Below are 72089 nucleotides of genomic sequence, written 5' to 3' on the forward strand. Positions count from 1 at the left end.
TGTATAACAGAACCCCAAAACATTTTTAATGGTTTGAAACAAGCAAATCAAAACAGAATTTTTCTATTTGAGTGAACTATCCCTTTAGCTACGATTCAGCTTCAGAATTAAGCTTCATTATTAGTTCTTGTTAGCTTAAGTAGTAAAACCTACAAATAAAAAGTCAGAAAACAGTCCTGACTAAAAAACAAATTCAAAAGACGCACACGTAACAATAGGCAATCAATTCAATAGACTCAAATAAAATATTTTTACTGCTTGTTTAAACTACAAATTGAAAATGAGCTGAAACAACACAATTCTTAAGATTTGATTGAGACAACTTAATTGTTTTATCTTCAATCCACTTAAATTTGTTAACTTATTTGATTTGTGTGGGGACAACATAAACAGTGTGGAACCCTGCATTTTTTCGTGTACAATGATCATCTTTTCTTTCTTTCTTTCTTTTTTTTGGTTGTGGTGAATCAAGCAGCGTTTGGAAGGATGTCACACCAGCGCGAGCTCTAGCGATGGGTGAGTCCCGGCTCCACAGTAGGGGGCTGTAAACATTTACACTGAGAGCCTGTCCGTTCCACATGCTTCTCCTTCACCAGCAACCTCAGCATCTCGCGTTTAGTCATTCAGGCCTGTCCCGAGATACTACGAATCACACCATCAATTTATGAGAACGCCATCCAAATGTGACAGCCGACTTATGCTAAACGGAGCAAATAAAGCAAAACATTGCCGAAACACCCCTAGGCCCACATGGTACCGAAGGCTCGGCGGAGAGCTGCTATGCTCCCTGCTGTGAACTGGGAAAGTGATGTTGGTGCGCCGTGCTCCTCCAAGAGGGTAATACCGTTCCCGGGCCCCGTCGAAGCCCTTTTTGAAGTCTGTTGCGTGTAGGAGTGTGCCAGCGTTAGCACACGACACTAGCTAATGCCCCTACAAAAGCCAAGGACCGAGCCGAAGAGGAAAAAAACACACACACGACATATCAGAGTTAGGAATAATTCCTCTCAGAAAGCCATACCTCGCTCACCGTCGCCTTCGCTATAGCAGGTTTAAATTTAGCCAGTTACGCAAGCGATAGACAATAGCAATAAAATGGATCCCATTAATTCCTGACATGTATGGGCTTGTTTGCTATTCATTAGTTCAGTTGACACAATAGAAGCGTAATTCTTTTAAAATCTTCCGTTCTGCTCGGTTGGAAGTGTTGCCAGTGACTCAAGAGCATCAATAGGCGATGATTGCAAAACTTATGTAAACAAGTACTTACAATCATTGCGGTTCGCCGCATTTGCATAGAGGAGAAACAGAATTAGGGGCATATTTTTGGGTTTAAAATCTCCCAACTGGAAAAATACAAACCTTTCAGAGGATGATTTACGGTCAAACAGGTCTTTGAAATCACAACTTGAACATACACGAGTAAACAATTTTGTTAAAAATGCATTATACATATCTGATAAATAATGATGCATTAGATTTACTAATATATTTTTAAGGGAAGTGGTTGCAAACAATTTATGTGGGTTAATTAAAACAAACTAATTAGAAATGTTCAACTAAATTTGTTTGTTTAAATCCAACCCATGAAGTGTTTGCAACCACTTACCTTAGAAAAAAATTGTAAATCCAATGGACCATTTTTTTCAGTGTATGGAAAAATAAATAAAGAGATCACTTGAAAAGGTTTAGTTTCTTTAGATTTACTGGGTTTATTAGGTTTGCGCATGCACTCAAAAAACGATTACTGCTGCTTGTTCAAACTACCCATTTAAAATAAGCTTAAACAACACAATTCTTGTATTTTTTGGCTAATTTATTTGTTTTATGTTCAGTCCACTTAAATTTGTAAATCATCAAGTTAACTTAAGCGTTTTGTGTTGGTCCAACTATGGTTAGAGGATTTGCAGTTCCCAGCATGCTTTGTGCGGGATTGAATTAAGAGGGAAATGTTGACTATAAAAGTAATCTTAGGTGTAAAAAGTTAATAGAAAGACTTGTTAGAGTTTAATCTTCACTTTAGTTTGAAGATTTTCATGTAATGCTTTGAGTTTTTAGATGACCATCTTGCAGAAGAACCCATGCTTTGGGTGTTCGGTGTTGGCAGCTTAATTAGCAGAAAGGCAGTTTGTTAATTTGCTCAGTGAGCAATAACTGTCCTAAAATGAGTTCTGAGATCAGTCTCAATCAACTGTATATGAAATATATCATGAAATATGCTTAAAACGGTCTCTTTTAGTTCATTTAGGATAACTTCAAATAAAATGAAGAGACTTTGAAATGTACGACACATAATAGACAAACATGATATTATCAGACCTTTGAGTATATTAAATAAAAATACAAACGTATTTACACTTTTATTTGATAAAATCATGTTGGACCAACTCAATTGCCTTTAATTGTGTGAATTGTTTAGCACCAACAACAAACAAAAAAACTAATTTGTTAGATGGAAATTCTGCCCTCAATTGTGCTCAAAAAATAAAGGGAACACTTGGAGTTACATTGTGTTGTTTAAGTGTTCTCTTTGTTGTTGTTTTTTGAGTAGTATATATAGCTTATATTAGTTTAATAAAGGTCTGACAACATCTCTTAAATTTGCTTATACAGAAAATGAAGGTTCAGGCCCGTAGCCAGCCTATTGAAAGGGGTGGTTCTTTTTTCTGAAAAAGTGGACCTTTTTTTGCAGTCATTCCCCTCATGTGAGGTCTAAATACTGCATTTTAGTGACATTATAAGCACTAAACATTGCTGGATTAGCTTGTTGGAAGGTGATTATAACCATACTTTTTGATGTACTAAAAATATTTCCTGCAGTGGGTAGCACCATTGCCTCACAGCAAGAAGGTCACTGGTTTGAGCCCTGGCTGGATCAGTTGGCATTTCTGTGTGGAGTTTGAATGTTCTCCCCGTGTTGGGTTTCCTCCGGGTGCTCTGGTTTCCCCCACAGTCCCCCCATAAGTTAAATTCGCCGTAGTGTATGTGTGTGAATGCAAGAGTGTATGGGTGTTGGGTTGCGGCTAGAGGTGCATCCACTAAGCCAGAACATATGCTGAATAAGTGGGCGGTTCATTCCACTGTGGCGACCCCTGATTAATAAAAGGACTGAGCTGAAACGAAAATGAATGAATGTTATGATTAGCATTTTAAATAAAAAAATTAAATAAAGAAATATGAAAAAAATATTTTTATCATTAAAAGATCATTACATATAAATCGGAATCTGGTAAAATGAGTTTTAAACAAAAAAGTGTAGCCTATAGGCAAATAAAAAAAACTGGCCATCTCATTCAACTTTTCTCAGTCAGAACTTGGAAACTTGAATAATTAAAAATTAAATTAGTCTTAAAGCCTTCTTCTGTTGGCAATTTTCACAATTTATGTTGGCATAGCAGTCAAAAATAGGAGTCTTTCGAACCACCTGAACACCCCCTGGCTACATGACTGCAGTTTGAATTAAAAAACAGCAAAGCTTAATCACTGAGATTGAACTTTTTTTTCTTCAATTTTTTAACTGTTAAAAACATCGATTATTGTGTTGTCTAAAAAAGTATTTTGTTACTTGTATGCATTTCATGCTCAATATAAATTTTTTTATCATATCAGTAACTTAAGAAATAAAATAAAATTACATAAAATAAAATAATAATAAAATAATATTATTAAAACTGACATTTTATTAAACAACTATTAATTATATATTCAAAGAATGCATTTTCAAGTGGTCCTTCTTCCCTCATACCTACATATACATCTATACACAATCATTTATATCATATATAATGCAAATAAGTTGGGTGACACAGTGGCTCAGTGGTTAGCACTGTCGCCTCACAGCATAAATGTCGCTGGTTCGAGTCCTGGCTGGGTCAGTTGGCATTTCTGTGTGGAGTTTGCATGTTCTCCCCGTGTTGGCGTTGGTTTCCTCCTGGTGCTTCAACACAGTCCAAAGACATGCAGTATAGGTGAATTGAATAAACTAAATTGGCTGCAGTGTATGTGAGTGAATGAGTGTGTATGGATGTTTCCCAGTACTAGGTTGCAGCTGGAAGGGCATACGCTGTGTAAAACGGCGGCCCCTGATGAATAAAGGGACTATGCTGAAGGAAAATGAATGAATAATGCAAATAAGCCCTTTTTAATCAGTTTACTAAAGATAGCAACACTATCACCCAACGACAGAAGCCGACCAATGTCTAAAAAGATGAGCAAATTTGTTTAACAACATGTTTATGATTTAATTAGAGGCATAATTCTTCTGAAAATCTTCATTTTGCAATAGGCGGTGATTGAAAAACTTGCAAGTACTTGAAAACAAGCACTTGCAATCATAGCCGTTGGCTCATTTGCATAGAAAACTGAAATAGGGGCATATTTTGGAGTTTAAAATCTGTATACAGTACATGAAACAATAATATTTCAGTGCATATACACTCACAAAACTGTTTCATTTCATGCAGAAGCCCTTCGTAACATCTTCAAGCATCAAGTCCAAAGCTTTTATTGTACTTTGATTCAACAAAAAAAGCCTTTAGATGTGCTGAAGATACATGCATCTCTATGCCAAATAAAAATAATTAATCTAATAACAATAAAAACAAAAAAGTGCCACTCAATTTTCTTCCGGACACGAAATACAGTCATTTGCTTCCTAACGTGGCCCAAAATGAACGCAAATGCAATCCACCCCGAAGGAGTTTGGGATCAAACCTTTATTGTTTTGAAAACTCTAAATTCTTTTACAATACAGTAATTTTTTGTTACTGGTGTGATCTGATGGATAATATACAATGTTGCTGTTAAATTCAATAAAGACACACATTCACAAACATGAAATATTACTTTCTATATTTCAACATCCTACGACAGGGAAGATATGTGCGGCTTTTCTTCAGACGCTTGTTTTCCGACAGCACAAACGCCTCCCTTTTTGAATCACCGAAGCATCGTCTTTTTGTTTTCTCCCCCGAAAGTGCATCTGAAGGAATGCGAGGCCGTCCAAATATACGTCATAATAAACAGGCGGGTCGTACTTTGCTGCGAGTTAACAATCAGCAGTTTTTTTTTTGTTGTTTTTGTTTGTGTGTTTTTTTTTAACCGATACCTCCGACTACAACGCATATCCAAGTAAATAAAAAGAAAATATTATCTATACGCATGCCGTGACCATTCCTCTGGTAACATTTACAATACATTAATATTTTCATAGCCTTCTGAAGTAAGTAAGCTCGACTGTGATAGTGTTTGACCATAATATTATTATTAATGATGAACTAATATGTAACATCCAAATGCATTTTTGTTCTTTGTACAGACTTGTTGCGACCGCGTCAAAACCGTCCATAAAGTTAGAATCATTTGGTCCACATTTACAAATCCTCTGCATATATATATATATATATATATAAAAAACAAGATAAAATGGTTTGCAACCGAGCCCAAAAAAAAAAGAAGGGGGGAAAATGGTTTTGACTTTGTAGCATGAGCGCGCTTGCTTAAAAAAAGCCATAAAAACATATCGAGCTCATTACAATGTGATCGATTTTTACACAATTACACTTTCTTGTTCCATGGCACGGCCTTTACTCTGTAGAATTTGGTGCCGAGAGGAACTTTGAAGCGGTTTTGGGCCTGGAGACAGATAATAACAAAGAGACATGTTTAAAATATATCATTAGAATAAATGATATAATTGAATGTAAGTGCCTGCAGCAGTGATTAATAGCTGATTACGATTATATTTATGTCATTTAACATGCAGGATTAATTCCACATGCACTCTCTCATGTGCTTAATTACAGCGTTGTGAATATCCGCAAATGTTTGCATCTTTTATATTTGCGTCTTTGAATGCCAATCAAAAATAGAGCAGAAATGCAAGGGAAAATATCTGGTATTTTTTCATTAAAAGATGACGCTGTTAGAGTGCGTTAATGATTTCCCAGCGAGTAGAAATTATTTAGCCGAATGAAATCAAAACACACATTTTCATAAATGAGAGAATACCGCTACCTTTTTGGCTTGGCAATATTCCTTCTCCATGACTTTTCCCAGAACCCACGGCCGTCTTGTTGCTCCTGTCGCTAAAAAAATAAGGGAAAAAAAGAGAGAGAGTAATATTTAAATAAAATATAATACAATGTAGTATAATGCTTCCTGTTTTTGATAGCATGTATAATCAAACACATATTTATCATTAAATATTAAAGATTAAATATCAAAGATTTATTATTATATAAATACTAATAATATGTAGGGATCATTTAAAGAAGTAAATATGAATTTATAAAGGACAACGAAACAAATGTGGCACATATAAATGCATCATATTACAAATAATTGTGCTCCAAAATGGAATTTATACACTAAATCTGTACTAATGTTGTGTGTGTGTGTGTGTGTGTGTGTGTGAAACTGAATCTCTATAATGTAATATATTCAATGAATCTGTATAAGTGTTTATGTTTGTGTGTGTGTAACTGAATTGTACTCAAAAGAAATATATTCACTAAATCTGTACTAATGTTGTGTGTGTGTGTGTGTGTAACTAAATTGTACTCTAAAATTGAATACATTCTCTTAATCTGTACTAATGTTGTGTGTGTGTGTGTGTGTGTGTGTGTGTGTGTCTAACTAAATTGTACTCTAAAATTGAATACATTCTCTTAATCTGAACTAATGTTGTGTGTGTGTGTGTGTCACTGTATTGAACTGAAATAAAATATTCACTAAATCTATATTACTGTTGCATGTGTGTGTGTGTGTGTGTGTGTGTGTGTGTGTGTGTCGCTGAATTTAACTCAAATGGAATATATTAACTAAATAAGTAATACTGTTTTGTTTGTGTGTGTGTGCGCAACTGAACTGTACTCCATAATGTAATGTATTTACTAAATCTATACTATTGTTGTGTGTGTGAAACTGTATTGTACTACATAATGGAATACATTCACTAAATCTGTACTACAGTTGCATGTGTGTGTGTGTGAAACTGATTTGTACTCAAAGTGTAATATATTCACTAAATCTGTACTAATGTTGTGTGTGTGAGAGAGAGAGAGAGAGAGAGAGAGAGAGAGAGAGAGAGAGAAAAAACTGAACTGTACTCCATAATGCAATATATTCACTGAATCTGTATTGCTGTTTTTTTAAATGTGTGTGTGCGTGTGTGTCAGTCAGAGTGTGTGTGCATAACTGAACTGTACTCACATGATATATATTTACTAAATCTGTACTTATGTTATGTGTGTGTGAGAAACTGAATTGTACTCCATATTGTAATATATTCACTGAATCTGTATCACTGTTTTTGTTTTGTGTGTGTGTGTGTGTGTGTGTGTGTCACTGAATTGTAGCCAAATGGAATATATACACTAAATCTAAACTACAGTTCAATCTATACTATTGTCAAAATTGTACTAAATCTACACTAGTGTGTGTGTGTGTGTGTGTGTGTGTAATAGAATTGTACTCCAATAATGGAATATTTTCACTAAATCTGAGCTACTGTTGCATGTGTGTGCATGTGCCCATGTGTGTGTGTGTGTAAAACTGACCTGGTTTGAGGTCCAGTGCAGTGAGAGACTCCGAATGCAGGAAATAAAGGGTGGGACCAACAGTGAAGAGAACATAATTATCATGCCTCTCGTCCAGGATGATGAGCACCAAGTCGCCCACCTGAAAACTACAAAAAGCAGGGGGTGTTCAGAACAAAAATCAGCAGTTCACACCATTAACGCTAATATCTAATAATACTTACTCTCGAATGGCGATTTTCTCAGAGTGCCGTGACGAAACGGAGGACATACTCTGTGACATCTGTCAAAATAATAATAATAATAATAATGTTATACTTATATTAAATAGGAAATGCAGTTGCGTGCATTCTGCAGTTATCACAAAATCAAAATGCATGCACTAAATTCATTTAAGCGGATAAATCTCACAAGTGCTTCTGCCAGTGCATGGAGGACGAGCTTGTATTTGAAAACAAATGTATGTGTGCCATCTAGTGGTGAGGAGGAGATCAGCGCATTGCTAGTAAATACACATAATAAGGGCTTAAAAACGCATAATAAATGACTATATTTAATATCTGTCCTACACGCATGCATTGAGATCTTAAAACATGTGCTTGATTTCAGGCTTGTTAGTAAATGAGCTGCAATTCATTTAGGATTTGATTACACAAGCATTTTTCAGAGCTTGTTTTGCAGGGTAAATGCAATTGTGAATCTGCCCTGAGCATTCAGGACGCTAAAGAGTGGGTTACACGTCTCATAAGACGCGTCTCGTGGCCAACGATTGTAATTTTCCTAAAGAGATTAAACCTATTTGCTGAAATAGTCCCAAGGGGAGATGTAATTAAATTATATCAAAGAGTCTCGTGTTTTAATTAGCTGCTGAAAATGTGCATGTTTTTACTCCCAGAACACAATGTAATGTATATGAACTGTACAGAAATAGCAGGAAATGTGCAGTGTTTTGCTTCAGGGAAAGATATAAATCAAGAATATTTAGCTTATTGGTAGATATTTATTTTACTGTGTCAGTCATTGACCTGCATCAATCAAATCTGTATTTTTTAATCATCACTAATTACTGCTTTTAATTAACTGTTCAAGTGGTCAATTATAAACGGAGATCAAGCAGCAAGGACACTACTACAAAAAAATTCTATTTAAATTATATTCAATGACGTTTTCAAACATTTTGCACATTCATTCATTCATTTTCCTACTTATTTATCAGGGGTCGCCACAGTGGAATGAACCGCCAGCTATTCCAGCATTTTTTTTTTTTACGCAGCCAGCTGCAACCCAGTACTGGGAAACACCCATACACCCATACACACATTCACATTCAATGTAGTTTATTCAATTCACCTGTACCACATGTCTTTGGACTGTTAGAGAAAACGGGAGCACCCGGAGGAAACCCACACCAACACGGGGAGAACATGCAAACTCCACACAGAAACGCCAACTGACCCAGCCGGGGCTCGAACCAGCGACCTTCTTACAATTTGAATTGCAAAAATGCTGGGTTCCACACAATCTTATGTTCACACGAATGATTTCAATTATTTTTCACAAATTTAAAGGGATTGAACGAGACACAATTAAGTGTCAATTAAGCTCAATTCAAATAATTAGTTTGAACAAACAGCAAATGTTAAACAGCAAAAAGCGCACACTTCGCATGCAAAAAAATGTTAATATATTTACCAATCTTTGACTGAGTCTTTTGTTCTCTTCCTCCTTCATATGCAAGGTCTGAAACACAATAATAATTGCATATAACAGTATATGTTAAAGAAATTAAATGATTAAAAACTAGTCATAATGAAATGCTACATATATATTAAAAAGAAAAGTCAAATTACCCTTTCCAAAATCAGTATGCGCTGCTTCTCTTCAGAAAGCATAGAGTTGTCACTGCTAAAATACACAAAGTGCAAATATTTGTAACTCCTCATCAACTATTACAGACTAGGATGCTTCAATATGGTGATAAGACCTATATTACCTGACAAAAGTCTTGTCGCCCATCCAAGTTTTAGTAACAACAATTAATAACTTGACTTCTAGTTGATCATTTGGTATCAGAAGTGGCTTATATGAAAGAAAAAGGCCTCTAGATTACACTTATTTTACCAAAATAAAATATGATCATGCCTTGATATTTAATTATTTAATTAGGACAGTAAGGTCTGACTTTGCTTAGACAAAAGTCTTGTCACTTAACAGAAATAATGTCCAGTATAGAATATAAAGTCATGCTGCAGTGAAGAAACAATGAATATTGTGTATGACTCCTGTGAGCTTGGAGGACTGCATCCATACATCTCTGCAATGACTCAAATCACTAGATAAAGTCTTCTGGAATGGCAAAGAAAGCGTTTTCGCAGGACTCCCTGAGTTCATCAAGATTCTTTGGTTGCATCTTCAATGCCTCCTCCATCTTACCCCAGACATGCTCAATAATGTTCATGTCTGGTGACTGGGCTGGCCAATCCGAGAGCACCTTGACTTTCTTGCTTTCAGGAGCTTTGATGTGGAGGCTGAAGTATGAGAAGGAGCGCTATCCTGCTGAAGAATTTGTCCTCTCCTGTGGTTTGTAATGTAATGGGCAGCACACATGTCTTGACACCTCAGGTTATTGATGTTGCCATCCACTCTGCAGATCTCTCAAACACCCCCATACTGAATGAAACCCCAAACCATGCTTTTTCCTTCAACAAACTTGACTGATTTCTGTAAGAATCTTGGGTCCATGCGGGTCCCAATAGGTCTAATGCAGTATTTGTGATGATTGGGATGCAGCTCAACAGATCATTCATCTGAAAAATCTACCTTCTGCCACTTTTCCAAATGTTATTATTTGTCCAGTATACAACTGGGATCAACAACAAGACTTTTGTCAGGTAGTGTAAAAGAGTATGTGTTTTCCATGAAAGGAAACATTCCTCACCTAAAACAATGACTGGACTCACGTCTCTCCTCTTCTATCTGATCTACACTGCTTTCCTGTCTCAAATGAATTCATTAAGCTGCTTTAAATATACAAGGTCGATCCTCCTTACCTAATAAATATAATCATCAAATATATTCTATTAACTGTATGTTCATGGCTCAATTCTGTTGTTCCAACATATACAGTTATGGAATTATTCATACCCCTGGTAAATTCTGACTCAAAATTTTGGTTCTAATGTAAATAAAAGCTGAGAAATATTTTTTTTTCTCCACAGTGACACAGGGACTCTTTTACATCGTCTTTTTGTTTTTCGGGAGAAGTTCGTGTCATTTGCGGTCAAAAAACTTGCTGGTTGAATAAAAGTAACTTTAAGTCAGAATTTGTCAGGGGTAGGAATAATTTCAGGCTTGACTTTGTAAAAAGGAAGTAATTAAAATTTATAAACTACATTTATATTTAGATGCATTTATATATTTAATTAATATTTAGTATAAATTAAATGCTTTAATATTATAATAGTTATAAGTTAGGTTAATATTATTTTTTTTTTCCAAATACACCATACAGAGGTCTACCTACCTAGTAGTATCCATGTATAAATCTAGATTTATGACTAGGTTAAAGCACATAAAATCACTACATTACATAAATAGGTATGAGTAATATTAATATTTTTTTCATATCATTCATAACAATAATGATAAAATGTTTGATTTAACATAACAAACATGCATCTATTTTTTGCATAATAACTTGTAGATTTTTGACTACACTCACTAACTCAGGTCAAAACCTGCTAACTCTATTATCATGTTAAGCATACACAGTTGAAATCAAAATTAATAGCCCTTCAGGAAATTTTCACAGTTTTCCCTATAAGATTTTTTTCTTCTGGAGAAAGTTATTACTTATTTCTTTTAGGTTGGCTGGAATAAAAGCTTTAGTTTTTATTCTAAAAAGAAATTCAATATTATTAGTTTCCTTAAGACACCTTTTTGTTTCGATAGTCTACATAAACCACTTATCCCATAACTTCCATAAAATTACTTAATTTGCTTAATTAACATAATTAACCTAGTTACACCTTTAAATATCACTTTAACCTGAATACTAGTGTCTTGCAAAGCAAGTAGAAAAATATTATGCACTGTCATCATGACAAAGACAAAAGAAATCATGGTATCAACAATCCATTAACTAACACTACTAGATAAATATACTACTAATTAGCCATTTATTAATAATTAGTAAGGTGGAAGTTGGTTTTGGGTATTGGGTAGCATTAAAGATACAGAACAAGATCAAAAACAGTGTTAAAGTCAGATATTCTGCTTGGAAAATGTGCGTTATGTGCCAGAACATCTGTCTTAGTTTTGGTTCTTTTACCCCACCCACTGCCACTTTTGCCCATTATATTTCAACACCCCGGGTTGCCTTGATGGACAGCGTATTTGATTCATTCAGTCAGAAAGGCTCTCAAAGCATGTGCCCGCGACCGAAATGAGACACAGATTCAGAGTTCCACATGAGGCGGTTATTGATTAGCAAATAATATAAATATTACAAACATAAACACTAGGTAAGCAGGTTACACTTTAACCCCGTGTCACAACAGCACACTACCTGACGAGATTTGCAGTGGTAAGCAATTTGGTGGCTTGCACCAGACAAAAAAATTATAGAAATTGAAATACTGCCATTTATAAGCACAGAATAGTGCACTTACTGCACTCCAACGAAATGGTAAAGTTTATAATCTAATTAGTCCATATAAACCTCTTTAACATTATTATTTGTACATGCTACATCAATGATATGTCTTGGTTTCATTTTATTTTTAAGATCTGAGGTCAACTGCTGCTGTTTTAAGTAGTATGGCAATAAATGTCTTGTAAAATGGCATTCATACTCACATTATTAGCATTTAACACTGAATAAAGCACATGAGCTGTACCTGAGGTGATCTCTGTTCACCTGAAAGAAATAGAAGTTGTTTCTAAAATAGAAATTCCAGGTGTTGGTTAGGACAAAAACTCCTTTTAGCATGGAAATCATTTCTTCTATCGTGTGCTTTTAGTTAGAAAACGGTTTAAAACAGCCTTTAGGCTCAATACTCAGGCACACTCGTGTCAATCTGGCAACCTGCGCTTGCCTGGACTCAGAGAGCTTAAGAAATGTTTGGTGTTATTCAGGCTTTATTATTTTAGCTGTGTGATGAATATTTGACCCGCAGATGCTTACTGCACTGTCATCATGCTGGCCTCCACCGCAGACTCCACCCTCTCCTCCTCTCTGAAAGCAGCCATGGACATCAGTCTCTCTGGATCAGGGATGGACGGTGAGAGAGTGTCCGCATGTGCAGGACCGCAGGCGCCGTGAGCCTCCGCCACCACAGGAATGATGGGATTGGGTGGAAAGAAGGACGAAGAGACGAGGACAGTGCTTCTTAGACGGTTGAGTTCCTCCTCCAGCTGTTTCTTTTCCTGGAGGATGGAGGCACGGTCCTCGGAGAGTGTTTCGATCAGGCCTGCAGGGAAACGGAGCAGTGCTCATAATATCGAGCGAAAAAAGAAAAAGACAGCTTGGAAAAATAACCTGCCTTGTATTTTTGTAGGAAACACAGTTTAGATCTGTTTAGGGTAAGAGGTGTGTGAGTTATTGCCGTCTATCACTGAGCGTGTCAAGAATATCGAAAACAAAACCAAGTTAACTCCGCTCCTTTAGTACCCCTCACACAGCTTGATCTACGCTGGCATTTCTCCCCTTGGATTTTAGGTTTTGGAAAGGGAAAAAAATTCCACCACCCCGTTCAAACTTTTAGGATATTGGGTATCAGATCTGCACAAGCCATATGCACAGCGCTTTGGCTGGTTACCCTCGCTCGAAAGCTTGACAAGCCTCCTGCACATAGCTACGGTTGCTAAGCCAAGATTGGTGTGTGACGGTTTTCGCGTGTGGCTTAGCGAAGGGTCAATTGTGGAGTAATATTTTTTTTTACCTTTTATCACACTCTTGTGAAGCATTCGTAACAACATTAGCTTTGATGCATTGTTAGTTTTTGTGCAGCATCAGCATTTTCCCCTTCGTTTATTACTCGTGGCTTTTTTTGCCCCATTGACTTCCATATTTGACATTTTTTGTTTCTGGATTTTATATATAGTTATTTAAAATAACAGACATAACAAAAAAGAAGTAAATTTGCCCACAGTGTTTGGTTTTATTTATTTTTTTTGTTTGTTTGTTTTACATTTTTTTAAAGCATTTTCCCAAAATATCTATCAAAATAATATTTGTCACCAAAAATCTTTCCATTTGCTGAAACACAGAGAAAGTATGTGGCCAAATTACGACTCAATAGCACCCCATAGTGGATGAAAATTCCCCAACATAGCATAAGGGTTAATAACATGAACTCATAATGAACAACAGCATTTATTAATCATAGTTTATTCATTCATTCATTCATTTTCTTTTCAGCTTAGTCCCTTTATTAATCCGTGGTCGCCACAGCGGAATGAACTGCTAACTTATCCAGCACGTTTTTACGCAGCGGATGCCCTTCCAGTCGCAACCCATCTCTGGGAAACACCCACACACTCATACACTACAGACAATTTAGCCTACCCAATTCACCTACTGCATGTCTTTGGACTATGGGGGAAACAGGAGCACCCGGAGAAAACCCACGCGAACGCAGGGAGAACATGCAAACTCCACCTGACTCAGCCGAGACTTGAACCAGCGACAGCTGTGAGGCGACAGCACTACCTACTGTACCACTGTGTCGCCCCTTAATCATAGTTTAACATTTACTAATACATTATTCAAATCCAAAGTCATGCTTGTTAACATTAGTTAACACTGAGTATGAAATATTAATGAACAACTATTTCCATTAACTAATGTAAACGAAGATGAATAAATACTATAATAAATACTATATAGATGAATAAATACTATAACACTGTTCATTGTTTGTTTATGTTAGTAAATATACATTTTCCAATAAGGTTGCATTAGTTAGTGTTACCAAACTATCTTTAAACTGACAATTTCAAGGTCAGTTTGCTGGAAATCCTCTGAAAGAATTTATGGAAGATGTTGTATACCTTTATCTTTCTCTTGCTGCTGTGTCACGCTGTTCAACTTCTCTGTGAGATCACCGATGATTTGTTCTTTCTTTAGCTTCTCTCGAGTCAGAACGGTGTTGAAGTTCGTCTAGAAGTGAACAAAATGATACATGGTAAAATGACAACTTTTAGGAATACATTTATAAAATATTATGTAAAAAATGTGTTCATTACATCTATATTATTTTATATAGTTCATATGAAGTTATGTGTATTTTTAGACATGACAATTTTGCAATTATTTATTTTCTGCTCATGATGAGGATGTTGGATTATGATGATTTAAAAAAAAAAGCTGAATCCTTTTATACTGGCTTTTCTTAGTCACAAGGTGTTTTGCCATATTTAAATGTAAAAACAATGTTCCCCTAAAAACACTTGTGTTTTATCCTTTATTATTCATTTTATTACTCAGGCTTCTTTTATTCTTAAACTTTGGTTTGCGGTTTAGGCTTATTTAGGCCCCAATTTTTGTTTTTTAATTTAATATATATATATATATATATATTTTTTTTTTTTTTTTTTTACAAAGTACTACTACTCTCAGGATGGAAATTTACAATCATTCTTTATTTATAATGAAAAAAAAAATATTACATAAAAAAAAAACATTGTCTGGATCTCCACTTGCACTGTAATATAGATAACATGCAATATAATAGATATAATATAAAACCACTTGGAAATTTAATTTAATACCCCTGATTCTGCACACAACATGGAAAAAAAAAACAGCGAGTAATATTAAAAAAAAAATTTAGAAACAAATCCTGAAAATTTGTTAACATATCATTTTGTCCAAACTGCATACTTTACTTAAATGAAACACTATGCCACAAGCTTATATATACACCTTATATGGTATATATCGTCATATATACCACAATATTTGGTTCCTCTGTACCTTAAAGAGCACCTAAGATGAAAATCAACTTCTGTAAGCTGTTTAGACAGAACTGTTTGTATGTATAGTCTGTCCACAGTGATATTGGGGTGATAGAAACATAAGTCTCTTTTTTTATTATTTACTGACATTAAAATAGGACCCAAATCCCAGTGAGGCCCACCACAACGTGACGTAGCAGTGGGGTTTTCCCCCACCCACCGAACTGATTGACAGGTGCCATGTCTCCATAATAACATGTATACACATGTCCACAAAACATTTTTGCAAAAAAACAGGGATTAAAACATACGTTACAACTTTCTGTGATAGTCTGCACCTCAATAATTAATTTTGTAAATTTAAAATGTTTTTAAAACAGTGCATGTGTAATAAAGAAAGTAAAATCGGCATGTAATTCTTAACCGCTATAAATCACCACAGCCGCATGGTGTCAGAAAATGCGCATATATGTGTGTTTGTGTACTGCAAATGCCATTTGTGTGTGACTCATCATTTCAGAAAGGCTAGAAAAACTCCACCACAAATACGTCAAATAAACTTACTTGGTATTTTTGACAAATTAGTTGTATTTAAGCTTCATCCGTTTCTGTCTCTATCACTGACTGCTGTTTATCTAATGTAACGCATAAGCGTGTGAACGGAGAGCGGGGAGAAGCAGCTCATTTGGATTTAAAGTCACAGGCTACAAAAACAGCTACATAGTTCTCAGATACCAAAATGGGCCGTTTCTACATTTCTACATTTAACTGGAACAGAAAAAAACAATCCTGTAATTACACTTTTCTTTAATACTAACCTGCTGCTCAGCAATTAGTGAGGTCTTCAGGTTCTGCATCTCCTCGTTCTTTGCCCGCTCCAGGAGTTCTAGTTTGGCTAAGAGCGATGCCCTTTCCTCAGTCCACTGGCCACTGTCCAATGATACTGCAGTTTCAGCCTGAACACCGGCCTCTGTCTGCTCTGCAGAAGATGACACTCTGAAACACAGAAACACATGTGAGAATAGACCCCACCAATAAAAGAGATGAACCTGCCTTCATCAACTAATAATCCAAATCATGCTTTCTTGAATTTTTTTTTAAAATAAATTAAAAACAGCAGAGAAATCTTTTTTTCTGTGCAACTTACGTACTGAAAAAATCATGCACAACAGCACTAGGAGGAATCTATTTAAATAAAGTAAATATAATAGATTTCTAGGGTTCTTATAATGTTCATGGTTTGCTTCTGGCAGGGTTTATAAACATACAGTCTTTATTATTAGCCAAAATCATCAAACACTGGGACTATTTCTAAAGCATTTCTTATTGGTAAAACAGAATAAATAAATATTCAGAAACCTCCAATTTAGCGGGATTGGCGTAAGACTTGAGCACAAATCTGTTTTCTGTTTTTAATTAATCCCCATTTTACGGGCGCATGTAACAGGGTTATCACGTTGCTTGCTAATTTCTACTTAAGAAATGTTTTAATGAAACGGTTTACAGTTTTTGTTGGTTCTTTTTGATGCGCTAATTATTCACACGAGTGAAAGAAATCAGAAACTGTAAATGAATGCATGTGTATTCTGCTTTTAATTAACTCCAGAGTTTGAGGTAGAAGCTTTCATTTGAGTGGATTATAGCAGTGCTGTTTCAGTGTCATTTCATTTGACCTTGGAAGAAGCTTGAGTTAAGTTTTTTAGAAGCAAATCAACTAGAAAGAAAATAATTAAAGAACCAAGAAAAAAAACTCAACTCAATAATCTTTTCAATAAAATGTGAATACCTGATTCCATATAAATGTGCAACCCTGCTTTTGCATAGCTCAATTTTAAACATTAATATTTCATTTTTCTTGAGCAGCAAATCAGCATATTAAAATGATTTCTGAAGGACCGTGTTCGTGTGGCACTGAAGTAATGATGCTGAAACTGCGACATAAGAAAAAAAAAACGTTTAACCAGTTAATCTGTCCTGCCGTTTTTTTGTGTGTAAATGTCTCAACACAGTGAAGTTCGAAATTTTCGAATGCATTTTTTTTTTTAATTCATATGCGAAAAAGTCATCAGGTAAACAAACCTAGCACACTGAGTCTGATGCGTAATAAGTAATCCATTACGAAAAAACACAAAACATTTCGTCAGTTTAAGCAGTGATACTTTGTTCTTCCCTCTTTTCCAAAGTAAAAAAATAAAGAGGAATATGCTACATATTTTGCTCATCCAATACTGCATAGAGAAGAAAGAAAGCTCAACTCATTATCAAAGAGCTCCACTATGATTATCCTGAAATGCAAAGTTTATTTCAGGAAATCAGTCAAATTTTGATACATTGCTTGTAATGCTTCACACATTCACATATGTAAACTAATCTTAAACAGAGACTGGCAGTACCTACAGACATTATAATTGATGGTGGCTGCACTGACGTGTCGAAGCAATGGACCGAAAGCAGACCATGCTTTCTATTTTAACGTCTATGGGCAGTACGTGAATTGTATGGACACACACATAGGGGGGGGGGGGGGTGTCGCACAACGGATGCACCACGCATTTTAGAATTGTAAACATAGGTTTATATCAGGGTACGCACACCGGCACCGCAAGTCAGCAGCTGTTCGTGGCGACCTGCGACAACCCAGGACACTGTTCATATTTCTGCCGCGCCACAGAGCGCCATCTGAATAGTTTCATATAAAATAACATGCAAATGTGCACGTCTGGTGTGCGATACATCCAACTGTCATGTGCGCGCCATGTCGCAGCACTGAGCGGTGCATGCGGTGCATACGGTGTGCGACCCCCTGTAGCTGGGTGCCTCAGACAGCCGCTGACCTGCGCCGCCGGTGACTTTTCGCTTGTATGGTGGCTTTGAATTGTCAAAACACCTCTCAAAGCACTTTTTCGAATGTGAAAAGTAGAAAAAAGAAGGAAAAGATAAGAAATAAAATAAATAAATAAATAAATAAACCTAGTTTAATTTTTTATGATGGCCGAAAGTTTCAGAAGCAGTGTGTCAATACGATTGACAAAACGTGAGGTCGAATTTATTTTTTAACGTGCAAAAATTACTAACAAAAATGTCGGATTCCGTGTGCAATAACCTTGAGCCTGCAAAGGTAAAGTTGAAATTCAAATAAATGTAATTCTGGGGCTTTTGAATACAATCCTCAGTCTGGTCTTGTTTTAAAGTAAATACTTTACAAATAATAAATTTGGTTCACCCTAAAATTAATTAAAATAAAAGCCTGAGGTCTAGAGACGATGTGTTCCAAATTTGAGACTGATATCATAAAAGATAGTTGGTTTTGCAAGCTACTATAACAACAAACATGCTAAGAGAACATACTTGTTCATCTGAAAGTTAGTTATTACAATCCGCTATTATATATGAAAATGTGCATTTCACGTTGGAATGTCTATCTTTGTTTTGGTCCCTATAACCTGCCCATTACCAGTGTACTCAATAAAATTTCAGCACACCAGGTTGCCTTGGTTGAAAACAGCGCATTTTATTTCGGTCCCGGAGGGCACCGAAATTCCAAAAAATCCATGAGGTGGTTTTAAATTAATAAAAAATATAAGTATTACAAGCGTAACCATTAGCTGAGCAGTTTACAATCATACGGCTCAATTGTCAAACAAGCTCTTTCCTGTTGTTGTTGGTGTTGTTGGTGTTGTTGTCGTCAATCTGGCAACTTGTGTTTGCTTGGAGTTGTCGGTGGAAGGGCCAAAAAAAAATTAAAATAAAAAATTTCCAAACTTTTGAATTTGGACTGCAATTCATAGTTCATCTACTAGGTGACATTAATTCATTCATTTATTAATCCCTTTATTAATCAGAGGTCGCCACATCGAAATGAACCGCTAACTTATCCAGCATGTTTTACACAGTGGCTGCCCTTCCAGCTGCAACCCATCACTGGGAAACACCCATATACTCTCATTCACACACATACACTACGAACAATTTAGCTTACCCAATTCACCTATACGCATGTCTTTGGACTTGTGGGGGAAACCAGAGCACCCAGAGGAAACCCACGCGAACACGGAGAGAACATGCAAACTCCACACAGAAATGCCAACTGACCAAGCCGAGGCTCGAACCAGCGACCTTCTTGCTGTAAGGCGATCATGCTACCCACTGCACCCCCGTGATGCCCCCACTAGGTGTCAATCCTACATACTGCCCTTTTAACAGGTTAACCTTCCCCAAGCTTTGGACTGCTAGAGTATATCACATCACTCTTGCAAATTAAAGCTAACATAAAAAAACTGAAGTCAAGACTTTGCTTTTACTTACGTGTCAGTGGATTGTCTGTCTTTGAGCTGATTTTCAAGTAGTTCAATTTGTCCTAACAGTCTTGTCTCAGTCTCCTCTTTTTGGAGTTGAATGTCTCTTAAGGCCTCTTGTAACGCAGCTTTCACTGCCTCCTCTTTCTCCTCCTGCACCCTCAGAAGGGCCTCCACCCGCTCCTGCTCCAGCCTTCCAGACAATAGTGAGTTCTCTGCCTGCAGGTCCCCAATAACTGTCCTTAGGTGTTCCTCTTTCTCTTGAAAAGCTCTCTGTTCTTCTGTCTTTTCCCTCTGTAAGCCATCGACCCGGTCCTTGTGGTCGCGTTCGATCTTCAGGACTCGCTCCTCACAGTCTTTCTCCGCATCCTGTGACTTCTGCTTAAGTGCTGAAAACTCGTGACGAAGCAGAGTGCTTTCTTCTTCATGCCGATCCACGAGTTCAGAGATGCAATGGTCCTTTTCCAACCTCATAAGCGCTCGAAGCTCGGCCAGACCCACCTCGTACTCTTCATTCTTCTGATGAAGCTGCAAGCTTAATGTGTCGATCTGCAACTGCAAGGTGTTTGTTTGGGTAGCAAACTCTGCTTTCAACACCTCCTCCTGAGTGCTTTTGGCTTCCTCGTATTGGAGTCTCATGTCCTCCATTTCAGCCTCTTTAAGAGCCATCTCGACTTCTAGTTTGCAGCGAGCGTCCGCAAGTTCTGTAATGCGAGCGTCCATATCTTTTGAGCGGCCATCACGCTCCTTGAGTTCGGCAGAATGGGAATCCATCAGATCTCTTAGCTTAACCAAGTTGTCTTGGACAAGTTTGTCAAGCGCACTTTCTTTTTCCAGTCTGAAAGTCTGCAGCTCTGCTTCGTGATGCTGGTTCAACCGTGTCTCCAGTTCCTGAAGATGCACCTTCTCCGCATTCACCATCTCCTGCCTGATTTTCTGCTGGCCATGCTCGATCTCAAAGTGAAGCTTCTCCAGTTGCCCAGCTAGCTCATCCTTGGACAACAACGCAGATTTGAGTTCTTCGCTTTGCTTTAAGATCTTCTCTTCAAGGTTTTGCACAGCTTGCCTGTGAAGATCTTGCAGTTCTTGTGCAGATCTTTCCCTCTCACTTTCCAGCTGGGATATTTCTTTTTCCTTGCGCTCCACAAGCCCATCTAACTCCACCATTGCTCTCTGGACATCTTTGACTATCTTCTGATTGCCCTCCAGCTCTTCTGTGAGTGTTCGTATCTGCTTTTCATGGTCCTCTTTTAAACTCTGGAGATGGGTTTGTTGTGTTTCTTTTAACTCCTCTTCGTGACAGTAACTGACACTACTGAGAGCATTTCGGACCTCAGTGGTCATTGTTTTTAGAGCAAACCCAAAGTCCCGTTGCTCTTTCAGAACAAGGCCTCGAAAATGATAAAGATCTTCTTTAACTTTTCTCAAATTGTTCTGGGACTCTTCGGCAGCAGAACGATACCTGTCTGCTGATAGCTTGATCGCAGCAATCTTTGAATTTTCCTTTTCGAGGGTGGTAGTGTCCTGGATGCGTTTGCTATCAATTGCATTAATGACGGAGGAGTAGAGAGACTCCACCATCATCTCTGGGCTTGTGGGGTCACTGATTGGATTAGGTGACAGCAAATTTTCCTCAATAACAAACTCATTAACTGCGGACATAAAGTCAGATTCGGGACTTTCTGCCAATGAATCCAAGTCCAACGAGCCTTGCTGTAATACAGGATCCATGTTGGGATGGCCAATAGTTTCAAAATCAAAGGTCTGGGCATCTATGCTGTCGGGTGACAGGTCCTCCAGTGGACCAGGAAGCGCCAAGGGTTGGCAGTCCGATGCTTTTAAACTGAGAGCGGACAAAGTTTTGGTGGAGGTAGAGGTGATTTCAATTGCGCTTTCAGATCTGGGTGTTAACGCAGTGGATCTTTGAGCACTCTGGCTACAGGAAATCTATGAGGCCAATGCAGCAAGTTAAAATCAAAAATACACATTTCCATAAAAGGTAATTTTAAAAATCATTTTTAATCAATATTAAAAAGACATATTTTGTAAAGCTGCAACATGACAGCTCTATTGATTGCTCTTTTCTTTTATATCACAATGAAAATGAATATGAAAGTACATATTTGCAAGAAAAGAACCTTGTAATAAGACTGTAATATAATTTTTTTTCTGTAACATTAAACATTAAAAAGCCACTTTACGACAACAACTGATTTTCTTTTTCATGCCATATTTAAAGTTTTGTAAGAGCCAATATTTCCAGACAATTTAAAAGACTGTGAACACAAAGTACCTTTTGTTCATTTAGTAGGTCTGTGATAGTTTGTGACATCTCGTCCACACTCTGCGCTGCCTGAACCAGCTGATGGAGAACCTCAACATGCTGGTTAAGAGGCTCAAAGTCACACAGTGTGGGGACCCTGAATAAAGAACAGCCATAAGATAAAGACTTTAAACATTGACATTTAGCCATGATCGAAAAAGTCAGTGGCTCCAAATAATTTAGCAGATTATGCCAAAATTGGTTGTTAAAGGTTCAAGTACAAACAAAGACAACTGTGACTCAATATGAAGGGTTTACCTGAGGTAAGGCTGAACCTCGGAAGGACAGCAGGACTTGAGATACTGCAGGTCACTCAGGGAGATATCTGGAAGCTCAAAGTCAAACCTTCGAGGCTTTCGCGTCTAAACAGAGAAACAAAGAAGACCTTTATTAATGCTGAAAGATCATGTAGGCATACAAAAAAACATGTTTGACTACTTACGCAAAACGAAGAGGGTGGCCATGAGTCTAGTCCTCGAAACAAGCGATTTCTGAGAAACGATTTCCCTGATACAAACAAAGCAACTGTTTTCAAAGCAATTTCCTTAAAACAGTGACAATTAAATTGGCCTCAGATTAGGGGTGTGCAATATTTATCAGTTTGTCAAAAACAAACAAAAACACTTGAGTGTCCAAAAGCATTTGCAGCACATTGAATTCTAATATGCTGTGTTCACACCGCACATGGAACGCACTATTCATGCGTAAATAGACATGTGAACATTTTGAGTTTACTTGCTTTATTCGTGCGTGAAATTCGATTCATTCGTGCATCAAATTCACTTCACAATAGTCGCAGATTAGCATAATGCGCAGGGCTTCTGTCTGCCCGGTGACTCTATCTTCGTTGCTAAATGGCTAACATGAAATATATAGAGAGAGTAGCTGTGTTTATGGTGCTTTAGGAAGGCTGAAAAAAAGCATAGATTCATTCAGCGCCATTTCTGAGTCCACTCGATCAGTGGTTCCTAACCTTTTTTGTGCCCAAGACCCCCTATTCCCCCGGAAAATATTTTAAGCAAATCTTTTCAAAGTGTGTAAAAAAGAAAAACAAATCCCAAATGTAAATTAGCCGCATTTCCATCACTGACTGTAGTATTGATAACCTAGTAAACAACAGTAAGCAGTTGATTAGTCATGCAAGTGTAATTTTTGCTACGTTGAGTTTATTCTGCAAATGATTGTCCATCTCCTTTTAACCACATTATTTAGCACTAAGGTTGCACTGATGCCAATACTGGGATCGGATATTGGTTCGATACAGAATATTTTTGCTGCATCGGGTATCGGCCAGCTGGTACCAATCCAAATCCGATCTTGTGCATGCGCTAAATTCTGTTAACTAAGCCATGAAGGTAGCCTATTATAAGGCACTAGAAAGTTGTCATGTAGGCCTGCTATATCCCAAATGTTCTGAAGCCGTTCTATAATTTAATGTGAAGTACAGATGAATATCCACATGCTTAAATTCATGTTCAGTTCAGCGCTTCCCTCCGCTGCGCCTGTCAATCATTCATCTCCATTCATTCACAATTTAAGCTGCATGCCGAGTTCATGACAACATGAAAAACTTTCTCTAAGACTTATTGTTCCTGTTAGTTTAAGTAATCAGTTAAGAAATGCATTTAGTTTTGCATTAAATTGGTTCATTTTGACCTGCAACATTGCTGTTTCTAAATCATGCTACGCTGTGTCTGTTAGATCAACAGAGCGCATTCACAACCCTGGAGTAGAGAGGGTTATTACCTGCTCTTCACACACAAAGTAGGCCTACCTGAAACTTTAAATTAGAAAAGGCTCAATAATACATTGGACAGATCCTCAACGCACTGATTTCTTCCCATCGTGCTGCTCAGTTTTGAAAGTGTCTGCAGATATCCGAGGGCTGCGCGCTGTGTCTTAGTGCTTCATTCACGCATCCAGCTGCACAGACGCGGCGTCAGCCGCTCCATAAGATTATTCTCATAACGAGTTTCTGTTCTCTCATCCATTCGACTGAGTTTATTCTTCTGATGTGAATACTTTAAGTGCTGCGAACAGTTTGTAAAGCCTGGCTCATTGTGGTCAAAGTAGTTGATTATAATAATAAAAGTGAAACTGACGGATGCATATGAATTGTGATTAAAAAAAAAATATTTAGCGTAATATAGGCTACACTGAAACTGTGAATATTTCACTGTCATTTTATCATTTTATACCAGTTTGTGTTTTAATGCTTAAGCATATAAGAGGACCTTGTTTTAAACTTTCTCCGTTTCACTCGCGGCGAGGGATTATTAAGTAAAACTGGCCTCAGACAGTTTATTTTAGAATGCGTTAAACCTGCAAGAAAATACCAGGCTTTGCTAAAAGGCTGATTATTTTACCAACAATTAGGGTCAATAGTAGTAGCCTATTACAGATTTCAAAGAAAAATATTAATATTAAAAGAGGAAACATAAGCTGGACCACAACTGATCTGTCATAACAAATACTCAAATAATGTAGCCAAGTTTACAGCAAGCATCATGTTTTTAGTTAGATTGTGCCGTCTGTCATTTAGAGCAGGTCTATAGGTCTGTTATTTTTACCAAAGAAGCTTAAGGGGAGAAAAAAATAAAATAAAATAAAAATATCGATCAATACTCTGAATTTTAGTATCTAGATCAGATCGGTTCCAAAAAAATGGTATCGGTGCATCCCTATATAGCAAAATTCAAAACTACATCAAGCGAGATAAAAAAGAACTTAGCGAGTGAATTAAGTTTTTTCTAAAGATTATTTGTTTCCATTACTTTTTTCTTATGTAATACTTCAAAATAGGCATTAACACAGGGTGATGAAAACCCAGCTATAGTTATTCTAAACCTATATCCGATTCTATTATGCACACCCCTAACTCAGTTGTCTGTCTATGTTCCAAAACTTTAAAAAGCCAACCAAGAACTTACTGAATAGCTTTCCAAAGGTTTCCCTTTTTACTTTTTCTGCCTCATAGAGGTTTTTTCCATCTTTGACAAGAGCATTGGCCCACTGAAAGAAACAATAAATAAATAAAGAGCAAGTTACTTTTCTGAGATCGGATCAAAAAGCAACAACAGGACATGCTATTGTTATTGTAGCTCAAATTGAATCGGCTTTAAAAACCCCAGTGTGCATTACATCCATTCCTTATAAATGACACAAACTAAAAGCAGCAGATTCTTACTTGTCTGTAGTGTCCTATGAACATTTTGCGCCGGACCACCTCCACTACAGCAAGACAGTACATCTGTGGCACAGTACTAAGCGCCTCCACAACCCGAACGCGCTCAAGCAGCTCTGTCAGCAGCCGCAGGAGAGCCTGCAGCTTCTCTCCATCCTGATCAGCGTGAAGCATCACGTAGCAGCACCATCTGATGGAGAAGACACCATCATTCAGTTAGTAAATGCCATATATCATTGAAATAATAATTATAAGCCCTCTTGTATATTTTTCCCCAATTTCTTTTCAACGGAAAGAAGATTTTTTTTCAACATTTCTAAACATAATAGTTTTAATAACTCCTCTCTAATAACTGATTTCTTTAATGTCATGATGACAGTACATAATATTTTACTAGGTATTTTTCAAGATACTAGTATTCAGCTTAAAGTGACATTTAAAGGCTTAACTAGGTTAACTAGGTGATTTAGGGTAATTAGGCAAGTCTTTGTATAACATTTATTTGTTATTTATCGCTTAAGAGGGCTAATAATATTGACCTTAAAATGGTTTTAAAAATTAAAAACTGCTTTTATTCTAGCCAAAATAAGACTTTCTCCAGAAGAAAAATGTTACCGGAAATACTGTGAAAAATTCCTTGCTCTGTTAAACATAATTTGGGAAATATTTGAAAAAGAAAACAAAAATTCACAGGAGGGCTAATACTTTTGACTTCACCTTAGGGCTGCACAATATTGGAAAAATCTGACATTATGACATTTTGTTTTTGCGATATACTTTGTTATACTTGGAAATAATTTTTGCTCACAATTTATTTTAAGGTTCAGTTTGCTCCTTATTTGCTCGTTAATTGTTATTAAGATAGTTTAGGTATTGGCTAGGATTAGGGATGTAGAATAAGATCAAACATGTGCTTTATAAGTACTAATAAGCAGCCACTATCTTAATAACATGCAAGCTAATGAGCAACTAGTTAATAATGAGAATTGGCCCCTAAAGTGTAACCGAATGTATTAATTGTCATTGACTGGGATGATTCTGTAATGGAGTGAATCATGCAAAACGTAATAAACAAACTACAGGCATAGACAAATGCAACAAAGCAAAGATTAAAGTGAAATAAACAGTGCATGCATTATGGTTTTGTATATGTAAATGTGAAAATTACACTGCAAAGTCAACTCAACATTGCATACTGTATATTTGCGATGTGACTATTGCAGATGCACATATTGCAATATCGATGCTGAAACGATGTATTGTGCAGTCCTACTTCATCTGTATGCATTGTAAAATAAGGATGAGTTCACTTCCAGAATTAAAATGTACTAATTGTTATTCCCACCCTTTTCATCCAAAATTTTAAATCTTTCTTTTTGAGTTGAAAAGAGCTTAGGGGAAATATTTTATGATTCCATTGCATACAATAAACATTTGTGGTCCTCATTGGTACTTTGAGCCTCCAAGCTTTAGTCTCAATGCTGTTTCAAATGGCTTAACATGATCCATACCAAGAAGTAACAAGCTGAGCAAGGTGTTAACTAATGAAACAATCTGTCATTTTCTTAAAACAATAAAAATCCCAGAGCTAGTACTAGATGAGATTTTTTTGTTTAAAACCATATATAAATATTTATTTGTTTTAAGTAAAAGACCAATCATTTTGGTAGTTAAGAGCCTTAAGCCTGATTTATACTTTCGCCTGGTGCGAGTACCTCATCATTCAAGTTTTTTTTAATCAAACTTTGATGCATATCTCGGACAGTTCTACCTATTAAAGTATTAATGACAACAGAACACGGGTTGCTCTAATAATATATATTTTTTATTATAGAAAGAATAAACCATTATCACCAATAAAGTCCAGAAAAACAGGGTATCAGTACGTTGTAAACCGATAGGTTCAAATATTCCTTTTCAGGTATCAAATAAATAATTTGTTCCTAAATTATAGTTTTGTAACTATTAAATTATTTTAAATTCAAAATGAATGGTAAAAAACATATTTCTGTACTGAAGTAATCTGTTTTGGTTTTAACAAACTTATCCCTTTTTTTTACAAAAGCTTTCCTCCTTTCCCATGGCTGTTGCAATTTCTAGCCAAGAATTATTGTCCATCTGGTTATCCCTATGATCACGCATGGGCGGATTATAAAGATGTCTGTACAGGCGTACCTGTATCAGACAAAATCTCTTAAAAATGATTCATTATTCAACCAGGGTATATGCAGAAATTCTAAAGGTATTTTCAATACTTAAGACTTTTTAAAGACCTTCTCAGAATATTTTAAGACCTCATCGCCACTTCAAGTTCTAATCAGTATCAAACCTTTAACTTAATAAACAGTTGTTAATAAACAGTTGTAGTTAAAGAAATCAATGGAGCACAACCATGCATCAGAACTCAGATAAGCTCGGAAGAAACAAAGCTTGAAAGAATAAATTATGAGGTTGTTTACAGCGACAGGCTTCAGCCACTGTTTATACTCGTCTTTCTCCAACCAGGAGTACGCAAACTTACATTTTCCCATTTTACCATCTGTTTCGCTCTATGGTTTCGCAACATGTGGAGAGCGTCACACCACCTTCCCGTGTTTGTCGCAAATTATGTAACATCATTGGCAGGATGAGATTTCCCAGACGCGCCCAGGCCCGAAACAATCGTGTGGATCGAACACACCGTTGTTAATATTAGGAGGAAAATATGAATATATTTATGCTTTTTAGGAGTCAAACACTTTGGACAATGCTTGAACAAAATTTAAGACCTCGTAAAAACGCAATTAAGACTTTTTAATACTTTTTAAGGGCCTTAATTGATTTTTCAACTTTTAATACTTTTTAAGAATCTGCGGACACCATGTCAACTCAAAATGAAACACGGCGCCACATGAACTGTTCACTCGAATCTCAAAAAATGTTGTGCGCTCCGCAAGCCGAAATCAAAGCGAACCTCGACAAACACCGCAAAGACCTCACATTTGCCGAGCGCACTCAATCGAACTAGCAGACTTGTTGAGTTTAAACGAGGCTTCATTCTGTATCAGGGCTCTTTAAAACTGCAATCTGGAGGTTCAAACCAGTGACCACCTTAAAAGTCCACTATATTGAGAAAAATCCTGTGTATCCTGCTAAAACCTTACATTCATTTCCACTGAAGAAAGAAAGATACTAAATTCTTGAATTACAGGGAGTTGAGTAAATTATAAGTGAGAGAATCCTTTAAAAATACCCAAACTACTTGGCAAGCAGCAAACAAAAAAAAAAAAACATTGCTCTTACTTGAGTCGAACTTGAAGGTTGTTGGCGAGCTCTTGTTTGGCAGTGGTACACTTCTGCTTGATGTCTAGTAGCTTCCTGTGATTGGTCAGCATAATCATCAGCTGGTTGGCGTGACTCAGACACAGGTCAGGAAGCACCGAGGTGTCCTTCAGGTTTTCAGCCCTCTTCTGATTGGCAAGAAATCCCTAGTGGATGTCAGAGCAGAACACATGAAGAAGACTAGCTTCCTGAAGAAATTCAAGGTAGCACTATTTTTAGGTTCACAGCATTGAGTTTAAGTAAATGAGGCTGCACAGCTCATCAGCACAGCAAGGTGGCTGATTCAAGTCCCGGCTGGGCCAGTTGGGATTTCTGTGTGGAGTTTGCATGTTCTCCTCCTCCAGATCCACTGGTTTTCCCCACAGTCCAAAGACATGTGCTATAGGTGACTAGAGTACACAAAATTGGCCACAGAGCAGGAGTGCCTGTCCATGAGAGAGTGTATGGGTGTTTTCTAGTGCTGGGTTGCAGCTAAAAGGGCATCTGCTGTATAAACATATGTCAGAAAAATTGGCGGTTCATTCCACTAAACCAAAGGGTAGTGATGGTGAGTGAGTGAGTGAGTGAGTGAGTGAGTGAGTGAGTGAGTGAGTGAGTGAGTGAGTGAGTGAGTTAAAGGGAAATTTCCATTGTTGGTGAACTATACCATTAAGAGCTGGACAGTGTCTGTCAGTTTTACTTTCCTTATTGAAAATAAGGGTGGAAAAATCCGTTGCCTATAGCTTGACACAAACAGAAACTTGACAGACCCTCTGCACTATAAATGTGCGCTCTGATCCACTCATCTAATGAATGAAGGCATTATTGTGACAAAAAAATAGGCTAAAATGTAATCAAAATGCTAAAAATAGCCAACACTACTTTTTATTATAAATTGCAACATAACACTGTTGCAGATCAGAGAATGAGCATACAGTCACATTACTGGCACAGTCAAGCTGTTAACCCACTTTGGTTGAGGAAATGGACAGTGGTGCCTATATTAACTATATTTATGGTCCCCACTCTATGCCAAATGTTAAATTTCTTAATTTTCACTGACTAAAAAGCTGAATTTTTATATTTCTTATATTTTGCCAAAGAGAGGCGTGACCATTGTAAATAAAAAAAATAAATAAAATTTAAAAAAAAAAACGATCAAGACTTCAGGTCTCATTTACTTCCAATCATTTTCAGCAAATCAAAAGAACTATTGCTGCTTGATGTTCAAAAGCACAACATTTTAATATATTTGTTTGCTGACTGACTGACTAATTGACTGGCTGACTGACTGATTGATTGGTTGATTGATTGATTGATTTAAATAAAATAGCACAGAAAAAAAGACCAACATATCAACAGGCAAAAGATGTGAAACAATGTGAAAATACTAGCTACACAAATAGTGACATTACTTTTTGTTCAAACTACTTATTTAAAATAAGCTGAAACAACTTAATTGTTTTATGTTCAATCCACTTAAATTTGTTAAAACTAATTAAAGTTAACTTAATTCCTTTATGTTGTCCCAACACTAATTATTTGTAAGGAGCCCAGCATTTTTACAGTGTAAATAGAAAGTAAATTTTTAATAACAAATAAAACTCCATGATATTCCGTAACTTGGACAAGAAAATACAAAATTCTGTGACTTTCAGTGTCTGGAAAAGAACTTTTAAAATGCCATGATATTCCAGAACTTCCATGACCAGTGGGGTCCCTGTATATTAGGCCTGGCAGCAAACGCACAATCCAAAAAATACATTTATTCAATCATGCGCAAGTATGCCATATCCCTTTAACTACCCAACCAAGAAAAAAATGTTTGGATTGCATTTCTTAACTCCTATTGTCACTAGTTAATACACTCAATGCATTTTTTTTTAACACATCCCATAATTTCTAAAATGGTATGGTAAAAGTACCGGAAAATAATACACATACTACGGAAAATCAGAAAATACGAAGTGTGAGACCAATAAATTTAAAAAATATTCAAAATAATAAAGTAAAACATACTAAATCACCTTTTATTTTCTTTACTAAGTATGCCATAAAATAGTTCCGATTCTCATTTAACATGTTTTGTTGTTGTTTTTTTTACAATAAAACCTAAATCAAGTGTAGTAGTTCAACAGGATGTTTGTTTGATTTTTCTCTTGTAAACCAACAATGCTCTGTGTGTAACCATTATTTAAAACTATCATTCTTTAAATGACTTTAACATTTAATATTTATACATCATTTAAAACAGTTAAAACATGGTAAACTGTTTGGTAGAGTGGGCAGTCAAAGGGTTAATGTTACTGTAATTAAACAGAAATGGTGGAAATATATTAAGAATGAGAGCTTACCTGAGCAAGTTCCTTCTGTTCATTGACCAGCTTTTTACAGCTTGCAATCATTTGGTCAAGCGCATACAATCTGTCCTCAAGACCTTTGATGGCCTTCATGTTCTGATTATCCAATTTGGTAATGGTTTCACGGCATTCAGTCAGAAAGGGCTGGATAATTCGTGGATCAAGCTGGACATATAAAGAATGAAAAATGTGAGCATAAGTTCAGTAGTGCCTGAAGTAGATCATATTTATTTAATGGTTATGAGAAGATACTGATGATATTGAGATGGATGCATTAAGCAGACCAAGTGATCATTTATTTCAAAATTCACTGATCAAAAGGGCATTTTTTTTAAATTCTTTTCAACGTTACAATTTTTTCTGACACATTAAATCAATTTAATGTGTCCTTGCTAAATAAAAGTATTAGGGTGCTTTCACACCTGTGGTTCGGTTCATTTGGTCCAGACCAAATGATACATTGTAGCATTTCTCTGCCGTTTTGGGTTCTTTTCACACCACACTGATTGCTTTGGTCTGAACCAGTTGAGTAAAATCAAAATGCAGTCATGTGACAAAATCAACACCATTCATTGGCCAGATGTTATTGAACGCATTTCCTAAACTGCTTTTCGATTGGTCAGAATTAACATGCAGGAAAAAAACAATGGAACTCCCGCAAGTTAACAAACCGGCAGAAACAAAATGTCGCTGTACTGGCTGATTGTATCCTTGGTTATAGTATACTATATAGTTCGTATAGATCACTTTAGACAAGCTATCCATTTCGAGAATGAAGCACAGCTGCGGCTGGAAAACAATGTTTTAATGCATTGCTATCAACGAAGGCGTTAAGAGGAGGTGTGAATTAATTTAGCTAAACTGCGACTTGGTCATCTTCCGAAAATACTACCAACAATCCATCAAGTAATGTTTTTCCCTCTCTCTCGCTCTCTCTCTCTCTCTGTTTAAAACTGTTGGTAAAGCGCTGTCAACAAGTATTTTTCCTCCAAACATCGGACTACGGCAGCTGGATTAGTAAAAAAGGCGCAGTACTTTTTGCGGTTGGGTCTGTTTTAGTTTGGATCATATTCTCACCACAAACAAACCGCTCCAGGGTTCATTTAAAAGTGTACCAAGACCACCTCTTCAAGTAGGTCTCGGTACGCTTTTTTGGTGCGCTTTTGGTGCGCACTCAAGTGCGATTGCCACATTCACACCTGCCCAAACGAGCCGTACTAAGAGGGAAAACGAACTCTACTGCACTGTAAAAAATGAATCTTGAGGCTTGTAATTTTCATTAAAAAAATTGATGTGGTCATTAAAAATAATGTGAATATTTTCTTTAAAAAATTGATATTCTGGATTTATTATAAAATATTAAGAAGATTTCGCTAATATAACTAAGATTTTAATTTTACTTATTTTTTTAAGCAAACTAGTGCAATTATTAAGCTTAATTTGAGAAACCAATTAAGCTAATATTATTGAGGAAAGATGGCTTCACGTTTATTTTAAGAAAATTCACTCAATTATGTGGATTTGATTGAGATGTTTGCATTTGAATCTCAACAACGGCAGTGATCAGACGACATTTTGAAGGAGCAGATCAACAGCGAGCATGTTAAGAGGTAAGCATTAACAGTTTATCATTTTATTGTCTTAAATAGCCTAAGCTCTTTCAGGAAAGACACATGTTTTTGCCATATGATGTATATAGGGATACACGGGTATTTTTAACCACCTATTCCTATTTGAAATTGATTTGCTTCAATGTTCATTCTGAATTATATAATGAAGTTGAACAAATTATTTGCATCGTAATATTTAACAGCAACGATCAGGCAACAGTTAAGCAGACGAACAACAGTGAGCTTGTTAAGTGGTAAATCTAAGCTAAGCTAAGTTAGCTAGCTATTCAATGAGGTTTATGTACAGCTAGTGCTTTTCCATTTCATAAGGTTCCTTTTACAGCATTGCTGATGTAATGTAATGAACTGTGTTTATATATAATACTGTACATAAATACTAATATTTGTTTGCTTCATTTTTCAGTTTAATGAAGAAAACGTTTGCGGAGTTTTCCCACTAAAGAGGAGCAGTTTATTGAGGCAGATTTTGATAAAGAGAATGGGTGCCATACATCAGGTATTTTAATAATGTTATTTGTGTATTATTATTATTATTATTATTATTATTACTAATTTCTTCACTTTTTTGCATCAGACCTCACATTAAATCAGGGATGAATCAAGAGATGTCGTCCTCAGTTGCTGGTCTATCTGTATGAATAAGAGGAAGAGCTCATCCAGGAGTGCAATGTAAGTGTCTCAAACTGTTTCAGATATTTATGATCTTCCGAAAATTGCATTTTATATTTTTGCATGCTTACAAAAAAATATATAGCTCAAGCATTACACTGTTGAATGAACTATTCCTTGTATAAACATGGTTTGTTTTTATAAATGTCTGTACACTAGTATACATTTAAACACCCTGTCCATTATAAGTCAAAATACTTGTGTATTTGTGTCAGTCAGCAACATCTACTCAAACATTATGAAGAATTACTGTTCACAGATATAAAAAGAAATGGTTTATTTCATTAATATATTTCCTTAATGTGTTTTAGTAAACCTTAAACATTTGAAATGTACAACTGCATAATTTCAATATAATAAACGTAAATGTTTATTTTACAGTGTAGGAATGCACAGAGAATTGCTGTCTGTCAGAGGGATGACCAACCATGAGGACTTCTGCATTGTCTTGGAGGATAAGTGAGTCATGGCTAGCCTGGAAAATCTAGAATCGCTGAACTGGATTTATACAAATATTCCACAAATTAAAATCACTTACAAAGAAACGAATATTAAGTTTGCAATACACAAATTCTGTCAAATTTTGTCTAAAATGTGACTATTCTTATAAGCTAGTTGACAGAAATTTTTTTTCCATGACATGGATAAAGGAATTTTTATCAGAGATTAACATTGCTGTAAATTTTACATAGATTTGTTTAACATATTGTCCCATTTTGTTATCAGTGTAACATGTAATAAAATGATATTTGGCCAAAATGTATTGTGTGTGTATTTCATTATACATTAAATATTTTACATTTTATGAATGAGTAATTTTCAGTAATAATATTGAGTAAATGGTGATTTATTTGCATATATTATAAATGCACATTTCACTGATAATATTAAAATCATCATCTATCATCTAAAAAAACTAGTAATTTTCACATGATTCTTTCAAGTGGTTTTTGTTTAAAAAAATAAATATGAGTAAATGGTGGTGGATTAGCTTAAATTATAAGAGCACATTCCGCTAATAATATTAAAATCTTCATTTATCACTTAAAACATTTAGTAATTGTCACATGATTCATTCAAGTGGTTTTTGCTAAAAAAAATCAAGTCTTGAAATTTACTTAAAAATAATACGTGCAATAGTGTTACCACAATTTTTTTTTGTAAATAGCACATAAGATTTTTTACAGTGTGCGATTCAACCGAACTAAATAATGCAGGTGTGAAAGCACCCTTATTTTCTTTTCTTTTTTTATTCTATTGAAGCACATAGTATTTTAAGCATATTTCATTTGTTGTAAGGATGTGGTGTAGTTGAAGGTCTCAGCAACAACAGAGTCTTTTTTTTTTTTTTTTTTACTTGTAGTGAAATTTATGCTTATATTTGAATAACCCAGTTAATAAATACATTTATCTTATTTACTTTAAAAGTACATAGATTAAAAGCCAAACAGAAGAATATTATTGTGAATAAATGAAGAAGTGATGACAGAATATTAATTTTCGTGTGAACTATCCCTTTAATTCCACTGCCAGACTTTGTGTTTTTGCATTACTCCACATTTCTTTGTTGTGTAAGAAATATAAATAATTTCTACTCACTAATAGAAGCACAGATTAGTTATGAGCAAAAACATAAATAATACGTTCACCAAAATTGTGAAACCCTTTCTAAGTTGTTTGTATGGGCAAATTTTCTACAGTAATGTAAAAATAGTCAAAAACGTCTCTGTCAACAATCTTAAACTATTTTATTTGATTTGCTTAAGTCACTGAAATGCCAATTTCCCATCTTTAAAGGACAAACGTCACATCCATAAAGCTTTTTTCCTCATTGATGTAAAAATGATAAATAAAATCAAATAAACAATTTTTGGTTATAGAGAGTCACCTCTTATCCTTTTGATTAATATTGTTAATTCAATTTGTGCAGTTTAAGTAAAAGAATTTCTACAAAGTATGTTTCATACTGTAAACTTGCATACTTTTTTGGTCACAGTCATAATGCATGTTTATTTTCCTCATTAAAGGAATAAAAAAACATTAAGAGATCGATATTTTTTTGATCCCACAACTGTGTATAATTCTTTTGGAAAATATAACCACATATTTCAATGTACTACTAACATATACATTCACTGTGAGTTTTTACTTTAAGCATCACAACCACAATGCTGGAACTGCTCTTATGTTTTATAGCATTGCAAAATCTCTATCATGACACATTTCTGCCATCGCATAGTATATGTAAGAGATGATGTACATCTAGCCTGTTGTTCTAAAAGAAAAAAGCCAGCCAGTCATGTTGTATACAGGGGGTCAAATTTAAGACAGTTTAAGACCATTATGAATTAAATTTTAGACTTATATTGGGGTAAATACTGAGGATTTTTTTCTAATGTCCAGTAGATAACATTTTTTATTGTGTCCCATTAAAAAACAATCTAATTTAGTTATTTATTAGCAACATATTTCAAATACTGTGCCAAAAGAAATGTATAAATGTGTCTGTCCAGGTCAGTGTCCTCCCCTTATAGTATCATTATATATATGGAGAACTTTTAAACAAATGCTTTTGATAGGATGTAAGAAATAATTACCATATTGGTAAATAGAGTTACTAAATGTAACTTTTGTTACAAGTTTTACTGAGATGGATTGTTGGCGATTGGATGGGTGCTGGCCCGATTGTGTAGCTTTACATTGACATAGGAAAAATAAGTCCTACAACACACATATTTCAGTGAATTTAAGACTTTAAGGCCTAAAATTTAGTTTTTTAAATTGAACATTATAATACTTTTAAAACCTTTTGGACACAAATACTACCGGCTAGATGTACATTATCCTGCTTATTACATGGCTAGATCAACTGATAATCAAGATTGTTGCTGATTATTATTACTTCATGGTAAATGAGTGTTCTATTACTCACCCTGTTGATCGAGTCAAAACACTTCCTTACAACTGACTCTACATCATTAGGTCTGTCCTGAACGTTGATCCAATCCAAAAGAGTGACATTAAAACAGGGCATGGCCATCCTCTCAGGAGACTCCTCCTCTTCCTGTAACGCTTCTTTCAGACTAGAGCTGCTCTTCAGTCTGTCCTGAGGAGAGGAAGACGCCTGGGAGGAAGCAGAGACTGGTGAAGGAGACTTTTGATTCTTCTGGCTGTCAGGAGGACAGAGGACAGCAGAGCGGGCGGACGCTTGTGCTATTTCTTCATCTTCAATGTCATCGTCTTCATCTGTGATTCTCGGGTGAGGGGAGCTGGATTTCTCCATGCTTTCTCTGTAGCTGTGCCGAGTCAAACACTCCAGTAGTGGAATCTTCGCCATGACTGAAACAGCAATGCCAAGCCTGACCAAAATAATTAGTGATACTATTGATTAATACAGATGCACTACTGAATACACTAGTGTTCATAAGTCTGTTATTTGATTTTTTTTTAAATCAAAGATACATTAAATCATTCAAAAGAGACAGCAAATACATTTAAAATGCTAGAGGCCACGGTCCTTAGCCTCCTTGTAGAGCAACCGACTCCCATATAAAGAATCACCGGTTCGATCCCAGTTCAGAGCAGGTTGCGTGCACTATTTAAGGTCAGAGGAGTTAGGTTTACCTGCATAGCACTTCGCTAGCTAGCCTCCATTACATGTAGAGGGTATATGCAGGAATCCTAAAGATAATTTCAATACCGTTTTTAAGATTTTTGAAGACCTTAGAATAATTTAAGACCTCATCGCCACTTCAAGTTCTAATTAAATCAGTATCAAACATTTAACTTACATTTTCCCATTCTACTATCTGTTTCGCTCTATGGTTTGGCTCCATGTGGAGAGTGTTACATCACCTTTCCGTGTTGTCGCAAATTACGTGATATCACCCGGACGGAGGAGCTTGGCCGGACACGCCCCAGCCCAAACCAATAATGTGGATCGAGCACGCCATTGTTAATATTAGGAGGAAAATAAATATATTTATGCTTTTTTTTGGAGTCAAACACTTTGGACAAAGCTTAAACAAAATGTAAGACCACGTAAAAACGCAACTTAATTCTCTCATAATTGATTTATCAACTTAAGATCTCGCGAACACCCTGATGTATATATAATTATTATTTTTTTTACATTACAACTGTAGGCGACGCAGTAGGTAGTGCTGTCGTCTCACAGCAAGAAGGTCGCTGGTTGTTTCCCAGAGATGGGTTGCGGCTGGAAGGGCATCCGCTGCGTGAAACATATTCTGGATAATGAATTAATTAATTACAACTGTATTTTTTATCTAATTAGCCTTGATGATCAGAAGACATTTTTCACGAACTTAAATCATACTGACCTCAATATCTGAAATGAAAGTAGTAGTAACAATAATAATAATGTAACGTTTTTTTATAGTGCCTTTCCAGTGCTCAAGTATGTGTTATGGTAAAATGACAGTATAATAAAGAACACAAAGATATATATCAGTATAACAAAAAATGGCAAATATTATATGTGAAAAAAATTTATAAAACTAAATAATAGAAGAGGCGAATGAATAAAGAGGCGTATCTGCATCAACAACTATTAGAAAACCAATCTAATTCTATTTTAAATGAACATTTATATTTTTTATTATGTCTTGAACATTGCATTGAGGAAGGCCAAAATGTCTGTGTTTTGTATCACCTGAAGAATGTAAAATAAAAAGAGAGAAGAGAAAGAAAAGAAAAAATAAATGAAGAGGAATAAAAGAGAAAGAAAAAAGAGAAAAGAACAAGATAGAAGAGAAAGAAGAGGAATAAAAGAAGAGAGAAAGAAGAGAAAGAAAAGACAAGAAAGAACAAGAGAAAAGAAAAAGAAAAAATGAAAAGAGGAAGAAAAGGAAGAAAAGAGAAAAAAGAAGAAGAGAAAGAAAAAAGAAGAAAAAAAGAGAAAGTGAAAGAAAAGAAAAAAAGAAATGAAAGGAGGAAGAACAAAAGAGAAAGAAGAGAAAGAAAAGAGAAGAGAAAAGAAATGAAGAGGAATAAAAGAAAAGAGAGAAAGAAGAGACAAGAAAAGAAAGAAAAGAACAAGAGAGGAGAAAGAAAAGAAATGAAATGAAGAATAAAAGAAAAAGAAGAGAAGAGAGAAGAAAAATAAAAGAGAAAGAAAAGGAGAGAGAAAATTAAAATAAAGAGAAAAAAGAAGAGAGAAAGAAGGGGAAAAAAGAGAGGAGAGAAAGAAGAAGAGAAAGAAAAAAGAGAAAGAAAAGGAAAGAGAATGAAAAGATGAGTAAGAAAAAGAGAATAGAAAGAAAAAAAATGGAGAAAGAAAAAGATAAGCAGAGAGAATGAATAGAAAAATAAAACAAAAGAGAAGAGAAAGAAAATAAGAAAAAAAGAAAAAAGAAGAAAAAAAGAGAAAGAAAAGTAAAGAAAAGAAAATGAGAAGAAGAGAAAGAAGAAAAAAGAAAAAGAAAAAAGAACAGAAGAGAAAGAAAAGAAAAAAAGAGAAGAGAAGAGAAGAGAAAGAGAAGAGAAGAGAAGAGAAGAGAAGAGAAGAGAAGAGAAGAGAAGAGAAGAGAAGAGAAGAGAAGAGAAGATGTATCTGGAGTCGTTCAATCACATACTTGGTGAGTTTTATTTTGATGTCTTCAAAATCCTGTTGGTAATTTGTGTAAGCGGTGTCGAATTTCAGGAGGAGTTTCTGATAGGACAGGGTGCAGTCGTCCAGGTTAGCCATGATGGCTGCCCATCCCTGGTGCTGAAGGTGTTCATCATGGACCAGACGCTCACAGAACGAGCAAAGCTTCTTGGCAACCTCAAACATTTCCTTAAAAAAAATGCAAAACGTCAGATCTCATTTGCATACAAAATCCACTTCTATTCAGCCTTCCGCCATTTACAAAAAGGATACGTTGCTTTGACTGTATTTGCATTGTGGATGAACAGGGATGTGTAAAACTGGGTTATTGTAAGTTGTTCATTAGGTAGGTACAGTAAAAAAGCTGGACTGTACCAAAGCCAGCTGAGTGCGGGAGGCGACGGTGTGAAAGACGGCAGGCATCATGAGGGACTCCTCCACCTTCAGCTCCATCTCATTCTCAATGGTGAAGGTTGTTTTGGGGATGGTTGGAGCTCGGTCACACAAAATCATCTCTTTGTTGAATAAGAAGATTGGATTGGTGTCCTGAAAATAAAAAGAGAGAAAAATGAGACATCAAGTTACTTTAAGATGAATTAACTTAGGTTCATTTTAAATGGTGAAAACTGTAAAAATAGTTTTAAGGTTTAATAAAACAACTTTTTGAATGTTTCAGAAAATAAATACATTCAAGATTGAAATTAATCATACCCCTGGCCGATTCTGCCTTTTACTCAACCTGCAAGATTCTTTTTGACCCAGAAATGACACAAGTTTCCCCCAAAAGATAATAAGATGATGTACAGGGGGCATCATTGTGGGAAAAATATTTCCCAGCTTTTATTTACATTTACTGTTACGTTCGCTTGCAAAACGTATTCTGGATATGTGTGTGCGTTTGTTTGTATGTGGGTGTGTCGTTTTATGCGTGTGTTACAGATACGAACGGCATTGGAGGATCCGCATTTCGTGCTGATGACGTTGGCCGCTGACGCTGGGTTTGCGCCACCAATCGCTGGTCGGCGTAGAGTTTAAAAGCCGAGCCCAAACTGCAATGGCGATCTCTATCTATCTCTCTATCTCTTTCCATCTCTCGCTCTTACTCTTTCTGGGGGTCTCTGTGAGGACAGTCTCTCTTGCGAGGGCTAGTCTGAGAGAATGTGTTTTGCTTGTGTTTAATTCTCTTGTCTAAAGTTTTGAGATCTGAAAGTGCAATGGGTTTGTTTGTGAACTTGTTCAGTTAACTGATGTATTTGAGTGATACCTCGGAGAGATTGTAGGAGTGAGTGAGTAAGTCGCGCGATATACATATACAACACCGAGATTTATCTTTTGTATTAGTTCACTAGGTTCAGGACAATGTGCTGCTTTGTGTACGTTTTGTTTTTAGTTAGAGTAGTTTAATTAAGACGTTTGGTACGTTGAAGATGTTTCTTTTCATGCTTTTCTTTTCATATTTAGTTTAGTTTGTTGAAAACAGTTATTGAGTTTTGTTATATTTCTTTCTTTGATTTAAGCACATCTAACTACTTCCTCTCCCCCCAGGTAATTAATCATTTATTTATTGTAAATATTTTTCTTTCACTGTATAATATATTTTCACTGGTTTCACTGGAAGTATGGGCAATAAACAATTCCAATGATATTTGGTTCTCAAGTCGTTTCTTTCTCCCTCCATTTGTTACACACACACTCAACTATTATATGTTATGTCAAATACCCTTAGTTTAATATTAACATCTAAAAGGACGAAACATGAACAAAAAATTTAAGTCAAAATCTGGCAAATATATTGGTAATATTTGGTATTTTACAAAAGACTAAGCATAAACTACAATATTAATATGGTATGCAAAATTTATTGTTAGTGACAACGTTTACATGGACATCAGTTATCAAATGATTTGCCTTAATCTGACGAGTTGCTTTTTGAATGTTCCTTTCATGATGCCGTTTTACATGCTATATCACATAGATCGATTAACGTCATTGTGTGACCACGCTATCCATGTTCCTCCAGAGTTTCATGTAGTTTTATTTAAAAAACTTGAACTGCAGTTCGGCAGTTTCACTTTCAATTAGGAATATTTCATTGATGCCCCCGTGATAAACTGAGGTGTTGGATGCGAGTACGAAGTAAGAACTGGTGGAAGAGTGTCGTTTTAATGGAGTTTGATACCACACGCCGAAAGGGAGAAAAAAACCTTCGCATATGTGTGTGTGTGTGTGCGTGTCTGTGGTCCTTTACCGACTCGGTAGGTGCAGAAACTAGTGTCAAACAGCCATGTATGTATGGATGATCCTGCCGCCAAATGCAGTGAAAAGTCCTACATGATGACAATAGTTTGATTGCAGTTTTTACAAGTCTGTACTGCACTTCAATAATGCAACTAAAATAGAGTATTGTCTTAATCATATTAAAATTGGATTATTGGTGTTCATGTAAAAGTACTCCATGATAATATCATAATAGTTCATTTATCAATGTTCTAAGTGACATTAGAGTTAGTCACTCATTTTTGCTAACAACAAACAAAATCATGCCTATTGGACAAAGACAGAATGACCTTTCAAATTCATGTTATGAAAGCCAGAAATACCCTTTTATTGGTTTTGTGTTTAGTTACGTAATATTACACAAGCAATGGTGCTTTTTGCAATCACAAAAGTGTTGATTGATGAAACATTTTTATCCAACAATTTATTATTAAATAAGTAACATTTTAGATACAACAATATGTTTTTTTAGTATGCTTCTAAATTCTGTATCTCAGAGAAATCTTCAGTGTGATATTTCTTTATCCATGACAAGCCAAATCAGTCAAAGGCATCAGCAAAAAAAATCAAGCTACAAATATATTGTTTAATTATTGTTATTAAAGGTTCTCCCAAAATATTGAGATTTTTTTGTAAAAAAAAAAAAATAATAAAAAAATCTAACTACGTGTTAGTTTTCCACTACTGGGTTGCAGCTGGAAGGGCATGTGTAAAACTTATGCTGGATAAATTGGCAGTTCATCCCGCTGTGGCAATGCCTGACGAATAAAGGGACTTAGCCAAAGGAGAATGAAAGAATGAATGAATGAATTAATTAATTAACTAATAAGTGCTGTTGTGGTGCGATTTTGCTTGTTACTCACTGTTCCAGCGCTGTAGCTGCACACCCGCCTCTCTGCCACCATACATTCCCCTCCATTGACCACCAGCACCTGGTGCTGGATTGCAATTTTATATTTGGCCTGAATGGCATGTTTAAGGTCCAAAACACTAAAAAAAAAAAAGCATAAAGCACAACACATTACATTTTTAGTCACGCAATAAAACAAATCACGGCTCAATTAACAAGCAAATCTACAAACAGAATACAAAGAAACGGAAATGAAAAGATTTGGACTTTTTAGAGATTTTTCGATTTTATGCAGTCAATGTGTCTTATGAAAAAATATGCACATATGTAAATGATATGCAAAGAAGACAAATGTAAACAAACTTTATTAATTAATTTCAAGATGTTTAAGGACAAAAATAAATACAAATTTACCATAAACTTAAATTAAAAACTTTAAATAAAAATCCTTAATATAAAATTATTATCATTACTTAATGCTAAAAGTTTGAGTTTGTTTATTTTTGCAAGCATTTACATTAGTTAATTTGTTATGAAACTTTAAAGACTAAGACAATTCGATGATAGTTTATGTATTACCTATATTAATACATTTAACAATACCGGTAAAATGCTAATGCATAAATACTGTCAAAGTTATTCAAACAATGTGTTGTGTAATACAGTTATACATAATGGATCCAAAAAACAAACAATCCCCTTAAATTTTAACTGCATACAGTACATTATCTTAAAAACATTAACGTTTCAAAAGAAAGCTGATATCTTACGTTTGGACAGCAAGTTCAGTGTCAAACGTTAATGTGCTTCCATTGTTGACTTGAAACACATACAACTTCATGTTGAATTCTCCGCTGAGTCTGCCTCCAGCTTGATTTGTTCATCTAGTCAATTATGGTAGTCTGATTGGGGAAAATAATATTAATAAAATGCACAGAAATCAACTTACATCAGAAATAACAATTGATGATAATACATTTCTGGTTTCAAGAAATAAAATAATAATTAGGTAAAAATATTAAATGAAAAAAATACACAAACAGGTTAATAAAATGTTTAAATTAGGGGTGTAAAAGGTATACATATTCATACAGAAACATTTTAGTAGCACTGTTTACAGCATATGCCATGATGACTATTTTATCTCAAAAATAAGCAGCAGTTTAATTTATTAGTTAGAGCAATAGTGGATTATTGGCTTTAATATCATGATAATATGAAAGCAATACATTCATTTATAACATTAGCTGATATTTTTTTAATTCTAAAAATGTTTTAATATTTTTAAGGACATAGTAAATAATTTTTTAAAGACAGAGTATGTAATTTTAAGCAAATCACTTTAAAAATGTTTAGTTTTTCCTTTTCTGTCGTATAAACATTAAAAATTATGACTTTAAAACCATAGTATGTATCGAAATGCCACGTGTCTTTGTTTTAAAAGGACAGTTCACCAAAAAAATAAAGATTTTGATTTCATTAACTTTTATCAAACCATTATGAGATTTTTTTATAAAAGAAAGCTGAAAACCTGTAACTATTGATTTTCATAGTGTTTGTTTTCCCTACTACGGAAGTCACTGGTTACAGGTTTTCAACTTTCTTCAAAATATCTTCTTTTGTGTTCAACAGATGAAAGAAACTAGGATTTGAACCACTCTAGAAAGAATAAATAATGAGTAAAGTTTCATTTTTGGGTGAACTGTCCCTTTAAATGTTTAAATCTACCACCCGAAAAAGACCTTTAAAAAAACAAGCACATATAATCTACAAGGCTACATGACGTTCAGTAGATAACAAGCTGGAAAACCCCCAGATAACCAGCTAATCACAGTGATCAGAGACCTCTTTCAGGCCATAACAAAAAGAGAAAAAGCTTTTCAGATTATTGCATGAATATTGCATTAATCCCCGGAGCTATAAAGTTGTTAGAGCTGTAAAAAAAGACAAAGATCAGCATGACCAACTCTGGGAATATTTAGTCTGAGTCATGACTCATGTTTCTGCCTGTGGGTAAACACCATCAAAACAAACGAGAAGACCCTTTGTGGCCTAATTCCACATGAACGGGCGTGAAAACTTTGACATGATGCATTATAACAACTGTTAGCATGGACACAGGGAATTAGCACGTGGTTGGCGTGAACCACATGGATAACTAATGTATTTAATGAAGTGTGAACAAACTGACACAAAACATCTTAATAAAATATAATGTTGTTTGTTGACCACAAGTTATGTTTTAATATTTATTGACAGCGTTTAAATAGCTCATGATCTCTTAGATCTGAAACTGCTTGTTTCTTTAAACATCTCTCTGTTTACATGTAAACAAGAAACTTTTGATGGCTACAAGTCTTTGTTTTGTTCTTGCAAAGGCCCTAATTACTACTTAGGGTGGTTGACAGTATAACCAAACATCTCTCAAACCATCACCAGAACACTAAACCTTCACTAATATCACATTACATGAAGAAAAAACCCATTAAACCCTCATTCAACAGCATTCACTCGTATGAATTAACATTATCTATATTTTGAGTCAGAAGTCGTCATTTGTGTTTTAAATTATTCGGTATTTGACTGTTAACCTCAGCATTTACAACTTAAAGAAGTAAAACCGTACTGGATTGTCTTACCTGAGTTGTCTTCAGTCCATTGTCTGCATTAATGCAGATTAAAAGGTTGTTTTTAGGCGAGATGTGGAGGTTTCTGTCAGCTAAAGGTTGAAGCTGTCGGGCTAACAGGCTAAAGCTCATCACTCCGAACACGGGCCTTTATTTTTAATTTCCATAAAACGCGCGAACTCATCCACAGCGGGCTGGGATCAATCCATTAGAGCTTCATCTTTCAAGAGATTGAGGTTAGGAGGGCTGGTAATAAGATATGAGTTTTGTCATCGAGCTTTTTTTCTCGCAGGGTTGTGTAAGGCTCCGCTAATGCTGTTTCTCCTGCTGCTGTGTTTTGTTATTGTCGTCACTGCGCAGCGAGGTGCATTCTGGGAAGGGCAACGGTCGGCACTAAAGCGCTGTTCTCGGGTCAGTTTACACGCCTCGCGTTATATCGTTTTGACTGTTGTTACTGTAAAGAAGTTGTTGATCTGAAATCAGCCGGCCTCTAACTGCTGTAATGACAATGTGTGGGAAGAAAAGGTTGGGAATAAAAGCTATTTAAGTTCTTAGGATCATATTATGTGGTTTACTGCTAAAAATAGCAAGTGAAATAATAAAATCTTTTTAAAAAATGTTATTGTCCTTCAGTATGAGTGTATTGTCATTTTTCTTTTGTGATATTATAACTGTAAAATCTAAATAAATTGTAACACACACTCACTGGTCACATTATTAGGTACACCTGTCCAAGTGCTCCTTAAAGCAAATTTCTAATCACCCAATCACGTGGCAGCAATGCATTTATGCATGTAGACATGGATAAGACGATCTGCTGCAGTTCAAACCTAGCATCTGAATGGGGAAGAAAGGGGATTAAAATGACTTTGAACGTGGCATGGTTGTTGTTGCAGGACAGGCTGGTCTGAGTATTTCAGAAACTGATGATCTACTGGGACTTTCACGCACAACCAGAGAATGGTCCGAAAAAGAGAAAATATCCGGTGAGAGGCAGTTCTGTGGATGTAAATTCCTTGTTGAGGTCACAGATCAGAGGAGAATGGCCAGACTGGTTCCAGCTGATAGAAAGACAACAATAACTCAAATAACCACTCATTATAACCGAGGTCTGCAGAAGAGCATCTCTGAACGCACAACACTTCGAACCTTGAGGGGGATGGGCTACAGCAGCAGAAGATCACACCGGGTGCCACTCCTGTCAGCTAAGAACAGGAAACTGAGGCTACAATTCACACAGGCTCACCAAAATTCAGTTCAGGCTGGTGGTGGTGTAATGGTGTGGGGAAATTTTCTTGGCACAATTTGGGTCCATTAGTACCAATTGAGCATCTTCTGATGGCTACTTCCAGCAGGATAACGCACCATATCATAAAGCGTGAATCATCTCAGACTGGTGTCTTGAACATGACAGTGAGTTCACTGTACTCAGATGGCCTCCACAGTCACCGGAGCTCAATAATAGAGCACATTTGGGATGTGGTGGAACGGGAGATTTGCATCATGGATGTGCAGCCGACAAATCTGCAGCAACTGCGTGATGCTATCATGTCAATATGGACCACAATCTCTGAGGAATTTTCCAGTACCTTGTTGAACCCCCACATCCCTCAAAGGTGGTTATAAATGTTTAAACACGAGCATATTGACAACACAAAACATGTCTAAAACAGTCTAACAACCATAGGCTATTATTGATATAGTCATTTATTAATTTGTTTAATTTACTATTATCCTCACCTAATGAGACTGGTGGACACAATGTTTTAGTACAAGTCTATTCTTTCTTTAATTTTGGAGACCACCACTCAGAGATAATTCTCAATATTCAGTTGTGACCTGTATTTATTTTTAATGCATTTGATTGCCGTAAAAGTTTCAGAAAGTCTGGTGCTATAAAATCAATCTGCTGCATCTGACGCTATTGCTGTGTTGTTAATCTAACGTAAGCATACAAAATTAAAAGACTGATGGCTTTTTAATTTTGTGTGCTTGCGTTATAACAACACAGCAATAGCGTCAGATGCAGCAGATTGATTTTATAGCACCAGATTAAACTTTCTGGCACTAAAATATTTTCAGTCAAATAGACTTCAGCATTTATTTAGTTGTTCAAGTGTAAAACGAGATGAAAAGCCATTTACACGCACACACCGTCAGGATCAGCAGACGAGCGCAGAAGCTCCATTGAAATACTGGGGTAAAATAAATATTCATACTTTTTTTTGTAATTGAACTTTTTTATTTTATTTTGAACTTTTATACCCCACACAACAATACAAAATCAACATTCAGGAAAATAATGTAAATAAATTATAATAAAAATAATAACAAAATAAAAAATATAACAAATATAAAATAATACAATACAATATGACAGACAGTCAAATTGACAACCCTTCAAATTTCCTTTTATGTGCTCTCCAAATATTGCAAAAAGCTACCCCATTTCTGATTAAAAGTATGGGTGGAGTCCTGAAGTCTTGCCAACATACGTTCATATGATGCAGTAGAAGTCAGCAGTTCAATCCAATCCTTAAAAGAGGGAGTATCTGAGTTCTTCCAACTTCACAGCACCAGTCTCACAGCAATAATACATCCTGGAATGACTATCCCAGCCTGTGCTTTAGATATTCCATTCTGTAAAGTGGATGTATCACCAAGAAGACAGACTCTTGGGGAATAAAGTAAAGGTTGTGCCAGCCATTTCTCTAGGTTTTGAATAACTCTTGTCCAAAATGGAGCCACCAAATGACATTTCCACGTTCAATAAATGTTAAAATTATTTTTTTTGGGACAACAGACCTTAAAGGCAGTGATTTTGTAACGCCATACAACTCACCAGAAGTGCTTGAGTTGAGTTGAGTTTATTGGTACCAGTAGGTAGATTATTTTTGCAGCAAAGTTTGGCATTTGATACAAACAATTAAATCACATATTCATACCCACATATACACATAAAAAAGTACCTTATAAAATATTACAATTTATTCAGAGCAACAATAGGTGATGGGACAAAACTATTCCTGTAATTTTTTGTCCTACACTCTTAGAAATAAAGGTACGTGAGCTGTCACTGGGGTGGTGCCTTTTCAAAAGGTAAAAATTTGTACCATAAAGGTCCATAATAATACCTCAAAGGTACATATTAGTACCTACAATTTACAAAAGTGTTCCTCTTAAAATGTTTAGGTACTAATAAATACTTTTGAGGTACCAATATGAACTCTTCAAGTACAAATGTGTACAAGAGTGACAGCTCGTGTACCTTTATTTCTGAGAATGTACCAAAAAGCATCTGAAACTTTCGACTCGATGGGAGTAGGATAAACTCCTGAGACAGAAGATGAGAGCTACAGCTACTAATATTCTGGGCAATCTGTAAAAGCTGTTTCAACACTCAGCTGTGATTCACCAATTAACCTGCTAGACCACCTAATAACTGGGCTCAGTATATTCCTGTTTTAAAGGGATAGACTTCCAAACCATGCCACCAAAGCAAAGGATAGAATAGTATCAATAAAAGCACAATAGAAAAGATTAAACAAATTGGGACCAATGTGAAAACGTGATCATTTCCTGAGACAAAAAAAAGCGATGATGCCCCTTCTTGCACACAGCATTACAGTTTGCCTTAAAGTTTAACAGTCAATAATGGTACCCAAATATTCTTTCCACACATTCTACTTTTTGACCCCGGACATTAGTCACCTCAGCTGCGGTATGATTCCTTCTAAAATCAATAATCATGTCCTTAGTTTTTTTGCTGCCTTAACTGAAAATTAAAAGTCCTCCTTCTACATATACCTAACATTTCTTACAAAATGTAAGCTGAGAAAATACTATTCCTTCTATGCTAATGAAGGACTACTGAGACATTCCAAGCATGGGATGGGTCCTCCTGGCGTATTAAGTTTTCCCTGACTCGTCACTTACTTCAAAAAAAAAAATCTACGAGAAAGCATGCATAGTAAAGATCACCATCATTTTATTTAAACTTTAGTTTTGTCGACTGCGTGCCGACACCTCCGCATAAAAGACTGTTAATGCCGGTTTTGCAACGCATGAGCGGCGCGTGAGCAGCGGGTGTTTTTTCGGCATGCGTGTTAACAACCGGGACTCGCACCGGGAGAAGAGCAGTGCGTCTAGCAGGAGGGGTGTGTGATGTTAAATAAAATTATTTTATAATAATATGAATGAATGAAATAATAAATATTTCAAACCACTAATATGTCAATAAAAGTCACTTTATTAAAATGTAGAGTTGAATTTTTAACATCAAAAGTCGACAGAGCAAAGATCAACATCCAATAATTCAATTCACAACCATAAACAGAAAACACTTGTGAATCACAAAATACGGAAACTATTTGTAACCCAGGTTACTAGAACCATATTAACCTGTAAGTAGAAATGAGAAATATATTATAACACATAGAAAATAGTTGCTAGATAGATATTTGAGCAATAGATAGCCAAATATTATTTGAGGAACAATAGTAAATATTAAAAAATAATAATTACTCACGAAATTGAAAAATTAGAGTTAGCTCCGCCCATTAGGACTGCGTCATCGCGAGTCGCGGGAGTGAGTTGCGTCTTTACACAGAGGCCAGAGTAAAACGACCGGCGAACGAGGCAACAGCAAACTAGCGCGATTCCCAAGATAAGTTTTTGATAAGTGAGATTAGAGAACTGATATAGAGATAGAGATAGAGAAAATTGATACCTGAGTAAAGTGTTCGAGAAAGAAGTGTTCTAGAGAGAGAAACGTCATCAGAGAGAAGTTTCATTTAGTACTGTCTGTACTGTGCTGAATCCGAGGAGCGAATTCATTTATTCGATTGCCGAAAATCAAGGAAATCTGACTTTTCCTAGCATCATCAAGGATTTGTTTCGAATCCTTGTCATTTTCTTGGTAAGTGAATTATTAAATAGTTATATTTTATCGTGTATTTACAACAAATGTCAATGTGTTTGTCTTTTGGGGAAATAAGTGCTTAAAACAGTTTACTATTCCTGCAAAATTCTTGAAAAGGGGATATAGTGTGATTATTTTATTGTGATTTATAAGAGTTCAAGATAGATTTAGCTTTATAATTCTGCAAAGGGTGATGCAGCACGGTGGAGTTATGCTAACCATGCGGTCTGCAGCTACAGGCTAATGTGTGCTCCATATGCAGTTGTATGCTGTTTAATGAGATTACTGCTTTATGCTGAGAAAATGTATGTACAAAAGACAATGTGTGTGAATATTTTATTATTAATAGATTTATTGTAGTTGAAATGTACCCATTTACATGTTAATGGTTGAAATTGGAATTCATGTGTGATTAATGCAGATTTTTCACCTTGTTTTGCAAGGTTGCCCCCCCCCCCCCTCTTTTCTCCTGTTCTCCTTTATTTTACTTTATTTTACCTGTTGCTCCTGAGATCCGTCGCCTGTCGCGATTCTGGATGAGGAATTGAGAGAAGTGCTGGAGTTTGTTGTTTCTGCTGCTGTACAAAGTTAAAGTTGGTGGAAACTGGCGAGCCATCCCTGCGTTCAGCGAACCTGGTCATCAATTCCGTTGGAAAAGTGGTAGCCATTCGCATGCATTACAAGTTTCATAGTTCACACACACACTTCATTTTTACTGATACTGATACGAGCGAACGGGTTTTGCAAAAGTTTTTCCATCCCATGGAACTGAGTTTTGCTTTCTGAACAGACACCAAGAAGTAAAGTACTGAACTTCTGTCACATTTTTCGAATATCTGTGCAAGGACAGTTTATTGTCAAAGCTAAATTGTTCCTGTTGAATATTTCAGTGAGAAATTGATATTGTGAGTCCTGTTTTGTTTTTATTTAGAGTGTTTTGAAAGAAAAAAAAAAGATTTACTTTGTAAAATAATTGAATTGCATTTTCTTTTCTTTTATTTCAACCATCTTATTTTATTTCAACTGTGAACTGGGTTTATTTTCCTGGGAAAAGGAAATTATTGACCGTGAAGAGCTGAAGTGAAACTAATTTATTAGATAATTGGATTTATTAGATAATACAATTAGACTAGATAACATAACTAGATCATTAGATAATATAATTAACTGAATAAGTAAATAGGTAACAATAAGTGATAAATAATACATATAGGAGTTATTATTATATTACTATATATATATATATATATATATATATATATATATATATATATATATATATTTTTTTTTTTTTTTTTAAATAATAGTATTCTAAATATAGTATCCTACATAATAGCATTCTAGATATAGTAATTAAATAACTTGGGTTTAATTTTGGTTTTATCAAGGTATTGTGGTATTTGTTTATTTAATTAAATTTGTTTATTGTTTCTATTTTATTTGTGCTGTGTTATTGTGATTTTGAATTAATTTAATACTTGAAAAGGATTTTATAAAGCACTTTTTTTTTTTTAATCAAAACCCATTGACTGGTGTCTTTTCTCTTGCTGCAACTCTGGCTCTTGAGCGAATCTAGTCTTCTGATCGGCCCATAGTGTTAATTAGGATATCAAAATAATCTGTAGGTCACAGGTGCTACATATTATTGAACAGATTTTTTTACAGTGCACTGTGTCAGTATGAATGCCATCTGTGACCCTGCGCTCCTCTGCACACTAACAACTTGTCAGTGGCGAACTATTCTTACTTTGCTGGAGTGCAACGGTATGTAAAGCACTTGAAATGTAGTAACAAATGCCTTGAAGGTCTGAGAAGCTGAAACTCAGTTACAGTACACTGCTTTTCATGTCAAGTCATGTGCTTCAATGTCAAGTGCACAGATAAACAGGTGGCACCTGAATGAATGAATGAAGGAAGGAAGGAAAGAATAAAGGAATGAATGAATTACAGATGGAAGGAATAAAGGAAGGAAGAAATAAAGGAATAAATGGGTAAAGGAATGAGGGGAGAACAAAGTAAATGAATGAATGAAGGAAGGAATAAAAGAATGAAGGAAGGAAGAAATGAATGAATGAAGGAAGGGATAAATGATGGAATGAATGAAGAACTGAATAAATGAAAGAATGAAGGAATGAATAAATGGGTGAAGGAATGAGGGAAGAACACAATAAATGAATGAATGAATGAATGAAGGAAGGAATAAAAAAATGAAGAAAGGAGGAAATGAATGAATGAATAAATGAATTATTTAAGGAATGAATTAATGAATGAAAGAAGGGAGGAACGAATGAATGAATGGAAGAAGGAAGAAAGGATTAAATGAAGGAATGAATGAGGGAAGGAATGAATGAATAAATAAAATAAATAAATGAAGGAAGGAACGAATGAAGGAATAAATAAATGAAGGAAAGAAGGAATGAATGATTGAATTAACGAAGCAAGGAAGAAAAGGATAAAATGAAGGAGTAAATGAATTAATGAATAAAGGAATGAATGAAGAAACGAATAAATAAAGGAAAGAATGACTGAATGAATGAATGAAGAAAGGAATGAATGAATAAATAAATGAATTAATGAAGGAAAGAATGAATGAATGAAGGATGAAATGAATTAATGAAGGAATGAATGATGGAAGGAATGAAAATATGAATGAAGGAAAGAATGAATGAACAGATGAAACATGATTAATACTGTTACTGTCAATTGTAAGTTGCTGTGGACAAAAGCGTCTGCTAAATGATTAGATGTAAATGTAATATCAACCCAACTATAAGGGAACATTTCAAGAATTTTCTGGCAAGGTTTTCTCAAAGTTAATATCCAGTAATGTTAATAACACGTTTGTCTAAAGTTAGCTGGTCTTTAATTAACGTTTTCAATGCTGTTTAAATATTCATTCATTCATTCATTATTTTCTTTTCGGCTTAGTCCCTTTATTAATCTGGGGTCGCCACAGCGGAATGAACCGCCAACTTATCCAGCATATGTTTTACACTGAAACCCATCACTGGGAAACACCCATACACGCTTATTCACACACATACACTATGGACTATTTAGCTTACCCAATTCAACTATTCCACATGTCTGGACTGTGTGGGAAACCAGAGTACCTAGAGAAAACCCACGTGAACACGCCAACTGACCCAGCCGAGGCTCAAACCAGTGACCTTGCTGTGAGGCGATCGTGCTACCCACTGCGCCACCATGCAGCCGTTTAAATATCAATCATGTAATTTTCTTAAAGAAACAGTTCACCCAAAAGTGAAAAAATTCTGTCATCATTTAGTCACCATTCATGAGTTTCTTTATTCTGCTAAACATAAAGTAAATATATTGATATAAATTATATGAAAAAGTAATTAGTATTATTTGATCTATATGGATGCAAATGGCTGCTTTTTTTCAACATTCATTTTTCATTCATTCATGCATTCATTTTCCTTCGGTTTAGTCCTTAGGGGTCGCCACAGCGGAATGAATCACCAAATATTCCAGCATATGTTTAATGCAGCAGATGCCCACAAAGTTTGTGTTTGTGATGTGCTTTAGTTCATCGTGTGACTCTCATAATCATCTGCATTTGATGGCATTTTTGTTTATGAATAACAAAAGTAACCGTTAACGTAGATGTAAACAATATAAAATGTGGATATATTAACATTGTGCATAATGAAATACAGTACAATACATTTAGAAAAGTTTCTACTATTTTTAATGCACAGAATAACCACAGCTGCCATTTTTTACCATACATTATATTATTTTTTTCACAGTGTTGATAGAAAGATAGCAGTCGTTCCTAGATTCAGTACAACTTTGCGTTTGAAGATTTAATATTTGCACAGAACTTTTATATTGCCATCTATATTAGCATCTAAATGCAATTTTCAGGTTGATGTCTCATTGCAAAATAGATATAGCGAGCTGTAATAAACTGACGTTCAGTATTGAATGGATTTTAAAAGCAATATTGTTGAATTAAGATGCTGGATTTCTTTCGGTAAAGTTTTTGTATATTGACCACACATACAGTACACGTAAACAGCATATGAAAAACAAAGGACTAGCTAAAGCACTTTCCCATATAGATGTGATAAGCACAACTACAAAAAGTACATTATGAGTCTCTGACAAGATGCTTAAAGAGATAGAGGTGAGTCATTTGTTTGCGAGACAGACACACACAAACACACACACACACACAAAGAAAAGGATCTTCAGCAGGTCTTTATGGTGGTTAAAGGGATAGTTCACTCAAAAATAAAAATGTACTCACCCAAATTTTTTTCTTCTGCTGAACACAAAAGAAGATATTTTAAAAAATGTTAGAAACCTCTACCAATTAGCATCCAAATGAAGAAAAACTAATTCTGTGGAAGCAAATGGTTACAGGTTTCCAGCTTTCTTCAAAATATCTTCTTCTGTAATCAACAGAGGAAAGAAACTCAAACAGGTTTCTGCAAGTGAATCGTAATAAATACAGACAGAATTTTCATTTCGGAGTGGAATATCTTTTTATTCTACTACTAGTAACAACACTGTCACACAACTCTTGAAGGCTCTTTTAAAGTTTTCTAACTATCTCTTAGTTTAATTCATTTGTTTTCTTTTTCGGCTTAGTCCATTTATTAATAAGAGGTCACCACAGTAGAATGAACTTATGCAGCATATGTTTTACACAGCAGATGCCCTTCCAGCTGCAATCCAGCACTGGGAAATCTCCTTTAGTGTAGTTGGGGAAATTATTATTAAAAACAACAACATTAAGATAACATGGTTCTCAACCTTTCTGCTCCCAAGTCCCACTATATTTTTGACCCTAAAAGCATAAAAGTCTTATAAAACATAAAAGCTCTTATACCATTATACACTCTCAGAAAAAAAGGTACACAATGGTACAAATAATGTTCCTTAAGGAAAAGTTTTGTACCTCTGTAAAAGTTGTTATATGGTACAGAAAAGATGTCTTATGATAAGGGGCGTAGCAACCAGAGGGGGGGGGGGGGGGTGGTGTCTGACTTTTAGAGACAGACCATTTAGAAACAGGTGATTAATAATTATTTCAATGCATGATCTCATACAGCTGTCCCCCCACTCCAAGTCCTGCATATATGCAAAGTGTTCATGCAGACATTTTAGTATTGTAAAACTAATCAAACATCGTGCATATCTCTCGCTACAATTATTTTGCATAATTCTATTTCTATTTTAAAATTAAGCAAATTACATGAACTTTTAAGTGATTACAGAGTTATTGTGGGAAAACTGGAGATTTTTTTTTAATTTTGTACATGGGAGAATGTGTTTCTGTAACATTTTTGTGAAAAGTGTTGTCAAATGTTTAGCAAAATGTAGATCTTTTATGTTAATATATTTCTATTCTTTATCATATAAAAAGCATTGTTTAAATTGTATTTGATATTTTATATTTACTGAAAATAAATTGAGGCATTTTGGATACAAAAAAGGACACTGTTAAGGTACAAAGTGTCTTGTCACTGTGGTGGTACCTTTATGGATCAGCTTTGTAACTTTGATAAAGGTACAATATTGTATCAGCAGATTTTAAAAACCAAAGGTACATTTTGTTTTCCCATGGTACAAATCATGTCCTTAAAGGTACAAACTGTAATGGTACAAATTAGTTTATTTGTCTTAAGGTACATTTCTGTCCCATAAACCTTCTTTGGGACAACATTGTACCATTTTTTTCTGAGGGTGTAGTCAATTCTGTTTAAAAATCTGTAAAATTTATGTTTAAAAAACAATCGCAGCTGTGGTTGACAGAATTTTACAGATAACAATACGGTAGAAACCGTTAAAGAAATTTCAAAATGTATGGTAAATTGAGATGTTTTTCATAATTCAGATGTTTTTTAATGGTATATTTCCTGCTTTACATCATTCATTTATACAGTGTTAATACATCAAATGTATTGAAGTAATGACATCTACACATTGTACCTTTGTCACACAGAAAAAAACACAACCAAAAGCAGGTTAAAAAACACACACACACAACATGCAAGCAGTGCGATAAACCTTCATTCATTCATTCATTCATTCATTCATTCTCCTTTGGCTTAGTCTCTTATTTATCAGGGGTCACCACAGCGGAATGGACCACCAATTATTTCAGCATATGCCCTTCCAGCCGCAAGCCCATACACTCATACAAAACACCCATACACTCTTAAATTCACACACACACACACACACACACACACACACACACACACACACTCATACTCGACGGCCAATTTAGTTTAATTAATTCACCTATAGCGCATGTGTTTGGACTGTGGGGAAATCGAGCACCCAGAGGAAACCCACACCAGCACGGTGAGAACATCCAAACTCCACACAGAAATACCAACTGGCCCAGCCAGAACTCGAACCAGCAACCTTCTTGCTGTGAGGCGACAGTGCTAATCACTGAGCCACCGTGCAGCCTTCAAAGATTACAATGAGTGAGAAATATTATGACAGCGTAAATTTGATGGGTTTATAACAGAGATGCCTAAACTATAGTTGGTAACCTTTGATTTGGCCCGCCATCCCATCTGAGAAGAGAGGGTTGAATGATGGGGATGGTTTCGAGATTGTCAATTCAAATTGAATGTAACCCTCTGTTTATTTGTGTTATTGTTAAATGCTAACTGAACTTAAATGTTTCAATTAAATGGTGTAAACGAATCAGACGGTCACCTGACAATGCAGAGACTTTAGTGAGCAAATCAAGGCAAAGGCAGATTCTGCTTGACTAGTGTATTCAGCATTGAACTCCACTGTGTTATACATGTGATTGTTTGTTTTTATTGCAATAAGTTATCATTTAAAAAGTTATACTGCGTTAGTTAATGCGATTTAAGGTAATGTTTTCTTTTTATTTTGAAATATTATGAAGTAAACTAGGAAATTACCCATAGCTGCTCTAATGTAATATAGTTTGGTATATTTATGATATTTAGTATTTAGCCCTTTATAAGAAAAACTTTGGGCATCCCTGGTTTATAGTGACTTATTTGATATATTCACCTCATTTGTTTTCATTTCCTTTGTGACTTCTGTACATTGAAGGTTTATGCCTTAGTTTAAAATATTTCCCAAATGATTTTAACAGAGCAAGGAATATTTGTGTTATTTAGGCTAGAATAAAAGCAGTTTTATTTTTTATTTTTAAAAACCATTTTGAGGTCAATATTATTAGCCCTCCTAAGCAATATTTTTTCAACTGTCTACTGAACAACCCATTGTTATACAATGATTTGCCTAATTTCCCTAACTTGCCTCATTAACCTAATTAACCTAGTTAAGCCTTTAAATGTCACTTTAAGCTGAATACTAGTATCTTGAAATATCTTGTAAATATTATGTGCTGTCATCATGACAAAGATACAAGAAAACGGTTATTAGAAATGAGTTATTAAAACTATTATGTTTAGAAATGTGTTGAAAAAATCTGCTCCCCGTTAAACAGAAATTGGGGAAAAAATATAAAAGAATTAAAATCGAACAGGAGTGCTAATAATTCTGACTTTAACTGTATTTCCACAGATATATCTTTAAAAAGAGGTTGTGTTTTATACTTTGAACTACTGATGACTTTTGTTTCTCATTTAATAATACAAATCTGGTCATTTAGAGCATTTGCTTGGCGCAGAATAAAAAGACCACTTTTTAACTCAAGAGTTAACATAAAACATTTGGTGGAATAAGCAGTCTCAACGAATAATAAAATCAGTAACCCCATAACCCTGACCAGTTTTCATTTCTGAGGTGAAAAAAAGTTCTAAATGACAGTATTTTTGTGGAATTTGGAACAAGTGTTATTAGACCTTTACAGAAAAAAACCTATTAATAACTTATTAGTAGTATTATTATGAGTGAAAATATGTTACTCAACCCCATACATTATAATTCCAGTAAATACAGAGAAACTGAAAATTAGCAAATGGTCTCTTAACTTTCGATTCTGAAGGAAATTAAAACACTAAATACAAAACTATTATCCTCCTGTGAGATTGCAATTATTTTTCAAATATTTCCAAAGTGATGTTTAATGGAGCAAGGCCATTTTCAAAGCATTTCTTATAATATTCTTTCCTCCGGAAAAAGTCTTATTTCTTTTAGCTTGACTGGAATAAAACGGTTTTTATGTATATTTAGTATTTTTGCCTACAGAATAAATCATTGTTGTCCAATAACCTGCCTAATTAACCTGGCTTCCCCATTTAACATAAGTCTAAAACGTCACTTTAAATATCTTGTAAAATATTATGTAGTCATCATTGCAAAGATAAAACAAATCATTTATTAAAAATGAGTTATTAAAACGATTATGTTTAGAAATGTGTTGAAGAAAACTTCTCTCTGTTAAACAGAAATTGTGGAAAAAATAATACAGTTGGACTAATAATTCAGGAGGGATAATAATTCTGACTTCAACTGTTTAAGAGAACAGAGCGTCTTACAGTTCCGCGTTTGACCAACAGATGGACCTAGACTACTTTGAATCACTCTGAAGCGTTTCAGTGTTTTGGTTTTGACTGTCAGGGAAGCTTGCCAAATCAATCTCTAGCCAGATGTCTCTCCTCCATCCTGGCTCTGCAAATCTCCTTAGTTATCTCTGAAGAGATTAATCCCAAATAAATTTCAGAACTAGAACATCTGAATAAGGGCTGCACGTTACTGGGGAAATAGGTGATGTTGGGATATTGTTGTTGAGTATTGCGATTAACGACATTTCTTACGATATAGCCTAACATTTCCCTATAGACTAGAAAAATGCTGGATTTATTAGCTATGTTTTTAAATCATTTATTTATTTAATGACATTTAATTACTAAATACAAAAAACTGTCAAGGTGCAAGCATTTAGTCTTTTTAAAAATACTTTTATGTTAAGGTTTTTTACAACAGAACAAACAAACAACATTGTGTCAGAATATACACACTTTGCAGGCAAATATATACTCAGCGGCCACTTTATTAGGTACACCTTTCTAGTTCCGGGTTGGACCCGCTTTTGCCTTCAGAACTGCCTTAATCCTTCGTGGCATAGATTCAACAAGGTACTGGAAATATTCCTCAGAGATTTTGGTCCATATTGACTTGATAGCATCACGCAGTTGCTGCAGATTTGTCGACCACATCCCAAATGTGCTCTATTGGATTGAGAACTGGTGACTGTGGAGGCCATTTAAATACAGTGAACTCATTGTCATGTTCGAAACAACAGTCTGAGATGATTCACGCTTTATGATATTGTGCGTTATCCTGATGAAAGTAGCCATCAGAAGATGGGTACACTGTGGTGATAAAGGGATGGACATGGTCAGCAACAATACTCAGGTAGGCTGTGATGTTGACACGGTGCTCAATTGGTACTAATGGGCCCAAAGTGTGCCAATAAATTCAATTCAATTCAATTCAAAGGATGGATCCATGCTTTCAATGTGAAAAGGGTCCATTGTGCAGCCCTACGCTACCTGACAAAAGTAGCGTTGTCAACCCCAGTTGTAAGAGCAACTAAAAATAACTTGACTTCTAGTTGATCGTTTGGAAAAGTGTCAGAAGGTAGATTTTAATCACATCCCAATCATCACAAATACTTCAGAAGACCTATTGGAACCCACATGGACCCAAGATTCACACAGATTTCAGTCAAGTTTGATGAAGGAAAAAAATCATGGTTTGGGGTTACATTCAGTATGGGGGTGTGCGAGAGATCTGCAGAGTGGATGCCAACATCAACAGCCTGAGGTATCAAGACATTTGTGCTGCCCATTACATTACAAACCACAGGAGACGGCAAATTTTTTTGCAAGATAGTACTTCAGCCTCCACATCAAAGTTCCTGAAAGCACCGGCGCAATAGCCTAGTGATTAGCGTGCTGACATATGGTGCAGTAGCACTTCAGGGCGTGCCAAGTTCGAATCCTAGCTCGAGGACATTTCCCGTCCATACCCCCTTGTCTCTCTCCCACTTCACTTCCTGTCTATAATACTGTCCTATCCACTTAATAAATGCAAAAAGGTCAAAAATAAATCTTTAAAAAATAAAATAGTAATAATAATAATAAGTTCATGAAAGCAAAGAAGGTCAAGGTGCTCCAGGATTGGCCAGCCCAGTCACCACACATGAACTTTATTGAGCATGCCTGGGTTAAGATGAAGGAACTCTTGGAGTCCTGCAAGAATGCTTTCTTTGCCATTAGATGACTTTATTAATAAGTTATTTGAGTCATTGCAGAGATCTATATATGCAGCCCTCCAAGGGGGAGTTTTACACAATATTAATTCTGTTTCCACTGCACCATGACTTTATATTCTACACTGTACATTATTTCTGTTAAGTGACAAGACTTTTGTCTAAGCAAAGTTAGACCTTACTGTCCTAATTAAAGAATTAAAAATTAAGTCATGATCATATTTTATTTTGGTAAAATAAACATAATCTAGAGGACTTTGCCTTTCATATAAGCCACTTCTGATACCAAGTGATCAACTAGAAGTCAAGGTATTATTTGTTGTTCCGAAAACTTTGATTGGCAACAAGATTTTTGTCAGGTAGTGTAATTTGAATACAGAATCATTTGGAAATTAGCATAATATTTGTTTCTGGAGTAACACAAAAACTATTAATAAAAAATGCTGGCTGTACCTTATTTCCTTGGTGGCCCTTTAACGACAGTCAGAAGAGAATTGAGGATTTTTGATGCATTGCTTCATTTCCGCATCAACATTATAAAGCTTATGAGGCTCGAAGGTGTCAAAAATGTGCTTAAATTCTTCTCTGGGAACTTGATTTGAGCTCAAATAAGGCCGAAAAATGCTGAGTGTTTTATTGCTTGAATCTCAGAAGTGTTGCATAACGTCAGTGCAATATCAGCACTTCTTAGGGAACGTTAAACGCTGAAAGCCATAAGCAGTTTTTATCTAAGGGAAAGTGGATCTTAGATTCCACTGCACTGAATCTCCATTATCTTAATTAATGAAGTTCAGTGAATTTCATTCTTACTAGCTTCAAGTGGGAAATAATCGGATGCCGCAGGATTTCTCTCAAGATCAAAGTATAAGGGTACGTGATAAAGTGGCATATGAATAAAAGCCCAAAGCAAATCTCATGTAGTTCAGCCTTTTGTATCAAAACACACTATTGAAAACCTACTTGCATACAGACAAAGACATATTTGTGAATATTGGAGATTACATAAGAAATAATAGAATAATTTTAGTATACATGGGTCAAAGATCCATCTCATTAACGGTCCTATTTTGGTGTCCGCATCAATTTAGACTTAGAAAAGAGATTTTTTATACATAATGTACACTGTCTGACAAAGGTTTTGTTGTTGATCCCAGTTGTAAGAGCAACAAATAATAACTTGACTAGTTGATCATTTGGGAAAGTGGTAGAAGGTTGATTTTTCTGATGAATCATCTGTTAAACTGCATCTCAATCAACACAAATACTGCAGAAGACCTACTGCAACCCGCATGGGCCCAAGATTCTCATAGAAATCAGTCAGGTTTAGTGAAGGAAAAGTCATGGTTTGGGGTTACATTCAGTATGGGGGCCCATTACATTACAAACCACAGAAGAAGGCAAATTCTTCAGCAGGATAGCCCTCCTACTCATACTTCAGCCTCCACATTAAAGTTTCTGAAAGCAAAGAAGGTCAAGGTGCTCCAGGGTTGGCCAGCCCAGTCATCAGATATGAACATTATTGAGCATGTCTGGGGTAAGATCAAGGAGGAGGCGTGGAAATTAAACTAAAGAATCTTGATGAACTCTGGGAGTCCTGTAAGTTTGCAATTCCAGATGGCTTTAAGTTATTTAAGTCATTGCAGAGATGTTTGGATGCAGTCCTCCGAGCTCATGGGAGTTATATGCAATATTCAATCTTTCACCACTGCACCAAGACTTTATATTATATACTGTACATTATTTCTATTAAGTGATGAGACTTTTGTCTGAGTAAAGTCAGACCTTACTGTCCTATTTAAATAATTAAAAAATCAAGGCATGATCATATTTTATTTTGGTAAAAAAAGTATAATCTAAAGGCCTTTGCATTTCACATAAGCCACTTCTGATACCACACGATCAACTAGAAGTTATTATCTGTTGTTCCTAAAACTTGGATGGGCAACAAGACTTTTGTCAGGTAATGTAGAAAGCATGTTAAATGTCAGTTTTAGTGTTACAAATAAATCAAAAAATGGGAAAAATAAAGTAACAGTTATATTTATTTAAAAAGGAACCATGCTTAACCTGGCCTGTAGTCAATAAAATATACAATAAATAAGTGGATTTTAGTTCAGATGATTGTATTAATAAACATATGTAAGGTCTCATAACATTTCTAGCCAATTTCAATTAACTAAATATTTAAATACTTTGATCCTGAGAGAAAACCATTTGATTATTCTCAAACTAATGTGTTTTAACGCATAATGTAACTATTTACAACAGCAAGAAATTAAATAAACAAAGAACCTCTATTTGACTAAACAATGAAATTATTTAGTCTTATTTAACATAGCTATAAATCAGAGATACCCAAAGTAGGGCCTGCGGGCCAAAGTTGGCCCATTGTAACCTTTGATTTGGCCCACCATGCCATCTGAGAATGATAGACAGGGTTGGGGCAATGCCTATAACAGATCGTCATTTCTAATTTGACGTAACCTTTTTTTTGTTTGTTTCTGTTATTGCTGAGCTACAAGAAAGCAAATTGAAATGAAATGCTATAATAAATGTAAATAAATCAGAGTTTTAAAAAATGTAAATAATGTCACTTGACAAATAAAGGAGTATGCAGAAGACATTGGCAAGCAAATCAAGACAAAACTAATGTAACTCCGTTCTGTTATAAATTAGATTTTTTTTGTATTTACTGTAATTCGTGCATTATAAAATGTAAATAAATATGCTGTTATAGTTAATATAAAGTAATGCTTTTTAGTTATTTTTAAATATCATTAAATAAATTAGGAAATTACCCATGGCAATTATATTTACCTTCGGCCCACTAGCCTTAATTAAGTTTGTTTTTTGGCTCTTCATAAGGAAAAGTTTGTGCACCCCTGCTATGAAAAAATGCTCTATTAACTGCTAAGACGAGTTAGAAATACTATTTTCTTTTAGAATTAAGTATTAGTTTTGAAGGAAATATTTATTGTCATCAGTTTACAGAGATATTATATTTTTATGTGCAGATAAATTTCAAAGAAAAAGACTTTGGTGTCATAAAAAGAAGAAGAAAACTGCCACAATGACCAGGATTACGCACAAGTCTGCATGTGGAACTGGGATGCAGAGATTGTGTCGATTCTAATCACATCACAAAATGATTCTAACAAGTGACTCAATGAGACCATTCAACAAAACAGTGTGAGAAGAGATCTCCTCAAAGTCAGGATGAAATAATCAATGCTGACAGTATTAGGAGGTTAAACTGTATCATCTCAGCTTCTTTAACTATCCAATAGCCAATGTTATGCTATGAAATTCAATTTAAATATGAAATGTATTTTTAAAAACTTTCAAAATAAATATATAAATGTAAATCAGGTGTTTTGTGGCATTTACAGTATTAATTTTACATTTTTTAACATACTAAATTAGTTAAATAATCATGATTTAACTCAATTGTACCATCAGTAGCTTACCTGTAATAAGTGTATCTTGTATATATGCAAAGAAAATACCATGCTATTGCATTTAGAGTGAACAGAGCATCATTTCTTTTTGCGGTAAACCCAACAATAGATCTGTCCAGCCTGACGTGTGTAATGTGTACTTTACCAACAGTAAATTATGGACTTTTGATATTACAAAAGCTGTAAACAGAAACGGTGGATCTCCTTGTTGTGTCTGATGGTGAAGGACTGAATAATTATAAGTATTGAACCGTCAAGCAAAATATCTGGTTACATAATACCGAAGCATCAATCGCTGTATTATACCAACACCACCCAAACATCCAATCGAATCTCACTCCCCCATTTCTAGCACCGTTACGTGACGTGTGACGTCGCAGTGCATGGTAGTGGTCGAATCGTTCTTTAGAACCGAATCTTTTGAATGATTCTCTACTACGAGTCGTGTTTGGAAATCACTGGGCTGATTGATTAGGTGAGATGGGATCAGAAATGGGTCTTACATGCTACTAGCGTTACATTTAATAAGCGAACCTAATCATAACTTTTGTATTGTTAGGAAAAAATAAAAACAACGTGAAAATAAAGCTGTGAGGATGGACAAGGGTATATCTGAGGTAACGCCAGGATTTAATTCAGTGGCTTGTTTTCATATTTGAAGAAAATTAGGACGTTTGTGCTCATTTTAATTGACTGCAACGTCAATAAGAGATTGAATAAGAGAATATGAGAATAAGAGTTATTTTCCTGTCAAATTCGTTTACACTATAAATGTGCAGTTACTTGAGTATGTGTGAGCACTGTACATCGGTTTTGAGCTCGAACTTTCACAGAAATATTGCTGATACCAACACAAATTAAAGTATATAAACATAAGCACACTTTAGTGCAAGAACTCAAGAAACTGCTATTCGACTCTTTAAACAGATTCAATAAGTGAACCGATTCGCTAAATGAATCAGATTTTCCACATCGTTTGGATGGAGGTGGGGGCCGGGGAGGGACTTCTTGGACCAAAAGAGGATTCAAACGTGTTTATGACTTCAGAGTAGAACCGTCGCATTCAGTCAGTCAATGGACTCGGGCGCATTGCGATAACCGGCCTCATTGTGTTCGCTTCAGGCTGGGAAGCAAAACAGAGAGAGATTCGGTCCAGAAGATCGCCCAAAAAACAAAGGTGTGTCCATCTGAAAGACATTCATTGTGAGCAAAAAAGGACAGGACACGCGCAAAAGAGCGAGATCGTCGCTGGGAACAATGATGCTGACTGAAGTTTTGCTATTATGAGCAAGGCGCGCGGATTGTTGGAAACCCATTGATGCGTCACATATAGTAGTTATCATTCCTCATCAGACTACAGTGTGTGCTGTGCGGATTCGTCGCGCGCTCTCCTAAACCACTCCAAACGCGGCAGTTCTATTATTCCCGTGAGCGGTTCCTCAATCCACAACGATGAATTACCAGTCGAGCGTCCCGGTTTCGGTGTCAGTGTCCGGGATCTCTCAGCAGTCCCAGCCCGCCATGCCCACCCCGGGCACGGTACCCGCACCGGTGCCCGTTCCTCAGCAAATCCCGCCTCAGTTCGGATCCGGATCGTCCGGGAGCTCCGGGGCGGGTCAGTTTGGCTCGGGAACCGTATCGGGCCCTGCAGCGCAGTCCGGCCCGCCGGGCTCTCAGTTCGTTTTGTCCAACTCAGCAGCCATCAGAGCCGAGATCCATCGGTTCGAGTCCGTCCACCCGAACATTTATGCAATATACGACCTGATCGAGCGCATCGATGACCTGGCGCTCCAGAACCAGATCCGCGAGCATGTGATCTCTATTGAAGGTAAGCGCAAGGCCAGATTAATTGATGCCACAATGAAAAACATTGTATTGTCTGTCAGTGTAAAGCAGATGGTGCATGAACACAAGGCGACGTAAACGAGTGTACAGCCCGCGTGTTATCATAATCATACCAATTAGGGGCTACTGATAGTCTTGTTAATGATCACTTCTCCAAAAAAAAAATCATAATAAATGAATATGTGTTGCATGACATCAATTAAACAATAATAAGCAAAATATTTGGTTTGGATAATGCATACAAAAAGTACAGCTGATGATGACACTTTACTCTAGACGGATTGTTTGGCATGCTTATATAAAGCACACGCTTCCAAAATGCACCAGTGTGTTGTGGATGCAAATTAAATTGTGTATCAGAGATCTGTAGCTCTTTGCATTAATATCGACATGAAAGTCGGATGTTATTTTCACAGCAGCTCTTAATGCAGGTTTGATTGTTTCATTATCATAAGCCCTTCTGGAAAATGCTTTCCAAGCTTCCTCTCATCCACTGTTTGTTCATCAGCCGTTGGGTTAAACGAGTTTTTCCATTGATTTTGTCAAAGATATTGACTCTGTATCTGGAGTTGAACTGTTTTGCAGCGTATCACAAAATCTAATGGCATATGCAACACATCTATGAATAGAAATCAACGATATCTACATTGTAATTAACAACAACTTGATAGCCAATGTGCAATAAAAAGTGCAATGCATTTAAATAGTTTGGAATTAGCAGATAAGGCACTTTAGTGTTTGGAATAATGATTTTTTATAGATTTGATTTGCTTTTAAATAGTTTAATTACATTATTTGGAGTAGTTTGAAATCTTACATAACCCCAAGCTTCCAGAACCATGTGCATGCGCAGCAAAGAATTGTAGCAGTTTGTATTAACATCGAGTCATGTCAGTCAGATGCAATACTTGCGCAGCATATCTTAATGCAGATGTGATCGTTTCATAATGAGAAGTATTCATCAAAATCAGTCGCTCCTCTCAGATAAAGTGGGCTTTTAGGTTGATAAACCTCATTATGTCAGATACACTGACTCTGACTCCCAATTTTGACTACAGACCCGACCTCTTGACTCTCGTATTATCGGTCAGGGCGAGAGTTCAGATTGGATGAGCTTTAGTCACAGGTTATTTAAATGCAAATCGAGCTACTTGCTGCTATACGCACTTCAAGATATTACAAAACCCTCTCAGACTGTCTTCTGTTATCATGGTGTTTCTGTAGGTATCTTCATGCTAAAGGTATGTTTCTGAAGCAGTTGCAAAGTAGTGTTTCTCAGTTAAACGCAGCATGATGTCCTACGGAAACACCGTAGATGCGAAGAAGAGCATTTATGTTAAGAGGTCATTATGTAGATGATTGATTTGTTGTGTTATAAATAGTGGGTTGATATGAGAAGGGGTGATCGTAAGCGGTAGAACTGGTGAGTCAGTGAACCGGTGAGATTTTCAGCAACTCTGAGTGCATTTTACCTTTGAGGAATAGATGGAGAAATTTCTGGATGAGCGGACAGCCTTTCGAGGGGGCGACTCCGTCGACAGGATTGGTAGAGTTTGCCTTTTCGGTGTGTGGGTGCAAGCGAGAGCCTGGGTTATGTGCAAGCTGGTGATATACTGATGTGAAATAGATGCAAAGAGCAAATCGATGAGGAATTTTCTCAAATAATAGCCATATATATTTATTTCTTATAGAATTGCCAGGGCTGGGGATTAGCTTTTACTGCAGTGTTGATAGCAATATTATATACAACTGTATTGTATCCTAGAAACGTTATAATCCAAAAAGGTTACTAATTGGCATCTGGTTCATTGAAAGACATTTCTATTTAACAGAGGGCTCTTTACAGTGATTTATTAAAAATGGCTCATCGAAATGCTCTTTTATCAACTGTGGCATCACTGTGACCATTTTTTATGAATGTCTATTATTATTATTTCTGTTGTTTTCTGGAATAGAAGCTCTTAATGCTGTAGTACACTTGTTCCACATTAAAGGGATAGATCACCCCAAAATGATCATTTTGTCACCATTTATACCCACATTTATACCCACAGCATGCATTGACTTCCAGAGTCAGAACACAAATTTTATGGAAGTCAATGGCTGCTGCTTTGCAACATTATTCACAATATATATATATATATATATATATATATATATATATATATATATATATATATATATATATATATATATATATATATATATATATATATAGTGTGTTCAACAGAAGAAAGGAACTCAAGCAGATTTGTAAGTTGGAAAAAGCAGAGGTAGAGTAAATTAAGTAAATTTTCATTTTTGCTTAAACTATATTTTTGATGAAACTTCACATTATTAATGTTTGATTTCTGTTTATGTTAAGCTACTTTGACAAAATCTGCATTATATGTTGTGCTATAAAAATAAAGGTGACTTGATATAGGTTGAAGTTAAGGTTTTAAGGCATCAAAAATGTGTATATTGTTGCTTTATGTCCAGTTTAAATGTGTTTTTAGCAAAAAATAATGATTTAAATTAATTTACCTTAACATAGAAGACTTTTATAAAATGAAATTGATTCTGAATGTTTGATTAAGTGCAAGAAATATCTGAAGATATACTGTATTAAAAAGTCTCTATATAAGTATCACAGTGCAGTCCCAAAATACTAAATTGTCATATTAAATCTTTATACTTCACCATATCCTTCAAACTACGAGGTGTTACCTAGGGCTGCACAATATTGGGAAAATCTGACATTGCGATATTTTGTTTTGCTGTGATATAGATTGTGATATTAATAAAATTTTACCAGATAGCTTAAATAGCTCTATTTGTGAAAAAAAAGCATTAATTTAAATTGGTTGGGTTGATTTTTTTTTAAGTTGTGACTGTGAGTCATGTATAAAAATAAAAGAAAACCAAATTGCAAGAATAATTACAATAGAGCAAAGACAAAGTAAATAAACAGTTCTTTATGGCTTTCCAGAGAGTCAAACAGTATTTAGATACAGAAATTGAATAATGTAATATAATAACACTGTATAGTCTTCATTGAATTATAAAATCCGTAAATCTTTTTTTATTAAAGTTACAAATGTTTTACGTTATTGTGCCTAGGGCTACACGATTAATCGAAAAAAGATCACAACCTCGATTGGACCCTACACACGATCTTAATTCGGCTTTTTCTACAATTTAACCAATTATATTTTCAAGTTCAGGAGAGAAGCTTAAAGGCAGTCGCACAAGTCTTCACAGGAACATTGACGCCTTCAAATGGCGTTAAAACTGTCATACTGTATTTATAAGTAGGGCCAGATGGAATCTGCGGACATTTTTTGCTATTTCTGCGGAGAATTTTGCTAAAAATCCGCGGATTTCTGCGGAATTATTTTGGGAGTATCATAACTAAAACCGTAATATGTGAAATAAAAAATAATATCTTAATTTTTTAAGCAAATCCAATTAGATTCACTTTATTTGGTAAACAAAGCAAGTCTCTCATATAAAATATCTACTAAAAGACAGAAAATATTACTTTACAAACTGTATTGTAAATAAATTAAAACGAACTCGTTCATATTAGTCAATAATATTGCTGTAATTAATTTAAAAAACTGAATAAATATAGATTTACACACATTTACACAAGTAAATAAACAGAAATAAGGATGGGCTAAAAATCTGCGGAATTCTGCGCGCGCAGATTCAGTGTGGGCCTATTTATAAGGTATAATTAACCCAAAAATGTCATTTCTGTCTTCATGTAATGTGTTCATGGCCGCGAAATCACACGTGAGCTGTTTGTTTCTGAGAACGCTCGCGTGCTTGTCTATGACGCCTACTTTAGTGAACAGAAGCTGTATAGGCTGTGAATAACAGGTAATAAAGCTGTAAATAATGTTCAGTTTGTTGCACAGAGCGATCGTTTAAGGGCCGTGCGGGAGGTTTGATTTGCATGTATGTGTTTTTTTTCTCACATTGACGGCGGCCATTAGCCGCAGTAGGAAGTGAAAGTGAAACCTGTGTGCACTTTTGAATGATCATGTCGCATTTTAGAGTTATGATTACGACAAGCATTTGATATGTTTTTTTTCTTTCATAGCTAACAAATAATGTTACGCATGAAAATAAATGTTTACTGTGTCAGTATAACAACCCTAGCCTATATATAATGTTGAATATAATGCAAGATAATCACAAAATTCAAATTTTACCAGTAATCACAAATGGTCTAATAATGTTGTCAATGAGAAATGACAAGCACATGTCTTAAACATAATAAATCAACTTTATAATTATGAATGGTTGTATTCTGATGTCATCATTTTACTGTGAATTAACAACCAGGACATATTGAAAGTCTGTTCAAGTCCTCCATAATGTCTATACAAAATTTAGCATTTTAAGCAACGGTAGACCTACACATAGGCCTAATATTATTATTGTTGTTTTACCATATGTTTGAGAATTAACAATAATAATAATAGGCTAATCATATTAACCTTTATTGAACATTTACAGAATCGTGAGAAAAATCACAATCTTGATTTTAAGCAAAAAAAAAAATCATGATTCACATTTTTGCCAGAATCGGGCAGCCCTAATTGTGCCTGAATGCTTTTTTTTTTAAAATGCCTTTAAAACACATGCAAATGATGACGTTTTCAAGTATTCTCAACTGTTGATCGACTATAATCCCAATTTAACATTGCATATCCTGCGATATGACTATTGCGAACGCACACATTGCAGTGTCGATGCTGAAACTATTAATTGTTTTTTATTGTTCATTAGTTTTAACATTTGTTTTTGAAAAGAAATGAAAATTATAATTAAGTGTATAACCGTATTAGGGCTGGGCGATACTGGAAATAAATTGTTGTTGTTGGTTATTGCAATAACGATACTATTTACGATATAACATTTCCCTAGAAAAAAGATTTAAAAACGCTAATAAAAATGCATTTATGTAATATTAAAATAAACAGGTTAGGGGTTTTCTAATTCAGACAGAAAAACAGTCAAGGTGCAAACATTTAGTCTTAAAAACATTATGAATGAGTGAAAACCTCAGCAGATATTCTGACTCTGATTGACTGTTGTCATTTCTCTTTTGTATCACCTTGCGCCATTAGAGTTTATTTTCAGCTCTGTGTTCACTTTTGGATGGGAGGCAGGGATAAACGCAGTAAGGCTCCATTAGATTGGTCAAATTTACAAAAACAACAATGCATAAAATAAATGATAGTATTTGCGATATATTGTGCAGCCCTCAGAATAATTATGTTGTGTTACTTTGTTTTTCCATTAATATATCTGTTCTGTCGAATAATTGTGATTTATTACTTTGACATTTTGTCAAAAAGGAAAGTATTGCATTGCTTTTAAAATCAGCCTTGATCATTAGGCTTGTATTATAATAGGTTAAATTATCAAGGAAATGACATGCAGATTCGGATGTTGAAAAATAATAATCATTATAGGTTGTTGTATAAACTATATTCCTATATTACATTACTTTCATTGGAACACTCATCTTTGATACCTCCATACATAATGCTTATTGGAGGATATTAGCGTAGATCTACATCTTATACAGTTGAGGGTGTAAATAATCAGTTCTAATAGTATTATCCAGCTAATCCTCTTTACGTTGGTTAGGGTTAAGGAGCAGCCCTTGCCCTGAATCAGTTATCTTAAACTGAATATTATTGATTTGTTAACAAAGCTCTTCCATGCTCAGAAAAATCACACTTGGAAAATCTCACACTTAATTTCACTTTATTATATTTGTTGTTCCCCTTGCCTTCAGACCAACACTATAGTTACCCCTTTTACATCGCAATGCCAGTATGGACCAGTGTCAACCACACCATGATCAATCCTGACTCATCCGGCTTGTAAAGAAGCGCTCTGAACACCTGAGTCAAGGCTTTGCTGTTGCCATGGAAAGTCATAATTGTGATGTATCACTTGCTAAATGTCTAGCTTGCATGTGACAGCGGTGGTTTATGCTAGTATTGATCTCCAGCTCATTGACTGATTGTTGTGGTGTGATTGTTGAAATATTTCCCCGCATGATGATAACTGATTGCTTTGAGTTTAGCAGCAGATGGAACGTATTTAGCGTTAGTTGAGAGACATTAGCTGTGCCCTCGAATACTACATGTTTTATTGCTCTTTCTAATAATTATGGCAATCAACAGCTGATGACGGGAGACATATTGAGTTGGGCTTTTTGGCATTTGTTCATTGTTCTAGTGCAAAATTTCTGTTCAATTGGAAGCTGGAGGTGGACTGGAGTGGATACAAGAGTGATGCTACCATTATTACTATTTCTACCAGTATGTATGCTAGGATCCATGTATAATATTTCTACATTCCACTGCATGATGTTGGAAAAAACTGAGATTGTTTTGTTTTGCTATTTATATAGATGTATATTGAGAAATGAATGTAATTTCACCAGATGACTTCAATAGCTCTATTTGAAAATAATAAATAGTGTTTCATTAGTAAAAAATTGTCTATAGGGCGTCACGGTGGCGCAGTGGGTAGCACGATCGCCTCACAGCAAGAAGTGCACTGGTTCAAGCCTCGGCTGGGTCAGTTGGCATTTCAGTGTGGAGTTTGCATTAGGGTTGCACTGTTTACCGGTACTAGTGGCCCGTTTCCACTGAGTGGTACTGTACGATTGCTTTATACTTTAAGATGAATTCCAGTACCTTGCAAAATAACCCGTAAAATATTATTCACGGTCATCCTGGCAAAGACGAGAACTGTAGTGCTTAAAATGTGTTGAGAAAAATTTTCTCTCCGTTAAACCATACTTGGGAAACATTTGAAAAAGATTTATAATTTCACAAGAGATCTTATAATTATTATCTACTTCATTTCTTCCCTTAACATTACCTTAATGTTATAAACAAATGTGATGCTCTCTCTTTATTTGGAAAATGAACATGACTTTATGGAATATATTTGTTTTTATAATTGCTCTTTGTAATTGGCTTTTTATATTCAGAGCTTCTGACTAATTCTGA

At 35.4% G+C, this 72089-nt stretch overlaps 2 protein-coding genes across 2 annotated transcripts in view; one reads left to right on the forward strand and one right to left on the reverse strand.

The window, feature by feature from the left end:
* Positions 1–4697: 4697 nt before the first annotated feature.
* On the reverse strand, positions 4698–44952 carry rb1cc1 (RB1-inducible coiled-coil 1). The gene is made up of 23 exons (XM_056450251.1): positions 44631–44952; positions 42762–42893; positions 42005–42131; positions 39240–39410; positions 38851–39053; positions 36189–36615; positions 30951–31121; positions 28579–28763; positions 25300–25486; positions 25043–25124; positions 22555–22619; positions 22371–22474; positions 22083–22209; positions 19800–21736; positions 16313–16490; positions 14589–14697; positions 12721–13006; positions 9386–9440; positions 9228–9275; positions 7760–7818; positions 7557–7684; positions 6013–6083; positions 4698–5631 (listed from the first exon to the last, which is right to left on the reverse strand). The coding sequence occupies exons 2-23, from the start codon at positions 42830–42832 to the stop codon at positions 5554–5556; spliced, it is 4869 nt and encodes a 1622-aa protein (XP_056306226.1). The 5' UTR covers positions 42833–42893; positions 44631–44952; the 3' UTR covers positions 4698–5553.
* Positions 44953–64245: 19293 nt separating this feature from the next.
* Positions 64246–72089, forward strand: part of agap3 (ArfGAP with GTPase domain, ankyrin repeat and PH domain 3) — a 371686-nt gene continuing 363842 nt past the window's right edge. Inside the window, exon 1 of the mRNA XM_056450381.1 lies at positions 64246–65041. Coding sequence (XP_056306356.1) covers positions 64666–65041 — 376 coding nt within the window. The 5' untranslated portion in view covers positions 64246–64665. The remainder of the gene's footprint in view (positions 65042–72089) is intronic.

The sequence above is a fragment of the Danio aesculapii genome, chromosome 24 (genome assembly GCF_903798145.1).
Source record: "Danio aesculapii chromosome 24, fDanAes4.1, whole genome shotgun sequence".
Classification (NCBI taxonomy): Eukaryota; Metazoa; Chordata; class Actinopteri; order Cypriniformes; family Danionidae; genus Danio; species Danio aesculapii.

Coding starts and splice junctions, on each gene's coding strand:
- rb1cc1 (XM_056450251.1), bottom strand. CDS start 42,832: ATGAAGTTGTATGTGTTTCAAGTCAACAATGGAAGCACATTAACGTTT. Junction 22,620..25,042: donor AACCTTTGGAAAGCTATTCA/GTAAGTTCTTGG, acceptor TGTTTGTATCAG/GGAAATCGTTTCTCAGAAAT. Junction 14,698..16,312: donor CACTAATTGCTGAGCAGCAG/GTTAGTATTAAA, acceptor GTTCACTTCTAG/ACGAACTTCAACACCGTTCT.